Source organism: Lineus longissimus, chromosome 8, assembly GCF_910592395.1.
Source record: "Lineus longissimus chromosome 8, tnLinLong1.2, whole genome shotgun sequence".
NCBI classification, from domain to species: Eukaryota; Metazoa; Nemertea; class Pilidiophora; order Heteronemertea; family Lineidae; genus Lineus; species Lineus longissimus.
Window position 1 is genome coordinate 16,772,909 of NC_088315.1, and position 60,948 is coordinate 16,833,856.

Sequence of the window (60,948 nt, forward strand, 5' to 3'; positions counted from 1 at the left end):
TGAATCGTCTTACAACCGAGAGCAGTAGTGACATACGTAGCGAAATTACAAACTACTGTGTGACGTCACTAGTTCCATATAAGGAAGCTTATTTACATAACTTTACAACTTTTTGTTTACTACGAGTTGAAAATTCGCGAGCAGCACGTGGATCCCCTGGATGCTGTCAGCTGTTTCCACTATGGGCTACATAATCGGCCAGTCTTCTGGTATATAAATAAAGTCGGCGATGATAGCGGAATGCAGTTAGGACATGTTACATCGTCAATAGTAATAGAAGTGATGTTTTAGCAAAGAAAAGATGGAGAATGCAAAGAATATAGTACATATATATGGACTTTGAGTCGGGTGGGGACGTGGAAACCAAATAACCTTAGAAAGAGGACTGATTACGATACGAACATGATATACATAGCGATACCAGAAAAAACGCCGTGTATGTGATGTATGCTTTCATGAGTAAGGTTACACATACCTGGGCGCATCAGTTTTCATCGGGATAGCCTACTGTATTTGGCAGCGGAAGGCTAGGCCTTGAAGACTCCAAAAAAGAACTTAGCAACATCAGATGAATATAGTAGGCCTTTCCTCTCTCCTTCGATTCCAACAGTAAGGAACAGAAGTGTAACTTATTCGTTTATCCGCAAGCGAAGAAACTGGACTAGGCAGTTTGTCGCAAAACATCCAAATACATGTGGTACCTTACGAATCTGCAAGGGGCGCGTTAACGATAATGTTGCAAAATGAATGTAAAAATTGGTCGCATCGGTCGTAAATATTGTCTTATTTTTCAAGATGAGAGTATGTTGATGATAGAAAAACGTAAACCAATGACAGACCAGTATTTCTTAAACCTTGCAAGTGTTTTGGGGTCCTTGGAACTCCTTATATTTATCAATGAAACCTTATTCCCGCCTAAGGTTTTGACCGGGCCGTCCAAAACTCCCCATTTTTTGGCGGGCCCTTCCCTTTAAGCCAAGTGCTTGTGATCATATCCGCCTATTCTGGTGTACATACAGCACATGCAAAAATATTCACAAATTATGCCGATGTCGTAGAAATAAGCACAATTTGTACCCTGAATTAGGCATAGGACTGTAAAAACACAGTTTTCTCTATTTATTCAGGAGAGCCTCACCTATACAAACCTATAACAGATGTGTTAAATTTATTATCTAGAAATATCTACATGTACCAAAAAAATCCATGTCGAGTGCCATAAAACAGGAGTTATTCGCCGTTGAATCGGCCTGAGTTTTCGAATTTGTTACAGTCATCTGCTAGCGCTGTGGTAACCATAGTTGACAGAGACTTGCTGACACTTTCCGAATCCCAACACAGTCGTTGAAGGCACAAAAAACGGTTCCTTGACGAGACCGGTAACGGATCGAGCTGGTCTCGTTGTGGGTTAGAACTTGGGACCTCTGGACCTGATTTTTATCGTCTAATCCTTTATGTCACGAATTCATTGTTACGAATGGCATGTGTACTTTCCAGTGCTTCTTTTTATGTGAAAAAAATTGGCACAAGGGCGTATTTTTGCACCATTCGTGCCATTTTCAGTTTCAAAGCGACCTTAAGAAATTACCTCTTGGCAAAATAGACAAAAGTATCTTCCAAAGACGGGTTGACCAAACTACTTTTAGCTTCAGAATTTGGCAACGCCAACAGGTTCTTTCGGTTCTTGCCCGATTTGAAAAAAAAACACTTCAAATTGTTTGTGGATATTGATGCTGAACCTTTTTCTTCCAAATTCGAGGTTTCAATATTTCTCTCCTTGCTGTCCCAAACACTTGCACTTCGAATTTCTCCAGGGTAATTGATTTATGTTAAAGAGAATGACGAAGACAACACGTGATATTGATTATGGGATCGTTTTGGCCAGGAAATATGAAATACTTTTATTTACAAAGTAGAGGAAGAGCAGGAGTGCATGTAACACCACATAAACATAGGATGAAACCCTAGGTACATATGAGAATAAATATGTCACATGTAATAATAAAGATTGGGTTAAGGTCACGTGAACCTGTAATAGCACGAACAACCATTCAAAACGATCAATAAGGTTTACGACACCATAAGCTCAGTGCTAATAAGGATGAATGGGTTGAACACTTCTTCTAAACTACTGTAATAAGGTAACGACTACCCCGATCATTTACTGTGAACATATATAGGAACGTATTCATGGATTTGCCAGACTCGTGAATAAATTTCGTCATAAATACTGTTCCGCCGAGAATGACAACTTTTTGTTCATGACGACATCAGTTTTAGGGCATCAGGTGGTCTTCCCGTCTTTGAAAGCGGATACCGTGAATCAGGCCTTGGAACCCGTTGGCTCCATCGCAAACAAATACTGGCAATTTTGTTAAGAGACATTCGACGATAAATGACCTTTTTCATATTGACCATAATATGACCAGATACAGTTTTCTTTTTGATAAGTCGAGATAGCGTGATAAACAGTCGGTCAAAACACGGAAAACCTTTGAAATCGTCAGTCACTGCTGGATCTCGGTCGGGAATGCGAAACTAATTTCTCTAATCCATGATGTCATGAATAAATAACCATGATGGTATCCGATAACGGGGAACGGAACGAGAACCGTTTGCGGTAATACTGCGTTGTTCTTCCCTCATGATATTTTCTTTAACTGTGACACGCACACACAGAGCTTTCAATAGAGAGTAATTATATACCTATCAAGGCTTGTTGCTTATTATGTTATATGTTTGTTACGGTGATATGCCTTTAAGGAGCTAACATGGTAAGCGAGTGGGGTCCTAGTGCATCTAAAACATCGTAGTTCTCACATCACATTTAACAAGTCTACAAAAAATGTAACGTTCTAATGTTACATGTATATATAATATGATCACAAGATTCTAATATATGCAATACCTATCCACTTCTTTCGAACATGTTTACATCAGAAATCGGTAGACATATCGCTGTGACATTTTCTGCCCGCATAAAAACAACACGAGATTACACGAAGAGTATATGACTGAAGCCACCCAATTGTTGGTTGCAAGATGAAAATAATATGAAAATATTTCCAAATCTTTGACCTCATCCCAGTTCCAGTATTTCCCTAAACTGCATAATTCGTGGTTGACGATTAGAACCGTGTCTGACACTAGACAACAGCAGTGACCATCTGCGTTTGTTGACAGATTTCAGTGAGTTCGTTCCGCTTGAATTCTAGTGTTAAAACAGACCTGTCTTCTTCTCTCGCTATGTAACATATTTGGAATTAATGCAGGGTAAAGAAAGCGATAACATATAAAAGTTAGTGATTATCAGCTCTATTTTTTGGTAATGTTGAGTTACAAAAATCGCAAGTTATAGCCGTCACCGTATGTGTGCAGGCAAACAATTACTTAAGCACAGTCAATTCAACCGAACTTGATAAGTGTTTAAAAAAAACATTATCACGGCTAAAAGTACATGTAACAAGTAAGTTATACTTTGGCTTTATTATATGGTTACTAGATCTTGTTCACTTCACGATAAAGATGCAAGTGCATCAATTAAAAGCTTTCTTTGAATGCCTGATCTTCCTTTCCTTCTGATACGACAGATATCGGGTTGTAGGGGTGGTCAGTTTTGTTGAGATAATTCTGAAACGAATAAAAAACAACAACCGAAGATTAGGTTTGAATACATCTGATGAATCATGCCCATATTTTGAAACAATCACACACGTGTATGTACACACCAGAATGCTTATGCAACCAGTTAATTTGCCGACATCTGTACATGTAGCAACTCAAACATTTTCCTCAACTAGACCCTCCGATGAAGGTAACACTCGGAGGACTACTGGACGGTAGTTCTTCACAACATACAATTTTCGTTGTGGGTCGACCATGATACTTTCAAGTTTAGGGGATCTGAAGTCTTGGGGGTCATTTTGGATCTTTTTGGCCCGTGAATCAACTTCCAGCCGTGAACGGTCAATTTTACCCCGGAGGCCATATCATTTCGGGTACTGAACTGAAGCTAAGATATTGGAAAAAAAAACATCCATGCTGGTGACTGTGGCCATGTATCAGAAATTCAAATATTTTTTTGTATACAGCTCAAGTCTAGCGCAGACCAGACAACTCTCGAGGTCTGCTGACGCCACTCGGCGACCTTGGTCAACCATGTCAGTTAAACTGATGAAGTTCATAGTGTATGAACGAAATATTCACTCCGAAATCATCTATAACGTTCATAAAATCATCCTCACCAAGGAGATGAATCATTTTGATCCATACTCTTCTTCTTCTTCATCTTATGGCGACTAGACAATATGTATCTCGCTACGAAACGAGGTATTCTGTTGATTTCCAAAGGTGGTTTATTGCTCTAACATAAATATAATTGCGATTTCCTTTCCATCCAGTTCAACTGAGAACTAAATATTTTGCCCTGATTGACAAACACTCTGCTTACGTCGTTTGTAATAACTTGTGGGTCGGGAAAATAAAAATGCAGTTATGCCCAATGCCCTACTGCAGTTATCACGCATGCACATTTGCTGAAACTTGGTATTTAGAGTTTTTGTATATTTACCCAGCTTACAATTCGGAGTATATATTACGCAATTGTAAGTTTTCAAATTTAACATATTTTTCTAACGATCTGCGCATACCGTCAACGATACTAATCGAGGGCAGGAAAACGTCCTCTTTGAGGTTCTCACAAACTGCATATACTTACTGACGCATAAGTTAATCCGTTTCTCCGCTCGTCTATGGAGGCCCCAGAACCAACCCAGCAATAACAGTGGTCTTCCAAATCGATGATGTAAATATCATCACTCTGCAAACAGAAGATACGAAACATCAGTCATCGAACTCTAGTTGTAAAAAGACAAGAATTTACGCTACCACTTGTTGCACTTGAGCACGTCTTGGCAACTGTGCCGCTGAAATAACTCGTATCCCACGTTTGCGTATTGAATCGTTCAGCATATGCGCCAAGCAGACGCGCATATTAGGTCTTAAGTGTGTTGAAATGAATGATACGACATATCCTGTCTCCGATCTCGATGGCCTAGTAGTTTAGGCGTCCGCCTCGTGAACGGAAGGTCGAAGGTTCAAGGCACGCTGGTAACCTCTTTCCGATGCGGCCGGTCGGTTAGCCGCCAGCTAGTTGAATGTAGGGTACAAACTGCCTTCTCGCCAGGCGCCTGGCATTAGAGATAAGAGTTTGGAAGTAAAGAGTGTCTCATAAGCCAAAAGCTACTGGTCCTTTCATTAGGGGCGATACTATAATAAACTAACTTTAGTTTTTTATACTGTATCTGAGAACTGGCTGGAGGAGTATTGTATACATACAAAAGATATCAGCTCTATCGTATTACATGTCTTATCCGTTCGTTGAACAGGGGGAGAATGAACTTTTCCAAACTGTTGCTACATCAAACATTTTTTTCATTCCTGACAAAACAATTTTCTCAAATTACCGCCCAGTAAAATGTGAATCAGAATGTATTTGCCAGACATTTGGCACAAATGTGTTTACGACGTTTACGACGCCGAGAGTTTTTTTCACCTGATATTATCGATTTCTCGCCAGGTGGGAATCAATATGTGCATTCCGTGATGCTGTCTTTCTAGGTGAATGTACAGTGTTATGCAGTCATGATGACTTGTGCAATATAAATAAAATCGGCGAGGATCAATCACCGCTGTGTCGCGCTCGTAAGATAATTCAATCCTTTACCACCCCGGAAATTAATCATCAAGCTATTGTAAACCAGACAGTGTCGCATTCGTCCAAATAGAAAAAAGTGGTACAAACTGATTTTTTCCATTTCATGGGTCAATCATTGATAAGAGTTGTTGGCACAGTCCAAAAACGATGTCACGTTGCAGAACATAATGTTACGCGAATTTAGCGCGGTACTCCTTTAATTTTGAAAACCAGAAGATCTGAAGATAAGCTCCACGTCCGGCATCTATTAACCAGTCTATGCGAACAATAAAATCAATCGCCTGTGGCTTTAGGATGATTTGGGCTCGATCACATTATGCCCAAGGGCACGATATATTGAACTGTAATATGCACTAGCACTGAATATTTCTATAACATACATGTATTTTCAACCTGTTCATCAATGTAGGTGTATTCCGTCATTTTCCTTCTTTCAAGGAAGGTTTCGATTGGAACGGGACCCAAGAGTTCCAAATTCGATGGGACACAGGCGAGGTGATCGAGTGTCTCCCGATCACGTCCTTTAAAAAACCCATGAAAAGTACTATTCATCCAGGTTTATTTTCAGCTGACAAAAGAGGAAAATTACTTACGCTTAACTTGTCTTTAGATACATCACTCCCGCTCGCTTTTTCTTCCAGGTCTAGCGGACCGTCCGCATCGGAGACGCTAAATACAAAAAAGTAAAATGACACAATTGACTCGTGAATACACGGCGACTGGGAAAGGACATCACATTCTCCACCAATGGGTTCATCTCGTTCCACCAGAGTTCATCTCGTATTTCCGAAATAAAATTTCATGTTAAAAAATAGATCATGCGATGTATTTTCCCAGCCACCGTACGAATAATTCAGTGTAATTTTGTTAAATTGTCATATTGAACACATGCTGGTGGGTTTTAAATATACTGTGTAGACGCTATTTAGCCAGTTTCGGTGCGCCTGTTTCACATAGGCCTACTACATGTAAAATAGACCTTTTGTACAGGTGCCCTTCAACCGGCTAAATAGCGTCTACACGAAAGTATGTTTATCGAGTTTCTCGATAGTGGGTACCGTGAATCAGGCCCCGAAACCTGGTGGCTATCTGACAAAAAAGGGGTAAATGTGTGGGCCATTTCGCCGGTAAGTTACTTCTAGATTTATACTGTACATTTGATTAACCATGCGATACAGTACAAAAATTTTTACAACCGGATAGTTTTTCAATGCCGACACGGCATCAGTCGATCAGTTGCATAACATTTTCGGCTCAGTTCGGGCTTTTCCGATGGCGCGTCGATAGAACTACAGTTATAACAGTGATGACGATAGCAAGGGAAACCTAAATGTGACCCGTCACAGCAAAACCCGGCGCATGTCACTCATCTTTCTGCCGAACAATTAGTGCAACTTTCTATCATCACCGAAACTTACCAGAATAACTTGGGTACAATCTTCTCTCCCAATGGCTTCTTTTTGATCTCCCCGTCCTTCAGAACGATCAATGCGGGGTGATCCTGCTCAACCGAATAAAGAGAGAAGATCATGCCATTGAGGACAATGAGGAAACCAAATGTCTGCGAGACCGCTTTTGGAGCGCTATCGGGAGCCAATTCAAAATAGCCAAGTCAATTTAAAGGTAGGACGTCGACGACTTGGTGCTGTCCGGAGTTTTGGGAACAGCCCAGTGATTAACCGCAGTTAACTCACTGGTCCTGACCCCAAAAATGTCTACTCACGGAGTTGGCTACGTGTTTCCAAGGCTACATCTACATGCATCACCCACTGGACTGGTCATCCGCTCACCACAACCATGCTCAACATGGTAACGGCTTGCAGCTCCAGTTAGGACAAGCGAGGCGCTCATCATTAATTGGAAACATCTCACATTAATTGGTAACATCTAACATTAATTGGAAACATCTCACTAACCAATGTGTCAATATGTTAAGTTTTGGATGCACAGTGTTTAAATATCATGAATTAATAAAAATGTGTGATCCTAATGGTGTACATAGCTTTCAAAATACAAACCGATGAAGTTGAATTTTCCTCCAACGTTTCTGATTTACACTTGCCACGGGAGCTCGCTATCCGTTGGATTTCTTGGGCAGCCTGAAATTGAAATGCAATCAATAATTCAACACTTTAACACTGAAATTTCGCTACGCAACATTTGAGAACGTTGTATTTACTTTAATATAGTCATCAATAGGCATTGTTTTTATAATTTTCAGGCGATTTATGACTGCATGCGATCAAAAACAATATCACTCTCAAATTGTTCACACGGTGTGTAGTGTACTGTTCCGTTGAGGGAAGACTTCCATTGCGTTCGATTGCGCGAACGCACGCGTCTGCTTTTTACTGCAGAATGTTTGTTCTTCTTCTGGTTCATCAGTAAACTATTTCTGAACGTGTTTCATGTTTTCCAATTTTGTTTAAGCTCTTTGATTGCAGAAAAACGTGTTATTCGTTATTTTTAGTACGCGCAAGTCCTGAATTGAGCCAACAAAAGCTTTTGCTTTGCGACTTCGAATGCGCTATGCAATTACCATGATTACAAAAAAAATCACATTCATTGGAAACCTTCCTCGGAGCTATTGACTATCATGCCCTCTTAAGAATCACATACCATTATCGGTCAGAACACAATAGGGTCGGGAACTTGTTTCAGAGAGACATTTTATACATTTACACTGTTGTCAATGCGGCAACGCTTTCGGCAGTGCATGTTTCGTGATTTCAGGTCATATTGCGCCCAAACAGAGCCAGAATACCACACGTTGAAATATACATGCGATATTGCGTTATATGGTATTTTGTGGAAACCTTCACTACAACGATTTATTGTTTGAATTTTATAATTGCCAATGACTAGCCTTTGGCTTGATCTTTTAAAATTAAAAGCAGTGTTGGGAAAACACATCTCCCCAACCCACGCATTTGAAGTAATGGCCACGCCAATTGGCCGTTCCCAACCACCCTTGTAGGCAACCTTGCCTTACCTTAAACTTTTCGTCATGACTGCACTTCGATCCATTCCACTGGTAAATTTTCGAACCAAGGTCTATGAGGAAAACGTCATCGGAGGTAAGATTACCTTTCTTGAGCGAGACCTGAAAATAAATGTGCTTTTAGGAATATACTTTAGTACCAAATTCGTTGCGTTCATCATAGTAATGAGCCTGTTCGGTTGGAATTCGAAAGTTTCATTGTGTTCATCATACACGCAATGAGCCTGTTCGGTTGGAATTCGGAAGTTGGTTGTGTTCATCATACTCGCAATGAGCCTGTTCGGTTGGAATTCGAAAGTTTCATTGTGTTCATCATGCACGCAATGAGCCTGTTCGGTTGGAATTCGGAAGTTTCATTGTGTTCATCATACACGCAATTTGCCTGTTCGGTTGGAATTCGAAAGTTTCATTGTGTTCATCATGCACGCAATGAGCCTGTTGGGTTGGAATTCGGAAGTTTCATTGTGTTCATCATGCACGCAATGAGCCTGTTCGGTTGGAATTCGAAAGTTTCATTGTGTTCATCATACACGCAATGAGCCTGTTCGGTTGGAATTCGAAAGTTTCATTGTGTTCATCATGCACGCAATGAGCCTGTTCGGTTGGAATTCGGAAGTTTCATTGTGTTCATCATACACGCAATTTGCCTGTGCATTTGGAATTCGGAAGTTTCGTTGTGTTCATCATACACGCAATGAGCCTGTTCGGTTGGAATTCGGAAGTTGGTTGTGTTCATCATACACGCAATGAGCCTGTTCGGTTGGAATTCGGAAGTTTCATTGTGCTCATCATATTTGCAATGAGCCTGTTCGGTTGGAATTCGGAAGTTTCGTTGTGTTCATCATACATGCAATGAGCCTGTTCGGTTGGAATTCGGAAGTTTCGTGGTGTTCATCATACTCGCAATGAGCCTGTTCGGTTGGAATTAGGAAGTTGGTTTTGTTCATCATACTCGCAATGAGCCTGTTCGATTGGAAATCGGAAGTTTCGTTGTGTTCTTCATACACGCAATGAGCCTGGTAAGATATCATATGTTGTAGGTGTTGATATTGATATGAGCGAAACTGTACGTCATTTGCTGGCTCAGTCAGACGATAGTTGTGACGTCACATGGACAGTGGTGTTGGCGCGGGGCAAGTAATCGAACAAGTTATACAACACCTCAACAAAAGTAAATTCCCTTAAATGATTGGTGATATTTTCTCCAATTCAATTCTACATAAATTTCAGGACATTGCTTGTATGGTCGTTGGCTTAATTGGTGAAGGACAGTGTCATACCTGTTGCTTCGCCTGAATGAACCTCAATCAAACGAAATGGATCTACATGTAGTTCCAAAAATAACAAAAGCTTATCACTTTTGGTTATGTTTTTCCATGCAAATAATACATACAAATTTTGGTTGCTTTCAAGCCTATGGGACCAACTTAAACATGCAGTTTGGTGGAGTGAGTGACTGGACTTATCTGGAAGATTTGACAGTTTTCCGGAGGAGGACCGGAAAGCCATCCCACAGCTATGACTGTCGCCTCATCCACATCATGCCGAACAGGTGACGGGAAATCATCACGAGAAAAGGAGGCTGCACAAAATGCTAAAAAAAATTGAGAGTGGCTAAAATTCGTCTGAAATTGCCGAGAATAGCCTGATCTTCGTTAGAGATAAAACCTGTTGTCATATATAAAACTAGCCCTTTTTTATTTAATTCAGTCATAACAACCGGTATGACCCTGTCCTTTTTACCAATTTTGTCCAAGGCCACAGTGGAGACATCCTAAAAGTTCCATCGCATGGGATACTTAGGAAAATGACGAATCATTTTGGGGGAACTTACTTTTGTTGAGGTGTTTATATTAACGTAGCCCTGCGAAGGTTCGCTGGACAGACAGTCACCTACCTGAGTTGATTGTATTTTTCTGCCAATTTTCTGTATATGAAACAGGCGTGGCGAGTAGGCCTCTGGCAAAACGCGCCTAAATCCGGTCTCGGCACCTCCCTTGAGAAGCCTGAAATACATTAGTTAGACTTTGGGTACAAAATGCCTTTGGGGAGATGAAATTTCTGAAGAAAAAAAGATTTCATTCATCAGATGTCGCCTTTGAAATAAAAACGAATTTCAGATTCAGTTCGCATTTTTTTTACGGGGACAGGTTTTTATATCATGACCACAAGGGGCTATATTTTATAATCAATATGGCGAATGTGTATCTACTGCACTCTGCGGTGAGCGATATGAACCCCGATTATCACACAGTTGTAGAAAGAATTAGAAATATCAGATGTTTGTGAGAAGTTGAAACGTCCCCCACCCGCGAAAGAATTTAAGGTGTTTTCTAAAGTTTTGCAATGTTTTCCTCGCAACAATCCCGTAGGACTGCAGTGCGGTTCACAGTTGAGTAAAAGCTTATGCTTCGATAGTCCAACCGCAAGAATTTTCAGTCCGAGCAATTTTGTATGATAAATGTTTGAAAAACAAGATAACAATTATCATTTCTGCGAATGCAGGCAATTCTAAAATACCTGGATTTAAAACGAACCGCACTTTACAGTGAAAATACACTGTGCGAAAACGTAGCCTCGTTTTGAATTTAGCGGTTATGGTTAGGCAACCACAACCACTTGGCTTGGTGTAAAATGATGAAGCTGTCAAAAAACATTTAAAACCACATTTTTCGTTGCTATTTGAGATTAGAATAGAAATTGATCATACCTCATTTCCAATACCTCCAGGCCGGTATCAATTCCTTAAACCTTTTGGTTAATCAGAATGTGAAATTAGCATAGACGGCACCTGTGCCTCAATGCGGCACACCTCTTTCACGCTGCCTTCCATTATGGCCATCTTTCTTTTCTTTTTTCATTGCTGGTAAACCGAGTATGGACCAATTCCACATCAGCCGCCTTTCTTATAGGAGGCTGCAGGCCAGAAATCGCTGGCTCGCTTTTGTTCTCGTTTTCATTCAGCCCAATATATGCAGGCCGGACTCCGCCACAGGGCTCTATTTCCGTTTCATTTCTTCATTTCTTCAATTCTTGTTTAATTATATCACCGCAAGAACACGTTGACAACAAAAAATGAATATAGGGGAAAACGTACGTGAGGTCTTCGAAGTAAGACTTGAACAAGGCAGATTCGTTTCCTTGAACCTCGCGATGCTGGATGGGCTCATCATCGTGTAAGGTATCCAACTCGACGGTCTTGTAAGCTGCAGTGCCGTACTCGTCCTGGGTACTATATTTCCCGATCCAGAAGTGAACATGTTTTTCGAGTGAATCATCCTCGTCATTTTTCTCTTGCTGTAATCAAAAGTGGCCATTCAAATAAACGATGTTTCCAATGGCATCAAGAATACGTTAAGGGGCTTAACGAATAAAAGTTAGACAATATTGATATCGGTTTTGCACAGCTGCTGTAACAAAGCTACCCTATACGGGTCATTATAAAGTCCTGTAACATTGTGCATATCAGAAATTAACTTATATGCCAATATTCTCATGTCAGAATGATGAATGTCCGGTTACGTAGCCAACGATAGGTAACGATGTACGTCATTTAAATTCCAAACTGATGAACTGTAATATTCTAACATGAAAACTGGTTCTCAATGTTTCGTGGTAACCATGGCAAATAGTTACGGAATACGGAATAGAAGCAAAGAGACAACAAATTTAGTTTGGAAACGCCGTCTGACGGACACTTTCGCTTACTCCCACCTCAACTTCTTCAACTCAAAGTGACTGATATCTACGGTTAGATCATCTGATGTGATGATAACATTAAAGGAACACATCTTTCTTGAACACGAACTCCGCCTTTTTATTTCTATCGTATTCAAGTCACACGACGATTCTGTAGACCCCAAATGAGCAAAATCTTCACCGCCGTTTTCAGAAAATTACGGAGCTCGATCGGTCATACCAGAGTCTTTCAATAGAAACCCTTATACCAGGCGGTGAAAGCCACTGCTGGCCACAACAAACGAGCAGCAAACAAAAGACCATGTGGTCGCATATTACCACATGGTATTTTGTTAGTTGTGCCTATATTTATGTTTGTTTTGGCCAGCAGTGACTTCTTCCGACCAGTGTATAAATGACGATATATACTCGTTTACCATTAAGATTGGCCTGGTGACCTCTCTTTGTCTGGTATTAGTCCCGGATATTTATGTATGTATAAACTTATATTGAAATGCTCTGGTTAAACAGGGCATATTCCGGGTCGAAATATTATGCGTAACATAATCTATTGTTAATTGTCTTCATCCTTGTTCACAGACACCTTTCTCTCAACAAAGCGAGACCAAAGCAAATGCGAATTGAAGGTCTTATCATGTCTTGCGGGAAACGACAATCTTGAATGGTGACAGTAGCTCTTCCACTCGAGTGAAATCAGCGTGAGCTATTTAAGACCATTAAGGCCTCAATGAACAGGTCTTGACTCAATTCTTGGTGGTACACATTGTACACCGAGTCGAGTGGTCACGTGTCGTCAATGATAAACTAACCGCCGTGAAGAAATAGTTTTTCTCAAAATGCGAGGCAGATTGTTTTGTCTTATCACTTTTGTGTTTAAAGCGATCGACGATACTTAGCCGGCTGGGCGACGCCTGTACAACAGGCCAACCTTTATGTAATAGGCATATGTAAAACAGACCCGCAAAATACGGCCGAATAGCGTGACATAGTCCGTTCTTCACTGGCAATTGTTAAAAAAATCATTGCGGACATTCACCAAGATGCTTTATAACCATCCTGTACCTCAGGTTAACACTCGGCTGTAATAACCTCGACTCCCTGAGCATTCCTTTGCGTCATCCTAATTGACTATCGGGGCAACATGACGAGGCCGGTCCAATGCGTCCGGAGTGTATAATAACCCGAGCTTATAACGATGATACGACGCGTGATTTTCGCCGAGGCACGTAACGGACTGTATCAGAAATCTGTTCGTTCATGAATAATATTGTTTGGTAGTCGAGCTGGTGTGCGAAGACCAAAAGAAGAGTGTTGGAGGAGGTTAAAACCTCCTCCAACGACTCCTCTATGCGGGTCTTGTAATTGAACTTCCCCCGATAGTTATCTCAATCACCCGTAAAGATATATTATCGCAATCGATAGAAATATCAAGTCCATTGATCGGGATCTTTCAGGAATATTTTGTTTCATGTTAAAAAAAGCGGTGTCCTTTCCCAAGCACGTTTCCTTCTTCAGCTTATCAAGTTTGGATGCTGCACAAAATGCACTCAATTTACTTACGTGGTAAATAATATAAGAATCGCCGTTATAGAACTCTCCATACTGTTCCTTTGGCCACTCTGTTACTTTGAATTTCTGAAAGTAATAAGATAGCTGAATCTTGACGAAGTTCGTTTTCACCAAACACCGTGTGATGTCAGAACAACGTCTCGCAATATACACCAACTTAGACAGTCCTGTTTCTACAGAATTTTATCCGTATGAGAATCCGTGATAAGTCGGTGTTCTCAGCCTCCCTATTTGGCACATTTTTTTACGTATATTTCACTTATACTACCCTTAATCACTATAACTTCGAATTTACTGTTGTCTTCCCTCAATAAGCATGCGCCCAATCCCTCAACACCAAACAATAGGGACGCACAACCGTGGCTTTCACCCAAGGACGGAAAACAGCCGAGATCGACAAACATGCCTTACTATTATAGCTCTAAAATTGTTATTTTTTAGTCAATTTAAAAATGTAAAAGAGCTATTTGTGATAGAGATACATCTGTTGGTCAACTGCCTCGTTCCCAAAAGCAACATGGCACATTATTTTACCTGCTTTTTCATGGCAAGGACATATCCCAAGATACACAATCCCCAGGGTCATGAGGCCAATCTTGAGAAAAGTACCCCTAGAAAGGCTTCGAAATGGGGGTGCTTACGTAAAAATCATTGAGGGCTAAGAAACGTATTGCATAATCTCCTTTTACGTTCGGGTAGTCTCATACAATGTATACACTCTTTGAAATGATGTTTCTTGAATATCTTAGGGTTTTACAGCCAATACAACTATGCACTCCCTGGAGGTTTTCGGCGAAACGAAAAACATTTCTTTGTGATTTGTCAAAGACCCAAAAAAATTTTTCTTCCTCTTCATTTCTCTCAAAAATCTTTTGGTGTGAATATTTGTGTCAGCCGAATAATCTAATAAGAGTGTGGATCCGGCCAAGGTGAGACATGGATGGTGAACATCCGTGATGGAGCCGACACTGATGATCGGATAGGATGGTTCACGTGCCACAATAACTTACTACTACTCGGAAAATCACTGTCTGTGTTCCTGCGAGGTTTTCTGTTGCTTCCCAAGCCTTCTCCTGTTGAGCGGACTCTTCTGCAATGCAAGACGTGTTTAACGATGATATTGACGCGGATGATATTTCAAAACTGGATATCGCATTTACGCACAAAATCGTTCTTGCAGGTCACCGTGCCATTTATTCGCTTGACATCAATCCCGACATGCACATCCGAATAGAAAATACTCGCTGTGGTGATCTTGAAAATAATGTGCCGCCTTCCAACTTACATTTATTTTGTAACAGTCCACATAGACCCTTTCGTCATTAAAGCATTCAAGGCTTAGGTTAGCGGGTGGAGTTATTGAAGACAGGTTTAATATCCGACAGGCGGTAGAATTTTTGCCCCTTTCGATGAATGGCTTTACAGTGGGATGTTTGACGATTAGTCAATCGAAAAACAGGACAAAATCAGAGAGCCAAGACTCACTGATCCTTCAAATCACCGATTAAATGTTTTGGGCGCGTTTGTAAAAATATATGCGCGTAAAATGTCCCCGGGCGCGCTGCGCTGTTCTCTGGAAAAAACGGGTGCTTTTTTGATTGATTGAATGAATGAATGAATGAATATAAGAATTTCTATAGCGCCTGAATTAAAAGAAAAACTTAAATTCTCAGGCGCTTTACAAAGCAAAACACTCCCTGAAAAGGTGTTGTTTCAGGAGAGTTTTGAAAATGTCTATGGAACCAGCAAGCCTGATGTTGGAAGGTAGCTGGTTCCATAGAACCGGTGATGACTTGTAAAAAGAACGGTCACCAAAGGTTTTGCACTTAGTGCGAGGGACCACCAAAGTTGGAGCAATAACAGAGCGGAGATGGTAGGTGGAATGGTGCCTCAGTCTGACCATATCACACAGGTACGCAGGTGCGACTCCATGTATTGCCATATATGTAAATAAAAGCACTTTGAAAACAATCCTGTATTTAACAGGAAGCCAATGGAGTCGCATGAGAACCGGTGTGATACGATCAAACCGCGGCACCAGACACACAACGCGAGCTGCAGCATTAAGTGCACGCTGCAGTCTGGAGAGTTGATGTGTAAAACTGCCATATAGAAGGGAATTACAATAATCAATGTGAGAAGTGACAAAGGCATGAACAAGAGTGGTGGTTGACTCAGGACTGAGGAACCGTCGAATTTGGCGGATCTTATAAAGACCCAGGAAAGCCTTGGAGCAGACCCTACTAACATGGGTTTCCATAGACATGTTTTTGTCAAAGTAAACACCAAGGTTTCGTACCGATTCGACAGGTGAAATTGAGGCCTCCCCCACTCTGATTGGACCCATATCTACCTTCTGGAGCATTTGTCTAGAACCGATAAAAATGAACTCTGTCTTAAGAGACAGCGCCTCAGTTACTCGCAAAATTTGCAAAAATTAAGGGCATTAAATTTTAAGAGCAATTCACAGAAATGTGTACGGCCAACAGTCAATGCAAGCAATCAAAGAAAATTCGGGGTATGAACTGATACAATGAATTACCCTTCGGTCATGCACAGAGGCATCTTGACCCTCAAGGTATTGACATTGCCAAGGTTACATACAACGTGCGTCAAACCCTTGACGAAAAGTACATTATGCATTTATATGCAATCTATTTCAAACCGAAGTTAATCAGCTATTACTCGCTCATAAACGGCATAGTTGTACACGTCGGCTAATGGTAGCAATTAGTTAGCGTGATGCCACCGACCACCGGGCTCAGATCACTATCAACTGTTCACTGGTATCGAGGTAAAAAAGCCCTGTCATGCCGACTTTGTAAATCGTTGTTATAAAGGCCTACGCCGTTCGTTAAAACATTTGAATTTGTGATTGAATTTAAAAATGTCCAATTGCAAAAATACATGCTAAATATAAATTTCAACATTGCCGTTGTGTAGGCTGATATAAATACTATGAATACAAAGTTATTTGCATTCACAATATTAAACTGCACTACGGCATTGTGTATCAGCGGATTTCTATTTAATTGGATCACAGGTAATTACGAACGGTGTACCCTTTAACAATCGAAGTAGTCCTTCTTAAAGGGAACTGCCCGGGAAAAAAAGGGGAGTTTTGCACGGCCCGGTCAAAACCTTAGGCGGGAATAAGGTTTCATTGATGAATATAAGGAGTTTCAAGGCCCGCAAATCACATGTAAGGTTCAATAGATACTGGCCTTTCATTGGTTTACCGTTTGCGTATCATTTACATACTCTCATTTTGAAAAATATGACAATATTTACGATCACGTTATTGATTTTTGCAACATTTTCGGTAACTCGCCCCTTGCGGATCTGTAAGGTACCATTCGGATCCTTGAAAAATGCTTCGTCTCGTCGATTCGCTCGCGGATAAACGCATCAGGTTGACTGCAGCAACTTTTAATTGTTGGAGACAGAGAAGGAAGGAATATGATTATCAGTTTGATGAAAACTTTGCAAAGTTTCTTCTTGGGACTCGAAATCCATACTACTATTCTCTCCATTTTCCATTTTCTCCTCTCTCCAACTCACTACTATCGCTATTGACTGCGTAACATACACGAACATTCTTTCGCTATCATTGCTAACTTCATTTACTAGAACACTGGCCTCTTTGTAGCCGATTATGTAACCCATAGTGGAAACACCTGACAGCGCCGCCCGGCATGATCCACGTGCTACTGGCATATTTATAACTCGTAGTAAATAAGGTGGTAAAAATATGCAAATGAGATGCCGTATATGGAAACCATGACATCACTAAGCAGTTCTTATTTCTGCTACGGGTGGCACTGTTGCTTGCTTCTGGAGGCGCTATTCAACCTCTTCAACCTTTTCAATTGTTATATTCTACGAATTTTCTAACTGCTTACTGATTAACTCAATTTAAGAGTTAATTTTTACATGGCTACAAGTTGTGCAAAAAATTTACGAACTAATTAGAGCCATTTTATTGAAACCATTTCATTTTTCAGGTCTCCTTCATCAAGAGAGGGAGCTCCTGATTATGCTACCTACTTTTGACGCTCTTTTCCGTGTCGGACCCAAATAGGGCCATGTTTGAGTCTTTCCAGTCATACTTCTTTGCCTTTTGCATCCTTGAAAAGAGCAATAATGCAATGAATGTAATAAATATTGATGGCATATTCAATACAATGATAAATGGTTGAAAGAGGTGGATATGGCAAGCGGAGTGTCCAGTATTTAAAAAAACCTAGATTTATTTTTTTTAAAAACTGTTTTTTACCTAATAAACTAAGTTTATTTGGAAAAAATATAGTTTTTTTTAAAACAACCTTGTTTATTTGCTAATAAACCGAGTTTCTTTAATAAAACCAAGTTTTTTTACTTTCTTTCCTAATAAAGTAGGTTTTTTTAACAGAAACTAACATTTTATGCTAAAAAAACTGTTTTTTTACCTAAAAATCTTGTTATTTTACCACATAAAAACAACCTTGTTTATTTGCCACATAAAACCAGGTTTTATTGCAAAAAACTAAGTTGTTTTGTATAAAACCAAGTTGTTTACGTAAAAAGGTAGGTTTATTAGCCATTTGTCCAGTTATTGTTAATAATACCAAGATTCTTTTCTATAAAACTAAGTTCATTACCACTGGGTGAAAAACTTATATTTCAAGGAATAAAACCAAGTTTATTTGTTAAACTTGACATTTGTGGATAGAAACAAGGTTTATTAGGTAAAAACTTGGTTTTATTGAAGAAACTCGTTTTTTTAGGAAAAAAACAAGGTTGTTTAAAAAAACTATATTTTTTCCAAATAAACTTAGTTTATTAGGTAAAAAACTAGGTTTTTTGAATAAATCTAGGTTTTTTTAATTACTGGACACTCCGCTTGCCATAGGCGGATGGCTTTTTATAGGCAAAGAGTTCCATGTGCAGTTCGTGATCCTTCAAACACAATGGGCACTTTTTAACCATTTGAAGAATAACAACTGAAGGATTCAACCCCAAATAGCAGGACCGCTACAATAATATGTTTTAACTATCAGCAACCCATTCACTCCTGATCCAATTGGTCATGTGACCAAACTTGACTAATCCAATTGAACGTGAATTTAGATACGGATATTTTTGACACATCATACAAGATTCATGACCAGAAAAAACAGACAATAGCCACCGTGCTGAAATGTATACAATACAATTGTATTAGTAAATCCTTGATGTTCACGTATTTGAGGCACTTTCTGAGAGTGCATTTTTATGAATACATAACTTTCAAATATAGGCAGTTTTTGCTCTGAAAACCCCGCTATAATAATCCCGGTGAGTGTAGAACTGTTTGGTCAGTTGACCTAGTCAAAAACGACAGTGTTAAACCTTATCAACCAAAGACTTTACTTACATTACTTACAAGTAGAACACCATAATGTAAGCTTATAAAACTTCATTTCAGACCTCTAAATAGCTTCTGGGTCGCCTCTAAATACTAGTAAGCAGACACCACGGTTGTAAACAAGCAAAACAAACAAGGAACGCTTAGTTTTTTCAATGAGACTCGCTATCTCTAAAAGTGTAACTACTTGTTGTGATGAACTACCATGGTGATAAAGGAGACATACCGAACATGATACAAACAAACGTTTATCATGTACACTTACTTGAATGTTGGGATGACCAAAGGTGGACACAAAATCGGCTCGAATCGTGAATGTTTTGAAATGGAATGAGCTCGTGAGGAGTCGCACCCGAGGCTTTATACAAAATTGGTTATAATCCTCCTAGATCGACATAACATTTCAAGGACCTCATCCATGTCTCCATTGAAAACGAAGATATGCATGCACATGTAAACCATGGTTATACAATACAAGAACTAATGAGTTTACCAACTTGTTCAAGCCCATGCAGAGGTTCAATCGGTCGGGGTAGGCCTATGCCATACCAGTCCATCCTGCAGGGGCTATAATAGTCCTGGTTTTCACGGTCGATTTGGGACTTCTCGCAAATTCCTCGCAACGCCGATGTGAATGCCTATCTCATTGTTCGACCAAAGTCCAGATATGTAACCAAGTTGAATGGATGTTTCGGCAAAGTTCGGGGGCTTTGCCTAAACTACTCAGCGCTCTCTGGCGTGGTCTTTGCCCGTGAAGATCTATTGTAAAGATGGTTTGTATTCTCAATCCACAATGGTGCATTTGTATCTGGCAAATGCCAGTTGTACCATTTAACCATATATAGTGTGTAGACGCTTTTAGCCGGTAAAGGGGCCTATATTACGTGTAATTGGCCTATGTAAAACTGACGCACCAAATAAGCCAATTATGTGGGACTACACACTGGGTGATGTAAAAGTTGGTTTTGGTTTTAGTGTTGGTTGTAAGTGTCAGTTTTATTCTTAATTTCTACCCCTAAAAACCTATAGCTGTGTTCTCACTGAATCCGATCTGAAGTCGTTCTCCGTAAAACGTCCGACGGAAAACGTTTTAGCAAAAACGCACAGGCCACACTAGATTTTAAAAGCGTTCTCAAAGCGTCTTCAAAACGTTTTGAGCGGGTCACACTGAAGTCGTTTTGGTTGTAAGTTGACTGGTTGACACCTCATCCAGTATAGCAAACTCCTCATTCGCCAAAATGTTCCGTGAACCTGTCCCAGAACGTTGCAAATAAATTTGCTTTCGTTTTGTTATAATCATGCTTTAAGGCATAGTTCAGGAGTGCGCTCCCACCCCTGATCAGACATGAGCTCAGCCAGCCTGGCGTGAATACAAGTATTTCTATGAACGTTTTGCATCTGCCCCTCTTCGTCCTCGTCCCTCCACAGGCCCAGGAGGGCAAGAACTTCAATCCTGGCCCACACTTTACCTCTCCCAGCCATTTTAAGCGAAGCAAGCACAAAATAAATGAAATGTCAGACCACGCAGCATCCAGGCTTCAGAACGGAAGTAAAGTAAAAATCACTATTATTATTATACAGAATTTATATAGCGCCCTAATCAGAAAATCCGCTCTAGGGCGCTTTACAGAGATAAAACATTCATTGCACACAAATATTGAAAAAAGATAAGATATTGATAATACATGTAATGAAATGGCCAGGGCCATTGTGCTCACCTCTTGTGAAGGGGAGAGTCCACTATTAACATTTGGGGCCCTGCTGGCCAAACTGACAATCAGAAAAAGACTGCAGTTTAGTCTAAGAGTATAGGGGTACATTCGTACCAAGTTAGGGATCTGTAGCTAAAGCAGTGACAAAACGTGCCGTCATTGTAAAATGGCGGTGCCATAGGAAAACTTTGACCTCTGTGACCTTGAGAAGTAGGTCAAATCAAAAACCCACATTTATGAAATGTATCCTTGCTAGGAGTACCTACCATAAAAATGTTATGAAAATCAGACCACTATTAAACGAGCAATCAAACATTTAAACTTTGGACATTAAATTTGGCCCCCGGGTGGCCAAACTAAGAATCTTTCAAGATGCCCGCCTGGCACCCATATTGGCTATCACATTTGATAAAAAATCAAGGATTTAGTAGAGAGTACATAGATATACATCCAGATCAAATTTGGTTGCAATCCGATCATTAGTTTCGGAGTAATAGTACTGTGTTTATTTTTCAAGATGGCCGCCTGGCGGCCATATTTGATGTCCGAACGGCCGAAATTTTAGGGGTGGAATAGAGAATCCCCAGATACATGTCCACACTGGTTTAAACCCTTCTAGCTAAAATAGATAGGAAACATGCTACTGTTCAGTGAATCAGCAAACTTTGACCTCTGTGACCTTGAAAAGGAAGTCAAATCAAAAACCCAGATGATATATGATGCACCTTTGCTAGAAGTACCTACCATATTTTTTTCAAAATTTCCCGACTACTATTAAGGGAGATATTGCATATTTTCACTTTTAACGTTTGGCCCCCTGGTGGCCAAACCATGAAACGAATCGAACCGAAACTTGGTCTCCAAGGTATCATACATAAGGGTACATGTGTACCAAGTTTCAACTCAATAGCTCTAACAGTTACGACACGTGCCCTGCTAACGGACGACGGACGACGACGGACGACGACGACGACGACGACGACGACGACGACGACGACGACGACGACGACGACGACGACGACGACGACGACGACGACGACGACGACGACGGACGACGGACGCCACGGTATGGGATAAGCTCACCTCTGCTAAGAGGTGAGCTAAAAACTTGCAAAAATTTAAACATTGTAATAGCTTTTAAAAAATAAGGTCTTCACTGACTTCTTATATACATGGAGACTGGACGATTGCCTTACGGCCAAGGGCAGTGCGCACTAATGCGCATTCGTACAACGCATTGATAGCACCACATTCAAAACGCCACAGAACTGTTTTAGTTGAAACGGTTTCAAGACGACTTGAAAGAGCATCATGAACCGTTCTCGTTAAAACGGTTTCAAAACGTTTTAAGGACCCTCTGGTGTGGCACCCAAAACCGTTTTAAAGACATGAAACGTTTTCAAGACGTTTTAAAGGCCCTGTGAGAACACAGCTTTACTGACTTCTTCTTTTGTATTTTTCCTACAATAACTATGTTTATTTCTGTTTAACTGACAGAATGTAAATATTTCAAGGTAGTAGTAGTAATCAATAATTCTTCCTTTTATTATTATATTATGTTTATTTCGTACTGTAGTACAGAGAATTACAAAGATAGTGCAGATAACAATCACGTGTAAGGTGCGAGTGCAAGATTAATTTGGCAGGAACATGTCAGGAAGTTACTCAATACATGTGTAGCTGATGATCTGCTGATGCCCATTTGTAGTTGGGATAGTGGCATTTGACGAAAAAGAATCCTCAAGGCCACCTCAAATAGGCCCGAATAGGAAAAACGTTTCATGAAACTGTTATTTTAGGAAGGTGAACTCCTACCAGTGTCATTTTATATTTTTCTTCCCATGAAAGCAACGCCTGAAACTAACAACTAGATATTGACGTTACAGACAATCAGTGTATCTGCTTATCCAATCGGAGCAACTCATGATTTTTTCGTTAATCACATCTCCTCCATCTTGAGCTTGAAGTTAAATTCATTTTGATCTCCTTTTTTAGTTCTTATTGATATAACATAAATCGACTTTGAATAAAGTTTACAGCTCTTTATTTTCTGTGAGAAAATAGCATGTTTGCAAGGATTATACCTCGATTTGCAATAAACAATGCAGCTTATTCGTGATCGTCGCTTTGCTGCTTCAATTAGGCCAGATACGTCATATAAGGTTTGGTCCTTGTTTGTCCGTATGTATTTCGCTCTATCGACGACGACTGAATACACAAAAAATGTCCGACAAATAAGCCAGCTATACCTGTTTTATATTAGTACCGGGTTCACTTTGAAGAGTTTGCGTTATCAGCCTCCCGTATGACGTGATTTTCCACACAATATAAACTGTCGGCAGTCACTTGACCCAAAATGGGCACTCCGAGAGACAAACTGAGTTCTAACGGGTTAGGCCCGAATCGGAGTGAAAAACACGTTTTTCGGCAATGGCTGTGCGGCAGTTGGCTTTAGGCTTTCGGGTTGGAAGCAGAACAACCGTTCTATAATTCCAACGGCTTGGGCCCGAAACAGAATGAAGACAACGTTTTTCGGCAATGTCTGTTTGGCAGTTGCCCTCTGACAACCCCCCCCCCCCCCTCCACAGCTAAAATGGCCCTAAATGGTTGACTCCCCCCAAAATATTCAGGGCACTGACCAGAAGAGATGTAGATATAAATCATTCGAAAGTCTTTGAATGAGAGGTATAAGCATCTTGAGAGTTCTCGCGACCTACTGTACATGTCAATGTAGCGACCGCAACTTCTCAAAACGTGGTTAAGAAGGATTCTCGAAATCCAAAAATCATGACAACGATGCAGGCTAGTAGGCCAACAAATATGGCCGACGGAAGTCGACAAAATTCAGAATCAAGGCTCTGTATAAATCAAGATTATTGCCTGGTATAATTCTAACTTTTGGTGTCCCAACTCGCCAACTGAAAACATCGAATACCCTGATTTATGTCCCTCCGTAAAGCCGCATTAAGCATCCCACTACAAAAGCTCAGTATGCCCCACCATATATAAAGGAAAAGACGGAAACACTTCAGACTCGTCTAATCTTGTCGGGACATAGTTCAGCTTTGTGGCAAGGCATAAGTTTTAGTTCTGCCTATCTGAAATCCACGGGATTTTCGACACCCGTGTCTTCGCCGTGTATAAGAAAAACCCGGCGAGTGCTTCCACCTATAAAATCAGCATAAAATATTGTGAGTTGACCCAGCGACAGGTGCCGCTGCAGTTAGTACCTCTCCTGTGTTTTGTAAATGTTGGAGGTTAGAAAGTGTGCATCACGCATGCGCCGGAGGCACAGCAATTACAGAAATCGAACGCGCCATCTGTCGCCGTGCTAAGGAAATACAGATTGCCGTGTTTCTTGCACTTCCACCTAATAGAAAACCCCGTGTCAAACCCGTGTTTAAATAAGCCCCATCGAGCTCGATAGGGCTAATAGACAACGGGGTTTTCACACACTGGTCTATTTAAGCACGGCAATTCAAAGGTGGAAGTGCAAAAAACACGGTGATTCACTGGGTGGAAGCGCAACTATTATTATGCTTTATGGTGACGCATAATTCAGGGTATTCGATTATTTTAGGCCCGGTGTAAAAGTAAAATGTGTCCCCCCTGGAAAAAGTGTCCGGCCCTATTGTATTCTGCAATATGGTTCTATAGAGACCCTGACAGTCAATAGCTCAGAGATTGAAGCGCATAATAGAATCCTTTGTTCCCGGACATTTTATCCTAGGACATTTTAAACTTCTACACCGGTATAAAAGGAATGGACGTCCTAGGAATGCAGGACCCCATATAATAGCTATGTATTGTCAACGAATGTGGTTAATGCTTTGGTTAGGGTTAGCTACATAATCTTCAACAAAGGAACTCGGCGGCTCTATTCACTTTAACAAAATGACCGGACTTAGACTCCGGAGGACTTGCATTTCTTTTACACCGGTATACACAGGCATAATTTTTGCCCTGTTTGGAGAGCTGCTTGCCGAACAGCACAAAATTTTTATCCTGTTAGGCGAGCCGGAGACTTTACAACATATTAGCCAATAGGTGAGCAGTGACGTCATAATGCATTGGTATGTGCATAATTAACAATGGTCGATTTCTAACTCTCGAGTCATTTTCTTTTACTGAACTCGTGCTCTTGTAAAAAAATCTATTTTGAGGAATACACACGAATACGTGACTAACTGGTAAACGTCATAAAAGCATTGGCTAACTTGAGGGTCACCATCTAAAAGTTAGAATTTTGACAGGCAATAATGAACACTCTTAATACAAACTGCTTTCTAAGTCATATTTTATTTAATCCGTACTTTTATTGACCTTGACCGTAATTTAATTCTTCTTTTACAGTATTTATCTACGTTTTTTTCGATCGCGGGCAGGCGGAGGATGTTTAGTGTTCCCTGAAAGATTGTGTATTGGATCGATTAAAGCTGACATGCATGCATAAAACCCCTAACAAGAAATTCTGCACACGTGTGTCCCATGCATTTGAAATTTCAGCCAATGAGAGTGCGTTTTAGATACGGTGATTGTTTTCAATAGTGACTAGAGTTTCTAGGAAATAGGTAAGAGCCGTTTTGATTGGCATTGGTCAGGCGGAGTTGATGTGACCTCCTCGCCCAGCGAAGAATCATTGGTTTAATCCAGGGTCAGTAACGTGTGCGAGGTGAGGAGTATAAGACTGACTCTGGATTTTCGAGGATGGGCATTGTCGGACTTTTGTAACATGAATCAGGAAAAAGAAGTCAGAAAAAGGTTCCTATAGTGATATAAATTATGACATCGCGTATACCTACTGGTATTCTTGAACTTCTTGACATCACTTAGAGAAAGTGCATGGTGGTAAACTTGGAGCCTACTCATGGCTCCATTGAACACACCCATTCCGCCACCAGGATATGTGTACCCATCCCCCTTCCACCCGAGCTGGTACCGCTTATGCTCGTTGTAAACACTGTCTAAGTTACTTCTCATGACATGTTGCCTTTGAACCACTTTACCATTTACATACATCGCTGCTGTGCGTTCTCGACGGTCCCATGTCACAACGACAGATGTCCACCGCTGCACGTTTAAGGTATCTTTGATCTTGCCATGCACCACAATAAGCTTCTCCTGTCGTTCACTTGTCCGGCAGAGTTCAAATTTCAATTCATTACGGCATAAACTCAAGAAAAACTGATAGGGCTCTCGCCAGTCGCCTATTAAAACTGTCGACTTTTTATAATGTTCTAATAACTTAATATATATGAAAATATAAAGAGATATAGTAAAACTAAAGCCTCTCAATTCGAATCTTGGAATTGTGATCCTTGCGCTGTTGTCCCTAATTGTCAAAACAGACCCAAATATGACTGAGTGAACGTAAGATGCATTACCATCGATTCTGAAAGATAACCAATAAATCACATGGAATTTTGCTTTTTCTTTCTCAGTACAAGGAGAGCTGCATTTTGATTTAACCTTGTATTCTACGACTCTAGTTGATCAGGTGCATGAAGACACACCTGTTTTGGAAATATTTATATTGGCTTATGTTTGGGTTTGAAGGGACCGATGAATCGCTAAGATCCGTTGATTCGGATATCTTCAAATGCATTTTAAACATCCAGGATATTGTAGTGTAATGAAAATATGTGTTGGCAGAGAGAATCTCACGCCGTTGCTCAATTCAGGCTACTTGAAGCGGCGCAGTGACTCCTTATGATCTGATATGTTTCGCCGCCAAATCATTTGAGCGGACAATTCATAAGCGATATTTGCCATTCGTAGGTCTGTTTGAGACCTCCTTTCGTGATTGCTGGTATGCTCTTGGACCCACCCAACGTCTGGATGATGTCCATTCAGACTATAACTGATGATGGCTGAAAGAGGAACGAGAATTATCCAAGGCAATGATATCCGTCAAGCTCAACTCTTCACAGTTCGGTCTGCAAAATTGCGATGGGTGATGGTTGCGGTAAGGAATGAATCGAGTGGGTTCATTTTTGAATGGGAAATATCGAGGAAAATCGAGGTGATACAACTAAGCACTGGTAGCGGGCTTATCATAAAACTGCGAGATGAGAAATCGCGAAATTGCGAGATAAGTAATCATTATTTTCTGCCACAAGATTTTCTACTTCCCTGGACCATTGACAATCACCATTTCTAACGCTTCTGTCCATTTCTCCATTCAATGATAGTAGGACTGGTTACATACAACTGCATGTTCGTCTTGACCACAAAGGTTTTTGCAACTTATCAAGATATACTGAGAGTATAATACAACTAGGTTCGGAATGCTGCATGTATCAAGATTATTTTCACGTTACGCCTGGCGACACAAGACACCATACATTGACCGATAACACAGGTCATGCACCTGGTGAACGTTTGGTCATCCCTAAAAACCGCGGGATAGTCTGACATCGAAACTAGGCTATAAATTAGGCTAAATTCCACACATTGCACAGCGGAGTCTATTTCAATGGGTCAATCAAAACAAGGGTAGCTCCTACTGCAGCCTCGGTCTCGTGAATGTTCGCTTTTTCAGGTTCCATATTTGCACTACATCCTGTGGCGCATGGTACTCTCACCAAGGTTGACATCTCGCGATTTTGCATTCCGCATCTCGCAGTTTATAATAAGCGCTACTAGCGTAAACGTTATTGGTGCTCACGCTTCATATTTTGATGCAGGACTGCCTTTGTCACTAGGGAAATGGTTATAGACAGCCACAAACGGAAATGCAACAGGCGTTTCATGCCGGGCCTTTCGGCAGAAGAGTTCTGATTATCATCGACGTATATAGATTCGATCTCATTGATGAGAGGGACGACCTCAGGTTGCAATCCTCCATAACACAGCGAATGATGTGATTGTAAAGGAGTATATAAGCCAAATAAAAAGAATTGCGGGGTCTAGTTTCTTCCAGAATAGAAGAAGCTCCATTTTATGCTTTGTTTGGTAAACCTGACATGCCTGAGGCAAACCTTTTAACATAGATAAGCTGGTGTTATCGATTGATGGCGACCCTATCGGATATCGTATCAATAAAGCTGCTGATTAAAATATGGCACACTTGGCAGCCCCCAATTTCCTCCGGCTATATATAAACCTTATTCTGGGCCGCTGTAGGTTTGAGCAAGTCTGCTGCATATAACCATGAGTAAAAAGTTATCGTCAAATGCAGAGGAACCATATGACGGCCGGTCACAGAATCGTCGACATGTATGAATACCGTGGTAGAATCGATAATCATTATCACAAACCACGTATTATCATCACCCCGGCTATTTAGATCTCCAAACTGATGGGAAATATTCATTCTGATGAACTACCGATGCCAGATTTATATACACCCAACGATTTTTTTTTCCATAGAGCATCAAGAAATCCCTTCCTACGTCAAGATATCGCCTGACCACGAACAATATTATGCCTTCCTTCGGATCTCTAAACATTAACCAAGAGATTGACGTCTTACACATTACATTTGATTCAGTAATAATGTACAATGTATGTATAGTCAAGACAAACATGCTCGCATTCAAAGATCGATAACACTGCTTCGTTTACTTTTGAATCGGCACAACCAACGCTCATTTGAATGACTCTAAATTCAGCAAATTACCCCCGTCAAATAGACTGAATAAGGTATGATTGCATTTCAAGACTTCCCCAGATCCGAATACAAGCATTCAAATTTCATGATACAATGGTTTCTTGCAGTACAAGACGATTAATGAGAATTCATAGAACATTTTCCATGGGGTGTATATAAATTATGGCTCGGGCAGATGGACGGTATGCCAGTTGCCCGTCAGAATGCAGGTCTGATCATGATTAGCGATCAGCCGGGGTGATAATATTCCATTCTCCTACTATCGATCATATCATGGGCCATCTTTGGAACTGTGAAAATATAGACCATATACCAAGTAACCGGGGTTTTGGTGTAGACTTGACAGTATGTGTGGTGTATGGTGACATAGAATCCTCCGAAATCAAACTGACAACGCACTGTCTACTTCAATTTCGTGGTAAAGGTTCTGGCATCCATGCTAACTTTTACCAAGTCCCACACTGATAATAACACACTCCACCGATCTAGATTTGGTACGCCTAAAGTGGCAAGGGCAATTAAGCGTAATGACAAAAGACACATTTTGGGAAACCCTAGTATTTTTCACAGGTTTTCTAGTAATCCGACCTTCAGGGAAAAGTCGGATTTTTGTCGGATTAATCAAGTAAAGTTAGAGAAACCGTTAAGAGGTCGGGAAAAGCCTCCTCCTAGTGACAATAACCAACGCAAATGACAAGATTTTCTATTTCTGTCAACTATCTTTATTAGTTACTACATGTAGATTCGATGATAAACATTTGTCCGCATCTTTTCGGGCAGTGGAGCAAAGTCAGATTTCTCTGAAGTTTGTTTTCTCTTTATTGATATGCGCTTCTCGACCAAAGAAAGTTCTCATTTTGGTAACCAAATATTTTGATTTTGTTACAGACGCATTCGTGTACATTTTGTACGATTTATTTCTTGGCTTATCAGGGTGAATTTGTAGTGTCAACCAACCAACGCTCCGATCTCATAAAACAAATATGGCCTTTATCCGGTGATTTCACTAAAGGATTTATTTTTTTTAATAACAACAGACAATATTTACGCTTACTAAAATTTGTGTTTGGTCACAAAGCACAATAAAAAAAAACGCTTTAAAGAAATCCGACCAGTGGTTTGCACCCCCTGACACAAAAACAAAACATTGCTGACAAAATTTAAATGAATAGTCAATTACTAGATACATTCGATCATTTGTAATGTAAAATGTTCCGATTACAATCGGGTGGACCATATCCAAAAGAGATAAACTCCAGATAATTACGGCTTCACGAATCAACCTCGGGAAATTTGATCTATGGTCGATTTTGTATTTTCTTGACTCACTGATATAAGACCGCAGTTCATTAACCTGTGGCATGACTCCTTCAAGTATAATATTTATTGAAGAGACCAAGATCCAGTCCCTTCATATGATTTGGAGGTTAAGAACAGCGACTTATCAAAGACCTGTACGGATAACACCATGAAGAAAGGGACCAATCTGTGGACATTTCTATACGTACACATAAACAGTTCCGTTGATAATAAGTCCCTCTCAACCTCCCTACTGACTCAAACTTGTCCGTCTTCAAATTTTGGTAAGTTGATTGACAGTGCATGGTTGGCATTGGGAATGAACTGATCACTTGTGACATTAGCTTACCACTAGTTCTATCAGTAGTTGGTGCAGTCGATAATTTCCCTGTCTCAGCCAAAGACTAATTGGCAAAGACTCTTCAACAAAAGAAATCGTATTAATAATAAAGTGAAATCCTAGTATGGGCCTTGCATCCTGAATTCTTTTTATAAAATGTATGCAACGGCGAGTGACATAACCATTAGACAAATTGGTGTCGCCTACCCATTGTCAATCTCGATTGAACAACGTTAAATGGCATCCAATAAAAATGCGCTAAATATCTACGGGAGCGTGGCTTGCATATTCAGAAACGGTCTTAGATCGGCAAGTCTAGAATATACGCCAAAACGCTAGCTTCTCTACACTACATTATTTGTATACACATAAATTGTACAAATATCTTCGTTAGTCACAGGGTAAATTGCTGATTAAAAAAGCACACGATTTCTATAAGCGGCTGCCATGAAAACCATGATAATTCAAACAACCAAATAATGCCAGAAAGTATCAGACGGGTTATGATCCGGGAGAAATAAAGGCTTGACGTGTAATATTTATATGATATTATATGATATTCACCGCGAAGTAAGTTGTTTTTGCCAAAAAATCGTCAAGCTAGAACTAATTTCAAACGCAGACCGGTTTTTTCAAGGGTCCTCAGAAATGCTAAAAACCGAGTTTGTGCCCACTCATGCGGCCTCATAGATAGCTAGAGGTCAATGCACAACATTCATGTCATTCATTCATAAAAGAGGTTAGCTGAGGCTTCGACACTATCGAGTCTATAAGGTAACAAATCGCGTAACCTTTTATACTGTCACCTTGGATAAACATGATAATTTTACCGAATATAATGTAGTAGGGAATCAATTATAGACTTATATATGACGGGCCATCAGAGCACAATCTTTACACTAAAGGCGCTGATTTCGATCCTTACAACTCCTCTAGTGCAAGTAAGTTGCCACCATATTGAAAAGCAGTACCGAAGATAGCCGATAGAAAAGGAACGAGTTTTTCGATTGGCCAAAAAGCTGTCGCATCACAACTCAGCCAGCGAAAAAGATTGCTGCCCTACGCGGCATTTAGTTCCCCATAAAATCACATTGAAACTCACCAGAAAGTGTCAGGTTTTATTTACAAAGATCATATATTGTTATATATTGATAAAATAAACCGTTTTATGAAAGAAGATGGCACTTATTAGTCCCGAATAAGTCTTACACTTTGAACAAGTGACACAGTATATGACGCAGGATTATCAAAACCCTGAGTCTCAGGAAGCCGATATCCAAGATTGCGGCTATTTATCAATTAGACTGTCTGAAAGTTTCATTTCAAGTTTCGTCACAGTGCGAGTTTGATCAGGGCATAATCATATTGGAATTGGTGAACCAGTCTTACTTTCCTGAAAAAGGCTGTCGGCTGTCACTGGGTTTATACACTTTGGTGGATTCCGTGACGGTTTATTTCTCTGAAAAACCTCTAGAGGGCGCTTTTTGTGCTGGCTGAAAAACCGTCAAAGGTTACTGAAAAGCTCTAAACCCCTTGCTTTTAAGAGTGTGTGATTGAACCTATATTTGTATAATATGTATGGTGTTATTTCCATAGTAGTAGAATCTACCACGGGCATAATGAGTATATGATGACGCATCATAGAAATCTATGACGGCGACGTTTGCCTAAGTACCTTTCGAGAACTCCTCATCTGGAGCTGCAGATCAAAAATCCAAATAAGACGCTTGCGAGGCTGTAAGATTCTTTGAGGCAGTTAATTTGCCCTTGCCGTAGTTAATATATCGACCCCCCCCCCCCCCCCCAAGAAAAGTTGTTTCGTGGTAGTCAATGTTATCAAGGATTTGCCCTGATAACTCTTGAGACACTAAAACAATAGAAATTTTGGCCAAGTTGCAAGCCGGCTTCGTTTCACAATAGACCATGCATTGGGTCAGGCCCGAATTCTTCTGAGCGAGGAAAGGAACAAATAACGTAATGTTCGAAATTCCTTGGTCGTGGAGTTCGTTCGACTCTCGGCAGTCGGGGCAATTCTTTATGTGGTTGTTTCGATTCAGATCATGTCTTCAAGCATCTTATCGGGTTTTTCGACCAGCATGGGGTGTGTGGTACCGTGTGTAAAAGGCATTATGGCTTTGGGCGTGAACCCAACATAAATACTTTGCATATGGGACATTATGCGTATCAATCATTCTCACGCATGACACAGTTCATATCCTTATATTTCCGACTCGATCTTGACATGCAGCAGTAGAAATGAACGTTTCGTAAGCCGTCCGTCAGGCTTCCTCAGTTTCACGTGGCGATAACCTGCGGGGATTATAATAGAAGAAAGAAGTAATAATTCAACAAGTGGATGGCAAAAGTATAATCTGTTCATATATATATGAGAACACGGAGAAAACAAAGCTATGAATGCTTGACATTTGAATTGTTTTGATATAAAGTGGTCAGGTTGACCTAGTCCATCATCACATTATGTGACTTTCTGTGACTTTTTTGCATTATTTTTGCATATATGTGACCCGCTCTATCAAAACTAGGCGCTTGTCGCATCTGAACTTGACAGGTTGATACGGACTTGTTGTTCATTTCCCTATTGTAGACCTTTTGTGAAATCTATTACAAACTGATTTGGTCACATTGTTTTATATCTCACCCGTACCACTATGTATTGCATCAGATTTGTTGAGTATTATGTCCTCAACATATTGGCGGCGCTAACAACATGAACAAGGTATAGCTTCTAACACGCAATAATTTGAATAATCTTCAACAAGAGCAATTTCTATCCCGTTACAACACAAAGCGCATGACACGACTTATTCAGTGTGACGTCATCGAAGAATGATGCAGTAGAAATAACGTATTTATGCGTGAAAAGATACTCTATCTCCGGAACTATAACACCAGACAAAGAAAATTATCTGGGCCCACCATGGTGACGATATGTGAGCACTACCGAGCTTAATCGAAAAGTTGGTTATTTCTCAAATATCAAAATTGTCAGTTCATCTCTAAGACCTTGATAACTTGGATCGTACAATAGTCATGGTAAGTTTCGCAACCCGTATAAACGACAAAGTACGAAGGTCCAACGGCTGTTCGTGGTGTCATCACGTCTGCACGACACGCGTGACTCCTCTTATACTTATCGGAGGAATCAGTGGAATCAAAAACATTGTCGATAAAATGAGTTCACATTCTTTGTACTTCGTCGTTCTACGTAATGCTAGCGAAACCTGTCCAATGACCAAGCTCATGATTACGTACCTTGCTGCATGGACTCGAATGGAATGCAGTAGTAAGCCAAACCGGTATCCGCCATAGCAGTGTTACTGTCCTTCACTGCCAATCTTAGAAACGCAAGTTCGGGCACCTTTACTGTGAAGGTGAATCTATCGTTCCAAACTGGGTTAAAACCTAAAATTAACAGAAACAATCAGTGTTAAAAAAAGTATGGCTTGCTTACAATATATTTTCGTAATCTCTATTTTCGAGAGGTGAAACTGGGGTGAAACCCATGTTTTCTTTCGCAGGGCCCTGACTATCGCTAGCAGGAAGCTTTTTCCGACCTCTTTGATGTTTCTCTAACTTTATGATAAACACAAAACCCTGTGCAAAGTGCTAGGGCTTCCCGCAGTATGGCAATAAGAATCAAATGCCGGTGTTGAATGGAGTAAATGAGGTGTGAGCCAAACGCTCATAGTGACCCTAAATGTGAATAATAATTATCTCACTCAATTATATAAGCCTCCTACCCCTGTATCGGATGGTCGAGGGGATTACCCGACCAGTCTTTCATAAAGAATTTCGTCTCACAAACCGGCCACTACCTACAGGGAGGCCCAGAATTATTTTCCCTTGTACAAAACCTTGGACAAAACTGGCAAGCAGGGAAACACATTCTTGACCCGTCAATCATTTTACCATTATTCTTCACCACATCAGTTGCCTGTTTCTGCCTATCGGCTTTGACTCCGTAGATCTTGACCTTCACGTACGGGTCCAACACTCCGGAAGATTTCGGATTCTTTGGGAGCTGGTAGCCACTGATGACAGTGATAGTGAGCTTCTTTTCCCATTCTATGGGAAACGGGCCACGAGGATCAAAATTGATATTTCCTGCAAATACAAAACTCTCTGTGAAGTAAACAACCAGGTAAAAAATCTCTTTCAGTTTCTGATACACTGTCATGAACAATTTGTATACGACAAGATTGTACGATATAGACACTGCAACTCATTTTAAAATGGTTGTCCATGACATGACCGCTTGGGCCCGCGGATGGAGTCAAAATGCAGTATCGTCAAATCCGACAGATAAAGCTCAGTAAACAGTTAAGTAGAATCTCCCTTAGTGGACATCTCTTTGGTCCCAAATTGGGTCTTTCCATTCAATTCAACCTCTCTAATCAGGACACCTCTTTAATAAGGACAGCACTTGTCAGTCCTTAGGGTGTTTTTTAATAGACAGGTTCTTCTATGTTATACACAGCATACATGTATAGCGTACTTTCAATCGTTTCCCAGTACTTACTGTCTCTTAGGAAAGCTGGTTTGAGAACGTATCCTGTTTCTCCATTGATTGAGAACAGGCCTTGTATCAGTTGGACTCCCTTGCTAGGGGTCTGGTAGTTCAATGCAACTGAAACAGCCGGAAAGGTTTCTTCATTACGTATATTTGCCATTGCTGGTTAAGCCTATCGATCCCCACGGAAGCTGTTTCGTGAGGGTTGGTGTCATCAAGATTTGCCCTGATAACCCTTTGATAAGACAGTCGAGCAATGTGAACTTAAGCCTAGGTGCGAGAAGGCTTTAAATAGAGACTTTCTGCAACGTCTAATCTCCTGCCCGTATAACGTATCCCTATCAATGTTGCAAACGATGTCATTAGGATGTGTAGTTTCGACTACAAGTGGAACCCCATAGGTATACGGTAAAACGCAAGAACTGTATTCCATGCGGGAAGCAATACGTATGATTCAACTCGCATTTGCTGCTAAACTGAGACTTCTGTCATCTTTCGATCTCTACATCATTGTTTGAGAAATATGGTAGATTACGTTGATGATGCTTTCGTTTATGAGGTATTTTTTGGAGCAATTAGAGGCGTTTTCATTGCCACGTATCTCTTCAGATGTTCACAAATTGCACACGGATGAACTATCGATGCTGAAACTCACTTTATGGCCTACCTACGTATCACGTACCCGTAGGCGCAATACAGATTCGATTTGACGGTGCTGAGTGTCGCTATTGCTTGAAGATAACAGACCGTGTATTAGGCTAGGCCTAAGGCCGAAGTTACATAGACCTCATTCGTTCATTTACCACGAGTCACTTTCCGGATTTTTCTTTCATTCCTCGGTGAATGCACGCCACAAGGCCGTGCTTTTACAGGGGAACGAAAGCAAAAGGGGAAAATGAGTCCTGGGAAATGAACGAATGAGGTCTATGTAACTTCGGCCTAAAGAGATTTTTAATTGTGAGGTAAGATGAAGTACGGTTATCCGATCGATCCAGCCAGGCTTCGAACTACGTCATGCGCCGATTTGAACCGTCATAGGGAGTGGTCCGCCACGACCGCCATGAGTTAGTGTGTACTTATTATGATCCATTTGTATTGTTCGGGTTCAAAGTCTAAGATTATTAAATTGTTCTTATTTAAATGTTTTACTTAGAATTGTATTAGACCCTTGTGACGGATGTACAGGCAGAAGTACATTAAGGAAACCTATAGCGAAACGCTTATAAAAATGGGGAGTTTTGAATGGGCCGATAAAAACCTAATATAAGGCGGGAATAAGCTTCCTTTTAAAAATGTTAGCAGTTTCGAGTTCCCCTTAGGTAGTTGATTATGTAGCCGATGAGCTGCATAAGAAGTAATCATCAATTAAGTTATTTTAACCACGTTCAGCTAGTCAAAATAAAGACTTGTGCTACGACTGGATCTCCTCAACTAAGAATTGTACAAAAATGTTAATATCGGGATATTCGACTCTGATGAGCCAGCAAATGATTATCGTATAAATCATACGTTGTACCATATCATGCACCAAATATGGAATTATCCATACTTGCATGCACCTATATTTTTTTATCAAGTATTGATAAAGACTAGCCTTTATAAATTCTTGATTCTATTCTTACCTATTTGAGCCCCACAGATCCAGCCATCGCACGGATCATAGTTACTGGAGTCTGTCCTCGACCCATCTGGATACAGTCTCACAAGAAATCTCTTGTTGTTCTCGACAAATATGTCAGCCTCGGTCTCCAGTATTTTCTTGAATTTCTTCTCCTTGAGGGACGACATATTGTAGAATTCGTCTAGAGGTAAATAAAGTAGAGATAAGATACTTTTTTCCTGAGAGATTTTGATTATAAAAATGATTAAAAATGACGATGGAATTGGGGGATAGGGTTACTTCCCCTAAATCTCGTATTTCTGGTACCTTTTATGAAAGTAGTAAACTTTTCAAATGTCATCGTTACTTTTAGTCAGAAGAATTAGAACACCCTTGGCAATATTTTGACAAAAACATTTGCCACTTTATATTGTGTAATGCAACAAATTCGACCAATCACCCAATTTTTGCAAAATTGTAAGTTCTCAATTTCGGGGGGGGGACAGATAAATTGAAGAAATGTTATATAATTTTACAAATGAATTTTTGTTGTTGTAAAGGCCCCTTCGGAAAAGCCTTAATGATCAAAATATTATCTTCCCCAGCACATTGCAAAAATAAGTGAATAAGTTGCTTTGCACCTTATCTTGTAGTTTAAAAAAAGGCCTAGCCCAATGCACGGTATATTGTCTTAAGAAAAGTCGTTCACGCCTAGGCATCAATTCCCAATGTTCCGCTGTCCTAACAAAGGGTTACCATGACAAATGTTGATAACATATACCCGACAAACAGCTTTCCTGGGGGGGGGGGGGGGGGGCAAGTAGACGTTATGCATACCAATAAGAATTTAACAAAAACATTGTCACTTACTTTTTTCGAATGCATCCTGAAACCCGGTGAACTTCACCCCGGACATGTACACGCACAATTCGGAGAACTCCTTCGCAATAGCTAAACCTTTCTTCTTCTTCTTTTTCTTCTTCTCCTCCTCCTCCTCTTCTTCCTTCCGCTTCAGTTCTCCAATCATTTCATGCTCGATATCGGCAGCTTCGTCATCCTCGCTCGCATAATCGGCCTCGTCCCAATCTTCATCTTCATCTTGTTCCTCGTTCTCCTCTCCTTCTGGTTTTATAGGTTTTGGAATTTTCTTTCCACGCTTTCCCTAAAATCATAAATTTGAGAAAAAAAGTCAAATACAATCTTTAATTATCAAGAATTGTAGCGAATTGCATTGGAAAATTTCCATTTGTGTGAATACGTGCTTCAATACGTAGAAGTTAATACAACTTAAAATCGCAAATTGGATCAAGGAAAATGCATTCTGTAATCCGCCCAAAAAAATGTTCTGCAATGAACGCACAAGATCAGGCACCAAGACATGTGCGCCAGGACTGCCCACTCCTAAATACGGAGAGATTGGCCACAAGGCCGAACGTTATATGAAAGGAGACAAAGCAGAACAAATGTTTTTTTCGGTTTTTTCCGGATGGCGAAAAAAAGGAGGCGTCAGATTTTGGCAGTTTGCAGTATAGTTCGCTTACTTTCACCAAGATCTTCCCTTTCGCCAACTCGGCTGAGCACATGGCATCGGGGCAGGCGTCGAAAAGATTCGTCAGGAGGTTGTCTCCCATGATCTCCCTCGTGTACTTGGCCAAGACTTTCTGTTGTTCCACTGAGCAGTGATTTTCAAAGGACAGTAGTACTGGGTATCTACAGAGGAAGAGAAAAATGGCAAACTCACACAAATATGCTGTTGTGATGATTAAGCGATAATTGGTGAAGTCAAATATCTTTTTGTTGTTTTTACGATCATTTGATGGGTACTCAAAACTCCTGGTCACTAATGATAAAGAATGGATCACAAATTTCATATTTAAGGCCCCTATAAGGAATCGCGAATCTAGGCATAGCATTTGAAAGAGATGATTGAAATAGAAATTCCACAATCGACATTAAAAACGGTAGTTTATCACGCTTTTTTTGGATTAATATTTCAATGTATCGCTCCACCATAGTAATCAGGCGCAATGACTAGAATATGACAACATTTTATTTGTGTGGTTTTTTTGAGTTAAAAAAACACACAAAAAAACCTAATAACAACATGAATGCGCGCATTCAAGCAGCGATAACCGCCTCATCACTGTTCGATACTTACGCGGAAGGATATTCAACCTGGGATACAATGCTACATGACTGCATGGAGCATTAAATTTCGATAGGTTTCTTACTTGGAAGCCTTGAACGCGTAGTCGTTGATGGCTTTGATGCAGTCCTTGAAAAGTATCTTCGAAGTCAGTGTGTGACCGTGGTAGACTATCGGCTCGTTGTCTGGCCCATCCCAGCAATCCACTGAAAGTGCGGAAAATTTATGAAAAATGAGAAAACTCGGGGAAACATGTAGAATGAACCTGACTTGAGGTGTGAACCAAATACCCAGAGTCAATTATATCATCCGGAATGTTTGTCTCACACCTCATTAGCCCAATTCATCATATAGGCCCTTGGTCTTTAATGTCATATTTTGGGAAGGCCTGGTATTTTTTAATACAGCGTCAAACTTTTGTCGGAATAATCCGGACAGAGTTGGAGAGACCGCTAAGAAGTCGGAAAATGCCTTCTACTATGCCTCCAAGGATAAGGTGTGTAAAAGTCAATGACAAAGCTGTCAAAAGAACTTGAAATCATATTATTATCTGAACTCAATCAAGCGAATGCCAATTTAAAGTCTGGGAAGCTGTCCTTCGGAAAACAAATAACAAACTCCCACCCATGAAATTGGTATTCACTTCAATTCGTTTGTAAAGAGGTCTATTTGCCTTTGGATTTTAAGTTCTGGCCAAAATGAGAGTACCTTTGTTCAACACTTCAGCAGCAGGAAAGTTGTATGATAGGTAAATCACTTACATTCCACACACCGACATCCTTTTTCTAAGACGTTGATATATGCTTCCGTGCTGCTTGTGCCTTTCAGTTGATCACCCATTAGATAGCTGAAATGTTATAATGCATGCACTAAAACGTTTCAGAAGTAGAGTTTATTCACGAACAAAATGTTAAATTATAGCTGCAGCTTAGTGGTTTGAATTCTGGGTTGGCGGTCACGAAGTCCATTGACCTGTTTCAAACCCCTTTAGGCCGAGTGAGACTCTAGACAGGCCCCTTGCCTAAAATTAATATGTTTTGACTGAGAAAAAAACTCATTATTTCCAACATGATAATCGTATAAATTTGAAAGTGTACGTGTTAGGGCAACGAATTTCTCACGGAGTGAAGTGACTTACGTGTTATGCGACGAGTTGATGAAGTAATCTGTCAGTGGCCTAGTCATGTCTTGGAATATCTTCTTGTGTTCCGGTTTCATCAGGTGCTGGGCCCCATCCAACAGATACAGCCTGAAGCCTTCGATACTCATCCGCTCGCTAAGTCTTGCTTTCTCCGATGGTTCATAAGCCTTGAACATGTCCAACACGTACTGGTCACTCACGGTCATCTGCAAGGAAATAGTGATTAGGATCGAAATCTACAGGGTGGCCCAGAAAACTGTTTTATCTCACGCACATGGATAAACAATAGGATTTTATTGTGCAAGGGAAACGTTTTCTGAGCCACTCTGTAAATAAAGACCGAAGAGAGGTGACCACTACCTTTCGTCTTAGAACAGGCCACTGCAGACTTCAGGCCCACCTCAAGGCCGGAGTCGAAATGTGCCAAAGATATTAACGCACAAGATCAGACACCAAAGCATGTGCTCCAGAACTGCCCAGTCCCAAATACGGAAAGCCTGGCCACATGGCCGAACGTTGCATTAAAGGAGACAAACTCTGCAGGTCAAGGCGCAACTAGCTAGTAAAGACTGGTTCATTAGAGACACAGGTCTGGTTCTCTAATATAGCATAGAAATAAAACTGAACGCTGAAAGGAATAAAAACTAATGTTTCTATTCCCCATCTTAGCTCGCCCATGTTAGTTCACAAGGGAAAAAAACGCCCATTATATGGCAAAATGGAAGAATTTGTTTCCTTTTGCTAGTCTACCAATTTGAATAGACTTTTTGTCTAATTCTGGTGACAAAGCGGACGAGTTTTAAACCACCATTTAAAGTTTATATGGTAAAGAAACAGTTGGAATTATAATGGCAGGATGGATGAGTATTTTACATTTTGAATAGCCCGACACGGTACAATCATCCAAAATTCGTAACTTGTTCAAAATAGGATAATTTGGGACCAAATCCAGATTACATCGCTCACGTCGTCATCAATGACGTAAATCTCGTAATGACGTCAGTATGTATATTCAGCCAGACCAGATCATATTCGTGCATGAATCTAGGTAGATACGGGTCGATGGAGATCGGTTTGGTCCCGTGTAAACGGCCCTAATATTATGAACATGTGCACCCCGATTATCCAACAAAGGAATTTTTCAACTGCAACAACTGTTACCGTAACATCATCAGATGGTAGTATTGCATAAGCGTATCAGATATGCTTACGGTATACTTGTGTAGGACTTCATATCTAGACATATCACACTGCAACTGTCCCCAATAGTGCTTTAAGCGTCCAACAAACCAGCGATTAATATTACTGCGACCTGCGACAAAAATCAGTAATCGCAGCGACTACCTTTTTTCTCGCAGTCAAGAGACTGTTTGCCGTACATCTCAGTCATTATTAGTGCGTGTCGCAGTGACAAAAAAGCGCTCGATTGTGAGGAGGTTTGACGAAAGGCTTTGAAATATTCACCATATTGACAAATGTGTTACTCACTTTCTGTTCCTGCGCGAGAAATTTCTTGAACTCCTGTTTCTTCATGTATTCACCATCCTGCGTGTGCCTGAAATGAATTTATTAACCAATATTTCTTTGTTTCTCGGTGAACTATACAAACCTCCCTCTTGAATTCAGGTTCGTTGGTTGAAATATCGAAATTCAATAATTAGAAATTCAGGTTCGTTGGTTGAAATATCGAAATTCAATAATTAAAAGCTGTTTAAGCTGATTTTCCAATGATGGTGCAGTGCAGTGACTGGTAGGAGGCTTTTTCGACTTCTTAACGGTTTCTCTTACTTTTTCCTGATTTGTCCGACAAAAGTCCGACATTGTCCGACTTTTCCTTGAATGTTTGGATTTTTGACTAACCTGTGAAAAATATTAGGGGTTCCCAAAATAGGGCAATGGGGATCAAAGGCCTGTTGGAAGTGGTTCACTAAGGTATGAGCCAAAAACTCAGGTTGATCTTAAGTGTGAATACTAATTAGCTCCCAATTAAGTCACCTCATTAGCCCAATTCAACGCAGGTCTTTGATCTTTAATGCCCTATTTTGGGAAGCCCTGGCATTTTTCTCAGGTTTTCTGCAATTTCCGACCTTTCAGTGAAAAGTCGGATAATGTCGAACTTTTGTCGGATAAACCTGGAAAAGTTAGAGAAACTCTAAAGTGGGAAAAGGCCTCCTACTAGTGAGTGAATACCGATTTCAACAAGACTGTTGTGAAAATGTCGACAGACATAAAAATCATTACAGAAGCCAATTTGCATTGCGCTGACTTACAAGCATATATAGAGTTATTGCTCGAGTGTTCAGCATAAACCTACAAATAGTAAGTCAAGTTTTGAAAAATTAGAAATGAAAATATAAATTTTCTCATTAGTCTACATGTATTACACTTGAGAAACAAATCTGAAGACGCCTCTTTAGTCACGCTAGTGGCCGGGCTATTCACATTCAGCATTTTCTAATATTAAATTACATAATATTCATAAATGTTCCCAATATGGATCTTATTTTTAAATAACTTTAAAGAAAAAACTCTTCTTACCACCTTCAAGTATTCTGAATTTCAAAACGTTCTCGATCTCATAAAATACCTTAACCTCCCTATCAAGAAAGTAACTTGCTTTGAACAAACAGACCATTATGTATCACGGTGTCGGACCAAAAACAATTTTGTTTTTTTTCGTACGTGATATCACTCATGCATAACTAATTTTGGTTGTCGTATTTGCAGTTAATCTGGCAAATGGAATAGGTGACTGGCAATTTCATGATACGCTGTTTCTCCTGCTGCCTGCATAAACAATAGCAAAATTAATCACCACAAGCAGTTATGCATGAGTGAAATCGCGTACAAATGAAATCACTCAAATGATTTTATCTTTCACAGGGCGCAAAAAATATAATCAGTAGAACCTCCCTAATAAGGACATCCTTGGGACTCTCGTATGCTTAATAGATCAAGAGAGGTACCCCGATGAGAGGTCAAACTGAATGGAAACAACCACTTTGGGATCAGAACTAGTGTCCTAAATAGAGAGGCGATCGGAGGCCGCGTGTATTAATAGACACGAAAAATGTACGATTTCTGTCTTGACACGGGGGCAAACCAGCCAACACTCTGAAGAATATTCACAATGTCTGTTGCTACGTACACTTCGAATATTTGGTCTACCTCTGGTCGGGCCTGTAGAGATCTGCAGAATGCCACGAATTCATCCTTGTCAAGGGACTGCTGGCCCTTCTTGTTAGCAGCCTTGTCAGTGTTGGCAGCCTGAAGACAATGATATTGCATAGCAAAATGAATACGCAACTCCTAATAGGTGACCGCGTTCAAATTTTCTTGTTTGTATTATTATGTATTGTCTAGCATCTGCCAAGGGCGTGGTGTTGCGTGTGGCGTTGCGTGATAGGACGACCAGTTGCAGCATAATTATATACCACTTTGTCTATACTGACAATGAACATAGTAGCTATATCTGGATATCACGATATTAACATGATGATTGTGTTCCATTACCGTGACGGCAAGACATGAATACCAAAGATCGTTTCATCTCAAAATCGTTGTTCCGAACTTGGTTTTGCTGTCAGATTCCTGCTTCGTCATACAAAAAGAAAAATGATGGTTTCCATTTAAAAAATGCCCCGCATATTCTTGATGCAGAAACAAGCGATAATCACCCATGAAAGAAATATAGCTTGTCAGCACTTAAAACTGATCTTAAATCTTCAGGTTTGAGAAATTGATTCCGAACTGGAGGTATGGGTTGTCTCAACAAAACCGCTAAAATGTGTACCATAACCGAGGCAGCAGAGCCGAGGTTTTGTCGGGTCAACATGTTAGCGCCACACGAACAGTTTTGTTTGACATTTATACCGACAGTGAGGAATTAAGTCCTATTCTTAAACATCTCAAATTAAATAACAAATAATGTGGGTGCTTTTTGACTGCTTTTTTTTCACCAACCCAAGCAATGTTTTTGCTACACCACAACCGTTGTGAGTTCGAAACTAGGCTTCGTTGCCGCAAAGTGTATTTACACTGTAAAGTGCCGTTTATTCAGTCTAAATCAATGTGTATTAGAATTTGACATTGATTATGTTGATTGCAGGACGTAGCAATAAACGATTTGTGTCGCCGGTACCTGCTATGACCGACGAAAACTCGATAATATTGTGACAGGTCGCTGAATAAAACCCTTTTGTTTGCGGGGTGCTATACGCTTACTTCAAAAAGCAGCTCTATGTGAGATTTCTTGATGTCGATGCCCATTTCTGGCAGGACCTTTTCGATTTCTTTAAAGGTCAGACTCCCGTCCTTGTCCTTGTCCGCCTTGATGAAAAATTCCTTGACCCATCTGATGGTCAGAGTCAAGGAAGTGATGTTCAAGTTCTCTAAAGAAAAACTTATTTTCATGCAGATCATGCGTTATTCTGAGCTTCTTCAAACTTTTCTATCTTGACAACTGTGGTCTCGCTTCTACAATATTCTGAATAACAGAACACTTTCGCGACATAAATTTTCGCGAATGCCTATAACAATCGACACAATCGCGGCGGAATATTCCAGATACGTGATTTGCCATGGGGACAGCGGTTTACATGTTAATGATACTTGATCGAAAAGTTATTTGGATGGAACCTTTTTCATTTCGCTTATCAGCATTATCAAAAACTCATTACACTCATTTAAAAAAAAACTACAGTTTAAAATCAGAAATATAGCCTTTCTTTCAGGCAGCTGTATATCAGGCACCAATCGACCGATTCAGACGTTTCTTGTGCCACTGAGCTGCATTTGCTCTCTACTAACCAATTTCATTTACTTCTTAGTCGTTCAGTTTGGCAATTAATATCCATGGTGCATTGTATGTAGAGCTGTTTTTACAATTGACCCCTGTTTCTGCCAAATAGCATTCCGCGAAATTACTATTTATAGCTCACAAGGTCATTTGCATAAGATATTGATGACGTTTTTGTCACATGACAGTCGGACATCGACACTTATTTCTACGCATTTGAGCTTATTTCAAAGTCAATTATCTTTGACTCTGCATTGATTTTAGCATGAATGATACCATAGAGTCAGAGAGAGAAATATTCAGAACAATTATGTAGTATTTCCAACACTCGGACATGTGCCAGATTAACTTCTGAACGACAAGGTTTGACAGCATGGCCAGAACAGCGATGTAAGAGCTTGGTGAAATGACATGTTATTAATATGACAGCTTTTCCAGTCATCGATGGTTTGCAAGGCTTTATACTACTTGAATAGCTGATTAAGCCTGTCGGCATTTTTGGTAGTGTGAGGTGGGGACAAAATTCCTTTGTTTCTCATAGTTAGGAAGATTTGCGAACCTGAAAGACTGTTTCATACCTTCAACATTGACCCCAAATTGATACTTGATATAAGTTAGCAGACATTGGGTTTCAGACTTGTAAAACTTCACCCAGTATCTTTTCACCGTAATGTGCAAAACAAATTGGGGGTTTCTTGGACAAGGCATGTTTATTCATGTTTGTGAAGTGCATGTAAGTCTTCTGCACTTCAGGTGAAATATATCATCTTCGGCCTGCTAGATGGCATTCATCCTCAGAGTTAAACAGCAGAACACAGGGAGATTATCCCAGCAGCAAAAGTCAGTTGGTTCAATGCTCACAATGTGCTCTCGCTCAAATCCTTCAAAAACTGCGACTGCCAGGTAGGGGTTGAAAAATGCCAATCTCATTCAAAAATTGAGGAAATCCTGACTACAGGTTTTTTTGAAGTAATGAGTATTTGGCATTATGCAGGATGTGAAAATGTCGTGCGTAGAAACGATAGGGATACGTAACACGGCGTGAATTGTAAACTTGCCGAAAGTTTCTAATGTCATTGAAGGATACGAGTCCTGGTAGTCCCTGATATTCGAGTTGTTCCTCTTCGATACCAATGCTTGGATGCCTCTGACCCAGGTGTCGCGTTCCTCGGTATTGTCAGCAACCAGATCAAGGGTTTTCCGCTTGCTGCCAATGACAAGAGAGAAACAGCGGTTCTCCTGAAATGACAAAGTAATAAATGCTGATCACAAAGTTCTATTTGATTCTTTCAAAATATCAGATGTAAAAAGAGTCTAAAAGCGTGCAGAATGATGATTTCTCCGACCCAGCCATGTAACGCACGCGACAGACTACGTACTCTATCCCCGGAACTATAACACCAGATAACTCCACCCCGAACCAGTATGACTTACAATCATGACCTGCTTATTTCTGGTTGGTTGATGCATGAAATAAGACGTAGGAAGGCTGTCGTAATCAACACATGAATATTCACTATAAAGGTGGGCCTCGTGACTTTTCTTTGTCTAGTGTTATAGTTCCGAAGGTAGAGTATATTACGGTACACAGTGAGTGAATACGGTAGTGCCACTGCGGACTGTTGGCGGTCTATCACATGGCAGTCAGGCGTTTGTGTTTTCTAACTTGACCGCTGGGGTGCGTCTATGTTTGTTAAAGTCGATGTGTTTACTTTAGGTTAAAGCGAAATGACAATAGGCACGATACAAAAAAAAGTTCTTTGAAAGTGCATGTTTTTTCATCGCAATGACTAACCTATGCTAGTGTACATGCACCCTGAATAATAAATTCAGCATGTAACTGGCATGTCGGTGGTACATACATTGCATTCACCTGGAACAGCTGACTGTCAGGCCTCTTGAATGCAATGCATGTACAGAGGCCTATCGGGTATAAACATGAAAACAACTATCACAGACAACGGTAATTTCAAATTTGACGTTGACAATGTTGGTTTTTTTCTAGTACAATGTAGCAGCTATTTTGACCAGAATTATTGCTGAGCTATATAATGAAGAATGTGCAAAATATATTTTAACCTCTTACATTGGTTTTGCACGCCAATAACGAGAGCACCTAAAGTAATGTACAAGGAATACTTACACATTTGATTTTTGTTTCTTTTTTGGGCGGGGGCGGGGGCTATTAGAGCTTGCTCCATATTCCCGAGAATTTTCGGGAATATGCAGCACCTTTCAGAAGCACTACATATTTAGCCCAAAAACATTCTATGTCAATTAAATTACCAGAGTAACTCGCAGTAAGATAGAAATTATAGACATTATAAGCTGGTCCGCCCTGTTCCTGACTTAGTCAGAATAAGAGAGGACATACCGGCACATTTGACAACCTTGACTTGTTCTTGTTGAAGACTTCAGTGTTCATGTCAGTCCGCACCTCCACGATTTCATCCACAGAATCTGAGAAAACGATAAGAAAGATTTTAGAAAAAAAATGTCTTACACTTTTGAAGGCAGGTATGCAGTATCATGATCATGATTAAGCTCCCTAAACGTCTAGCATACATCTCAGAAGTGTACTCGAAGTCGTAGGAAATGCGACGCTGGTGATGGAACACTATTGAAGCAAACGATATCAATATGCCAAACTTTAAAACATTTCCAATTTTGTTGTTCGCCATTTTGTAATCGGCCAAATAGAAATCGTGAGAGAGTTGTTGTTTTTCTTTTAGAAGTTTTCGCGAATTGCACAATTGAAAAAGCCCGAACATAAGTAACTTACAGCTGTTTCTGTGCCAGGGGAATATCTTCTTGGAATTAGTCTGTTCCATGGTGAGACCATCCTTGACTTTGAAACCTCTGTCGAACGACCTGGACCGCCTGACTTTTGTCAGAGAACTTCCAGATGACACCTGCTCTATGCATTTGTTGACTGAAAAATGATTTGGTATAATTAATGATTTTATGATTAAAACCTTACTGAGTACTTTACTTAAAGAGACCCAGTCATGACTCAAGTATTTATAGAGACCAGCTGAATGTAGTAAAAATAAGTACATTGGTGATTACCTCTTATGCAGTTCATTGACTGGAGTCAGTAATGTTATGTAAAGTTATGCAATGTTACCCAGATGCCTAGCTTACACAATCAACTACCTGGGGGAACTCGAAACTGCTAATACTTATCAATGGAACCTTATTCCCGCCTTAGGTTTTAACCGGGCCGTTCAAAACTCCCCATTTTTATAAGCGTTTCTCTATAGGTTTCCTTCAATATAATTTAATAATTGATAAATAATTGTCAAATAATTTTAAGAATTGATAGTTATCTTATAATGTTGATAATTAATAATTGATAATAATCAATAATTAATCGTTAATGATTGAAAATTTATAATTTATAATTAATTATTAATTATTAGATATTAAGTATTGAATAATTCTCCCTTGGCAAAACAATCAACCTATCGTTATATGATGCATGCAGCTACGAAATTCCAGAAAGATCAGGCTAGACTTCTTTTGCGCATTCGGTTGCAATGTAAACCCTTCAGCAGATACAGGTACAGTCCTTCCAGAAAGTAAATTTCCACCGTTTTTTTTAAATATCACAGAGATAAGATAAAATATTTGAATGCGGTTTTCAGCAGAGTATGGTATATTTAGTTGGTCATATATCTGTTGTATTTGGATGCACCTAATTCCATCCCTTCTTTATGTAACAAACATTTTTAAAAAGGTACAAAAATCACTTGTTTTATTTCATGTGCCTTTCAAAAGTTCAAATGACCCCATGAACTCTGCTTTATGACCATCATTTTTTGGCACTTTCAATTCCGATGAGTGGATTCGATAGTCATGACAAATGCACATTTTTGCTTAGGATTTTTATGTTATTTTAAAAATCTCTTCCATAACCTTTAATGAAGACCCCCAATCCTCCATGTATGAGCTGACTTGGCCGTAACTACCCTGACTGACTGCATTGCTGATTATGAGGGGTGTTCTCAAAGGTCACCAGCTGACTGAAAAAAACAATCGCCTGTAGCGAGCTAAAGCTAATCTTCAAAATGAAAGAATTTAGCATGAATTGTCTAGTAATGAAAGCAAAAAACCTTTGTTGCGTCATAGTTCACCCATACATTGTGAAAAAGAACGAAAATAAAATGAAATAAAAAAGTTACTTTTTGGACATTTTTTCAAATTGCCAGTTACATAATGAAGAGACAGGATTAGCTGGGTCCAAATACAACAGATACATGACCAACTAGATATACGATTTTCTGCTGAATATCGTATTCAATTAACTTATTCTATCTCTGTGATATAAAAAAACCTGTGGACATTTACCTTCCTGAAGGACTGTACATGTATGTAATCACAAAATAATACGTTGGTGCTCACTTGAACAGGCCCGTGGAAAAAACAAACCCAGTCCTATGCATCAACAATATGACTTGGGTTGCTTTTCCAGGCACCCCTACACTTTTAGACTGGTATAATAAATCAATTATATTAGTGCTAAATTCATTGAAAATTCTCATTCATGTATATATGATCATAAACCAATATCCCGAGTAGGACAGATAGTTCCAGTAAGAACACCTCAATCACGGGCCTAACCCAGTGCATGACTCATTTAATTGCCAGTGTCTCTCACTTTATGACGAAACAAATTGCCAATATATAGGCCATAATAGATTATAGAAAAACAAGTCATCCTATCAAGTCCCAGGGACTTGGTCTGCAGTTCATTTTAATTTTCTATTATAGTAACACAATTTTTCACGGTGAACTAGGCAACCTGACCAAAAGGCCGTTTAATCGCGGTGTTTATCATTTCATGACGAAATAATGACCCATTAATGATAGCAACGTGTACAGTGGCCAATAGAGGACATGCGTTTATTTTCACTATATTAGGATATTTTTCTTTTTACAATGCGTTTTTTTCTCTCGAATTACAACCGCCGTCGGATCTATTTCTCACCGCCGAAAAAATAATTTCCACCGCTGGGTTAAAAATAATAATTCCCACCACCGCCAAGGAAAATAATATCCACCGCGGTGGAAATTAATATCCACCGCGGTGGAAATAATATCCACCGCGGTGGAAATAATATCCACCCGGCGTCAATAACGAATTAGCTCCCGCTCTGATCTTTCTCATGTTGTTACTCTCCTTGACCTGATACTAGTCCAGCCACAATCGTGGTTGTAAACATATTATTTCCACCGCGGTGGATATCATTTTCCTTGGCGGTGGTGGGAATTATTATTTTTAACTCGGCGGTGGGAATTATTTTTTCGGCGGTGAGAAATAAATCCGACGGCGGTTGTAATTTGAGAGAAAAAAAACGCATTGTAAAAAGAAAAATATTCTAATATATTGAAAATAAACGCATGTCCTCTATGGGCCACCGTAAACGTGTCTAGGACATGTTAAGATCGTTTCAAAATAGATGCAAACACTTCCTTAGAGGAATGCATTGTACCTTTATCATAGTTAAAATTATTGGTGTTGACAAAACGATAACACGGTAGTGTGAAGGCATGCATATATGTAGATGATGGGATGAATGCACTTCTGCATTGCATGATTATGCAACTACTTTAGAAGTGTGTCTGGGCCGTTTGTCATACTGCATTATACTTCGTCTTCTAAAAGTATGTTTAGGAAGTTTTTAGATTAGCCAACCTCAAAATTTGACAAAATCTGTTGCCGTGGTCGTAAGCATTACGTGAACGTATAGAGTTCAAGACAATGCTACTCATACAAAGCAAGAAACGGACATGCCTGGCCTCGGCTTACATATCAGAGCTCCTCCCATTCTTCGACCCCAGGCGATCTCTGAGGTCTATATAGACTGAAGATCCCCAGGTATCGCCTGGAGACGTACGGTTGCAGGCGCTTCCTTGTGCAGGCGGCCAGACTTTGGAATGAACTCAGTGTTGATATTCAAAAAGCTAAGACTGTTGACAGTTTCAGGCGTGGGCTAAAAACCCATCTGTACGGACCATTTTTTGAAGAACCGCAAAGAGCAAATTCATTTTGGCTTTTGCGTTATACAAGTGTAAATTTATGTTTCGTTGTTCTTGCCGTATAATTAAGGCGTATCGACCTCCATGAAAGCTGTTTCTCGTGGGGTCGATGAAATCAAGATTTGCCCAATTTGATAAGGTAGTAGAACAATATTGGAATCGAGGCCCAGGTGCGTGTGGGCTATATTTATAAACAATAGACCGTGTATTAGGCTATTGGCGAGCATCACACCACTAACAGCAGTGCGACTAACCCGAGCAAGGAAAGCTTAAAGCGAACATCGTTCGAGCAACACAATGGGTGATTTCAAAGTTGGTTACGGTTTTAACACTGAGATTTAGTGTTAATCTTAGTGTCAATCTGTGGCTATTAATCCTGCTATCAGATTAAAAATTAGTGCTTTATTTTCTCTTAACACTTACACTGACACTAAAACAAAAACGTATGATAAAACCGGAATTGAAATCTGGTAAAGTGTTAGTTTTAACACCTAGATTTTGTCTTATCCTGGGGTTTAAGTGCCACACCAACACCAGGAGTGCGGTCTTAATCCCAGCTTGGTGTAATGTTCTCAGCACAAGCAATGCATTTTGTACTACCGATAACATAAATGCCTTAACATTAATCTGTTCGTTGGCATTAACAACGAACAGATTTCAAAGTTGATATTGGTTATCAACTTGCATCAGCTGACTAGTTTTGGAGTTTCAAATATTTTTTTCAGTGTTGTTTGGTCAGATATGCTGATTACTATAGAAAACATTAATTTGAATTGCATTTGTTGGATTTTGGCACTTTCAAACATATTGTAATCTTAACACCAAGAAGCACATGTTTTTTAAGTGTTAAGACAAGGTTTTTAAATGATTGATGGACGCCAAAACTATATCTTAGTGTAACTGTAAAACCTGGTGTGATGCTAAAACCTACTTTCAAACAGGATTAAAACTTATTCTAAGTATTACACTAACACCAAGCATGTTTTCAATATTGGTCTAATCTCTGGTTTTAGTGTCAGATTTGGTGTTAAAACCTCGTCTTAAAACTGACTTTGAAATCACCCAATGCCCTTACCGCCCCTCAATTGGTATCAAGGCAATAGATGCATCATCAAATCACACATTTCTGAATGGAACCCTATTGCAGGTTCGTTTGTCAGCATGTTCATCATGACGTAATGCATCTTGTTGACTGATCTGCTCTGGACTTCTAACAGGAAATGAAAAGGTTCATTTTCACCGCCCGGGAAAAGGTAAACAAAGTAGGCCGGAATATTGGTCGCCCTCGACCAATTGGCGACATAAGACGAAAGACGAAAATAAACGTTGTAAGTGGGGAAGGAAGGACCGGGCTCGTTATTCCAAATCTAAAGTTTGAATATCATTTATATTCCCAAAGGATGTCGCAGACTTTTCAAATATGATTAATCACATTTGATTGTGACTAACATCGGAAATTCATAAGCGAGCGGACTCGGCATATTTCTATTCAGGTGAACAACATTTTACATGTTTTACTAAACTCATCTCTCAGACAGATATCTGTCTCCTTATTCGAAGATCGAGTTCCCCTTTTCATGCCTACGCCCATTCATGAACAACTGTATATAAAATTGGTAAATGATAAATGCCTGTTTTAGACGCAGTCCTCAACAATACTTGTCAAAAACCAGACAGTTATGTGTTCTTTCGCGCCATGGTGACCTAAATCGAGTTCAATAAATCTTCGTAATGTCACCATCAAACACACATGACTGAGTTTCAGTATGTGTAATAGCTCTAAAGTCCCTCGATAGAGTGGCCATGGGTACTTATAAAGCGCTATCAATCTCTAAAGTAAGGTGACTTATGAAAAAGCCAATTGTCTCTAGGCTGTGTATCTTATGCAGTTCTGCCCTGTTTCTTTTTCGCTTGTAAACTTTTGTTGCACCACTTGTCGGGTCAGTATACGAAAAGAAACAGCAGAACCTGGAAAGTTTTTCTTGATGGTTTTGAGTAGTTTTGACTGTGGACAATAACTTATGAAAGAGCCTTCATTGTTTGGTCTATTTAAACATTAACATGCTCTTAACATGAATGAGACTTGAGTTAGAAATAAAGTGAAAACTAACTGCATGGAATCACCAAAATGTATCACTCAGTATTGCTCCCCGCTCAGCAGGCGCCTGCTGCATATTCATTAGGGTGCATCAAAGTGATAGGTATAGAGACAATGCAACTGAGTCTGCTTGCAATGCAATTCGACACGCTGATTAATCCTAGTCTATTCATTCCAATTCGTTGTACCAGGTTACAAGTTATTGGGAAAATATAGAAACAATGCCACAACAAGTCTACAAGTTTACAAGGGAGCAGCCTAATGGATACGTACGCAACCTTAGGGCGCGTATCATACTCAATATCCTGCTCCCATGATACCAACAACAACAGTAGAATAGGCAACAAAAGTTCATGCTGTGTGTGCATGGCGCGTCACGAGGTCACACGCGAACACGAAACAAGGAAAAGGTGCTCGAGTGAACACCCTATGGACATGATGGCTATACCGTCCAAGACTAACTGCTATTCACCACTGCAGTTGGAAAATATGTCAAACATGTCCAAGGATAGGGAGTCATGAGAGAAAAATGGGTCTATGATGCGCTATATAATATCTGAACTATGAAATGTCTTGGGTCGCAAAAGAACCATTCCTTATAAGTCCGTCACCATGACCTTCAGGTAAAGAAACTTTTTCAGCACCAGCAAAAGTGTTCGGAAAAGCCAGTCATGGTGTTCATCTTCAGATGGTTACTCGTTGAACATGTCTGATTTCCGGATATGATTCTGCACAAGTTTTACAAAAATATTGACCCCGGTGATGCGTTTTAACTGTAAAAGGTAGTCTAGTTCTCTACAGGGTGACTAAGAAAACTTTTCCCTCAACACAGTTTTCTGGGCCAATAACATTTTCCCAAACAAGTGATTTCTAGGCCGCGTGCTTGAAGTAAATGAAAAAAAACCCTCTCATTGGCCAATGCCTTCGGCTATCATCGGAAATATCCGAACCAAAGCAAACGACTGGTAATTAGCACTTCCCATCTCCAACACCATGTACCGAGTTTTGATCTGATGTCATGTTTGGTTCAACGAATTGATACCGAACTGGAGGCATTGGTTGTTACACCAATCACCACGAGGGTGGCGCTAAAATGTAGGCCAAAACCGAGGCTGGATGAGGCCGAGGTTTGCAGAGAAATGACAGCGCCATCCGAACAGTGTTCGGTGCAACAACTAATTCCGCAAGTGAGTTAGGTATCAGTTTTTATTCTAAAACAATGACGCAATTCATTGTGGCTGTGACTGCGTTTTGACCACTTGCATATTTTGCACAAACCCAAGCGATGGCTTCCTAACTGCTGCATTTCATAGTGCAATATACACCAACTGCAAACTGCAGCTCTTTGTAAACAAGGTGTTTCAGACGCTCGAAAAGGTTTCAAGAACTCCAAACTGTGCATATAAATGACTCAAATGTGGGGGCAAAGTTAATGAATATGCGCAGGCGTTAACCATATGAATACAATGCTGGTAGGAAAGGCTTATTACTTTCAACTGCCGTTGATGTTACGATAGATGCAAAACTATTGCCAAGCAGAGACTTTATATGAGAGATCAATAGCAGTGTGGTAAGAAGGCTGGACTCATGAGTTGGGGAATAATGGGTTCCGCTCTCTGAGAAACCACCCCTGTGTATGTGATATTTTTGTACTTAGGAGGCTCTTGATCGGGACCTCATGGTTGAATTCTATCCACCCAGCAGCATGGGCGTGGGATTTGCCTGGCATGAGGATAATGTGCCTACTTGACACCATGCGCTGCCACTTGTAGTATCACACTGATGCTGTTCTCAGACAACGATTTTAGCAGTGTTGGAAGGAAGTTTTGGGCATGGCTTGCGAATTTCTGGCAGGCCTAAAGTTACACCCCGTTCTAGTGCATTGTTTATTGCAGTTCAACGAGTTTTCATTAATCGTGTTTGGAGATATCGCGGTCCTGCTGGAAGCCATTTTTGTATGAAAAAACCAACACTCCCAAGTTGTCCCTTTATGTGAATAAAATGCTTGCCTGGGAGATATCATGCGATTGACCATGCAGTATCATGTACAGGGGAATTTATTCTCCGAGTCGCCCAAAAAATAACAATCCCCGAAAATGTATGAAACAAAATGTATTTTCTTTAGCTTAAGGCAATATTTCGGGAATCTTGTATTGCTAAATGCTGATTCCCTCGATCATATGTATTTGGGAGAAAAACATCGCTTCCTTCTTTCTTAGCTCAATGATGGTGTTATTTAGTCGGGCATTCGGATCTGCAGATCAAGGGCAACACAGTTCACCTCGCTTTAGCAGGAGAGCTACATGACGCTTGAAATCAGTCAATGGAAGGCCAAGTATGATTTGGCCCGCACGAATATGAGGTGGCGAAAGATCGGACGAACCTACTTCCTCCACACGTGACCCAATGCACTACCAGCGGCGGGAGAATATTTCTCGAAGGAAGATAAGCCCTTGATATATTACACGACAAGTAGTTTGAACGCCGATCCATGGCCAATTTTGTGAAGCAATGCCGAGAGTACTTTTCAACTTTTTTCGATACAGTTCGTCTTTCGGCTCAAATCACTTCCGATGTTTGCTTCTTTAAAAAACTGACTCTGGAGCTGAAACTGCCCCACTGATTTGACGTTGATGCTATTCCTTCTCTAAATTAACTTTGGGTCTCGGGGTACTGGTGTAAAGTTTTTAAGGGTTTACGTTTCTGAGTGTTTACTCCTATTGAAAACGCTGAAAATGACCGTCTCTCTAGCTGCAGTCATGCTGCGTTCCTCACAGTTTTCCTTTACATTGGTGTCTGCTTTAAAAATAATTTCTAATTCTGACGTAAATTTTGATCCTGGAGGGGTCATGTGTCTCTCAAGAGTTTTTGCCAAGAAGAAATCGAGAGACTTGGTACTCACGATGCTCCGAGTTCCAGATACTGATTTAATGAGGCGACCTCTAGAGTCGATATTAAAAGTCGAATATCCCTACTTTATATACATGTACTTTGATAATAAGACATCTCCCAGACAGCACCAATCATTGCGTTTTTTTTTAGGTCAGACGGCCTGACCAATTTGGGACTGTGGCGATCCAGTGATCTACGAGAGATGGGAACGCTCAAGCATTCTGGGCGATATGGATGAGGTAGACTGAGCATGCTTCTAATGGGCCGAGACTGAAGCTGTATTATGAATCCAACCAATTACCACAAAGCCATCAATACTGGCAGGCAAAAATATAAGAAGGTTTCGAAACCCTTGCGAACGACGAAGTATGAAGGGTCTGTGATGTACATGTATGTATTCATTTTTGCGGCGCCTGCTAATAATATCCTACATGTATGCTCAGTCGTGGAGAAGTCGGGGAAAATTTCAGATTAAATGCATTTACAGCTTTCGTACTTCGCCGTTCATATACGCAGCTCTTCGTAAGGCTTGCGAAACCTGCCTACTACCGTAAAATTATTCATCACGAAGCAGATTTTACAACCTACCTGAAGGCTTCTGATCTGGAAAAAGGACGAACTTCTGTTTACTCATGGCTAATTTAGAATCCTAAGTCAAATATCGACGTACTTGTCGTAGCTATACTGAGTAGTGCGGGACCAATATCAAAATTATCCTCTAAGTCCTCAGGATAGCAAACTATGCCAGTTTGAATATATGAAACGTCCTCAGAACCACTCGCTTCTCAAATACATGGACCCGATTTGTGCTCGCGGGACAACACAACAAGACATTAACATTTTCAATTGTGTAACATCGTCTTATTATGTGTTTATCGGAAAAGCTGATGTCATTATTTTAACAACTGCAGTTTATTGCGCCGGTTTGAATACCAATCATAATGACCTCATTTCGCATAATGCCCAGCCGACATCTGCCGACAAAGGATGTAGGTTGCATTCACTTCCATTTACTCTTTGAATTTGAATGCAATCCTCGATGTTACTATACTGATACGGCACCTTTTATTCACAATGTAAGATACAACAGAAAGTTGACTCTTCTGCTTATTTGATACAACAACAACAACAGCTGTCGGAGTGGCGGAGTGGAAACATAACTGATCAGCAAACATCTGTCTACTGCGAAGTCCAAGTTTCGATGCCTGAACGGTCCCGTTGGGAAGGCGACTCTCTTCGAGAGCGGTAGACTCTATCACTCTCCTCCAATCACTCACTACAGTGACTGGTACTTGGTACTTGACGGCATTACACTCGTCATGAACTAGATTTGGGGGCGTCAGCTTCCGGTTCCACAACGTCCGCAGCTTCCACAAAGATGGGTAACCTCGAGTCAAGTAAATAATCAGGAATACCAGAGTGCTCGGTATAGACAGATGCGCGGCGGATAGGGTCCGATGCGCGGCGGATAGGGTCGAAGTTACCTGGACTACGAGAGCGAAGGCTCTCCCGGGGTCTCCGGTTTCCAACTGCTTCAAACATATATATTTGCAGAGGGCTGGGCGAAAACAATCAAAGGATACCCTAAACAATGTTAAACTGCCTTCTTTTTGATACACTATGCCCAAAATGCGCAAAAAGCGGTCAAGCTGTAATTTCATGTCAGGTACACTGTCAAAATGTATTAATCACCTGCACTCAAACCCTGGCTGGTCAAAGTAACAACTGTCATTGAGTTGTTGGCTCGATATTGCAACTGAATGTTTTAGAAATTGTTTGGAAAGGTTGCCGGTGTAGCAGTGTCGGTAACGATGTTTTAGAAAAACTGCATAATACTATAGGTTCTACAACATTTCTATGTTTTCAAATATTGCAAAGCAGTTGCAAGTCCTTTCAACAACCTGTTGCATTTCAAAAGGAAGGTGTTGCAGCACTGCTTGCAACTGAATATTTAAGGAATGTTTTAGAAGTCACCGGTGTATAATAAAATGCCTTAAGGGGTGACCACAGGCACCACCATTTTGGCTAGAATTCGAAGTTTTCAAACAGTTAGAACTTTTTTTAAACGAGGTAAATGCTAATTTCAAGGCTGGGAGTCAGTTATTTGTTTTCTAGAGAACAGACTCCCACCTTTGAAATTGGCATTCACTTCATTTTGAAGGCATTCTACTTGCTTTTGGATTTCAAGTTCCAGCCAAAATGGTGGTGCCTATGGTCAACCCTCAATATTATAAGGTCAGTGGTGACGCCAACACTTTTGAAAGCGTTACCAACCTGGCATGCCTGGAGGGAACATCTAGTGAAGGTACAATCTTGGAAACGAAGGAGGGGGGTCTGGGATACCTTTAAGAAAAATGGGAACTTTAACACCATTCAGTATACATCTATTATGCCCTCTTCATGCATCTGATCGGAGGACTGAAATCTGAAGTTGATTGCTTGTTCAGCTGAAAAATCGTTGCGATGAAAAGGGATCCCCCCCCCCCGCCCCATTCATCTGCCACTGGGTCTAATGTAAAGGCACAACTGCTATGTCTCAATAATGCGTTGTGGCAAACGCTAATTCAAATAGAACTATGCAGTGCTAATTTATAAGGCCTGTAAAGCCGTTGATTCTTATCCGGCCGGCGCATGTGTCTGTGTGCTCAAAAAAAGCATTTCTCCCCCACAGCGTAGGTTCCTCTGGGATCTCCCGTTTCTACCCATATCATCACAGATCGCCTAATGTTATCTATGGAGCTAATAATTTCCAATAGTTGATACTCAGCTCTCAACTTACTAAAACAAACTTACCTGGTTGCTTCAAAATCTTCCTGTAGTCGTGTGGTCCATTTCCACCAGTTGCCATCTTTTGTTTTTGATATCCAAAGAACTGAATATCCACAACCAATCAAGTATTGTTTTTAGTGCAATTGCAAGGCACGTCTTCGCCTAATTTCGTTTGTCGATCAACTCCTAAAGTCACAGGTATCAATAAAAACAGGTTTCTCGGCCGAACCTCTTTCGGTTGGTGGCAGGGTAAGTTTTAAAGGTATTTTTTACTGATGGCAGGCATCAGACACATAAAAGGCGAATGCGTCTTTAGTACGACCGAAAAACTGATCCCCTTCCTAGCAAATACAAGAATGAAATATATGAATCCCCCAAATTATGTATTTTATCAACAGCAATCAAACAGAAGTGCCAAAGTGCTATCAGCATTGGATGGGCATGTGAGTTCTACTATAAGACTTTTAGCAATTAAATTGCGAAATGAAAAGAAAAAAATCGGGAGTACAAAATCGGATCGGGTGGGGGCGAGAAACAGAATTTTATTTTAGTCTGAATAAATTGGACATCGACAAATGAAAATACTCCTTCCCCTCCCGCAATATTTGTGATTATACTCCTATGTGCTGTTCTTGCTGATTCAGTAACATGGAAAGTATCAATACGTGTTGGCTTAATCCTATACCATGTGAATTTACGGGACGGCCACCTGCTCAATAAGAGGACTGCTGTTGATTTCGCAAAGCCTACGATATATACCAATATGCCACTGCCAGATGATATATCTAGCAAAATATTCCTATCCGTATTTATGTTTCGCCTCCTTGATAGAGCCTAACGTGGATATAGAAGTCACGAACCTTCCAAATTGGCGTCTAATACCGCCTATGAAATATAGCACACCCGTACAGAAAGATGCAAACTGGCTAAATCCGACGACCTAGGCAAGGCAATATTAGTATCGATAAATTTCATAGGCCTTTATTCAATGAAGACATCCATGTAAACAGTCATGAAAATGGCCCCATTGACATCTATTGATAAGCTATCCTTCGTAAATATGCTAGTAGGCCTAGTTTTAAATATTATTATTCAAATTATCCCAGTCTGGTCCACACGTAGTCGTGTTCAGTCATGTGCTTGATCAATATATATATATTTGTTTATTCCTCCTTAGATAAGAAGACAAAATTTACAATGAATAGCATAAACGCTTAGAAATGAAAGTTAAATGAAATGACATGTATGTACAAAGTGCTACATTTACTGGTTAGGGTCGTATAATATGTAGCTAGTTAGTATACCCTCCAGCATTCTGCATCAATTTTCAGCATATGAATGTTATCGCTGTAGTCAAGATGATCAACTTGTTTCCCAAGAAGGGTTGCTGAGAGTTCAGAATCGTCCATGTTCCAGAGTGCGGCGTTGACAAAAACAGAATATTCATTTTCAAGTCGTTGCCAGAATAAATCTCGATTTTCGCTGAAATCGGGACAAACGCAGAAGAAATGTACATGTGGATCTGTATACGTTTTATGGCATCTGGGGCACTGTGTCGATTCGGACTGAATTGTAAGTGTGTTGAGTCTTGCGATGAAGGCAAAGTTTTTCTTAATCAAAGGATATTCTAAAGCGGCTAGCCAGATGAGCGAGGGATAGTCCAATGATTTTTCGATTTCTAGAGTTCTGCTAAGACCGTTCGCTCTACATTTTTCGGCAAATAAAAAGTTCTCGTGATTGATAATGGTTATTTTCGTGAGTGATTTGAGCGTATGCCCCTGCGGCAGTACAGGTAAAGAAAATGTTTCACTGCTCATAAAGCTTTCAAGAATATGGCGGAGACCATATTTGTCTAATGCAACGCATAGATGTGGAATAAAACCTCCATGTTCGTTGTTTCTCCTTTGATAGAATGCTTTATAGCGGAACTCGAACACTTGTAGCGGCAGTGAATGCTCGGGCATTATGGAAAGTTGTTTGAAAAACAGGATGCACTTTTCATCTAATAAACCTCTCAAACTACATTGTCCTATCATCGCTTGTGAAATCACTGTTCGCGTGTTCCTGCTGAAGCCCTGCATTCGTTTTAAACAGAATCGATGGGCGGGTTCGAGAATGAGGAGGTCAGACTCAGACATTTGGGACCAGAGTTCACATCCATATAGGGCTCTGGGTAAACAAATGAGGCGATAGAGCTTTACGCTGCAGATCGGATTGAACGAGTTGGGTTGGATTCCTGGTCCTAAGATTGACATTAGTGAGCTTTTCAGCTTTTGAGCAGCCGATATTGCAATGTTAGTTGATTTTGGATATTTGTTCAGTGTTATCCCGAGGTGTACAGTAGATGTGGTTTCAGCAATGGGCATAGGCCCTAGCCACCATGTTCGAAGTTCCTTCAATCTTTTCCAATGTTGCGCAGATTCGCCAAATACAATTATTGCACATTTGTCGTAGTTGAAGTCATATCTCCATTTGAGCGAATATCGGAAACTGCACAGGAGCATGCGGTCCAATCCATATTTTGTTAGCGAAAGTACGGCTAGGTCATCCGCGTGGCACGGAGACCCGCAGTTGATTTCACCGAGGCGAGCACCGAC

General features: G+C 40.3%; 2 protein-coding genes across 5 annotated transcripts; both read right to left on the minus strand.

Moving 5' to 3' along the window:
• Positions 1-1,873: 1,873 nt before the first annotated feature.
• Positions 1,874-19,953, minus strand: LOC135492993 (gelsolin-like protein 1). The gene is made up of 12 exons (XM_064779743.1): positions 19,869-19,953; positions 18,033-18,112; positions 14,996-15,075; positions 13,977-14,051; positions 11,815-12,014; positions 10,615-10,723; positions 8,709-8,819; positions 7,735-7,815; positions 7,135-7,217; positions 6,310-6,385; positions 4,718-4,819; positions 1,874-3,630 (listed from the first exon to the last, which is right to left on the minus strand). The coding sequence occupies exons 1-12, from the start codon at positions 19,880-19,882 to the stop codon at positions 3,541-3,543; spliced, it is 1,101 nt and encodes a 366-aa protein (XP_064635813.1). The 5' UTR covers positions 19,883-19,953; the 3' UTR covers positions 1,874-3,540.
• A 9,441-nt stretch (positions 19,954-29,394) lies between these two features.
• Positions 29,395-59,304, minus strand: LOC135493040 (1-phosphatidylinositol 4,5-bisphosphate phosphodiesterase delta-4-like). Of its 4 annotated transcripts, none has more exons than XM_064779840.1 (19): positions 59,212-59,304; positions 58,376-58,692; positions 56,171-56,185; positions 47,333-47,482; positions 46,925-47,010; positions 45,638-45,789; positions 43,977-44,106; positions 42,901-43,019; positions 41,241-41,307; positions 39,750-39,958; positions 39,373-39,458; positions 38,697-38,817; positions 38,007-38,175; positions 37,336-37,627; positions 36,488-36,667; positions 34,875-34,982; positions 34,265-34,459; positions 33,608-33,757; positions 29,395-32,644 (listed from the first exon to the last, which is right to left on the minus strand). In XM_064779840.1, exons 2-19 carry the CDS (start codon positions 58,428-58,430, stop codon positions 32,553-32,555), a joined length of 2,376 nt encoding a protein of 791 aa, XP_064635910.1. In that variant the 5' UTR covers positions 58,431-58,692; positions 59,212-59,304; the 3' UTR covers positions 29,395-32,552. The 4 variants fall into 4 exon arrangements, with proteins under 4 accessions (XP_064635910.1, XP_064635911.1, XP_064635912.1 ...); XM_064779841.1 differs by having other exon boundaries at positions 59,111-59,281; XM_064779842.1 differs by lacking the exon at positions 56,171-56,185.
• Between the last annotated feature and the right edge of the window lie 1,644 nt (positions 59,305-60,948).

Bases quoted from the DNA above. Each gene is read 5' to 3' on its own strand.
- LOC135492993 (XM_064779743.1), bottom strand. The intron at 10,724-11,814 runs GTACGTTTTCCC...AATGTATTTCAG, and splicing joins TCTTACTTCGAAGACCTCAC to GCTTCTCAAGGGAGGTGCCG. The intron at 6,386-7,134 runs GTAAGTTTCGGT...TTTTGTATTTAG, and splicing joins ATTGTACCCAAGTTATTCTG to CGTCTCCGATGCGGACGGTC.
- LOC135493040 (XM_064779840.1), bottom strand. From the start codon at position 58,430: ATGGCAACTGGTGGAAATGGACCACACGACTACAGGAAGATTTTGAAG. The intron at 47,011-47,332 runs GTAAGTTACTTA...TCGTTTTCTCAG, and splicing joins CCCCTGGCACAGAAACAGCT to ATTCTGTGGATGAAATCGTG. The intron at 38,176-38,696 runs GTAAGAAACCTA...CTTCCTCTGTAG, and splicing joins TACGCGTTCAAGGCTTCCAA to ATACCCAGTACTACTGTCCT.